Source organism: Raphanus sativus, chromosome 2, assembly GCF_000801105.2.
Source record: "Raphanus sativus cultivar WK10039 chromosome 2, ASM80110v3, whole genome shotgun sequence".
In the NCBI taxonomy this organism is placed as follows: Eukaryota; Viridiplantae; Streptophyta; class Magnoliopsida; order Brassicales; family Brassicaceae; genus Raphanus; species Raphanus sativus.
The window spans coordinates 2,216,804-2,288,892 of NC_079512.1; the positions used below are offsets into that span (position 1 = coordinate 2,216,804).

Below are 72,089 nucleotides of genomic sequence, written 5' to 3' on the forward strand. Positions count from 1 at the left end.
TTAAATACACATTTATACTTTATAGTTAAACTTACATTAAATCATTAATGTTTCTTTCTTTATACTACTATCTATGTTTCCAAACAATATATTTATTTCTTTATACTACTATCAATGTTTCCAAACAATATATTTTTATACTACTATCAATGTTTCCAAACAATACAATAATTAATCTTAGTTATGTTATATCTATCATTTTCTTTTAAAATTTTGTAGAAACGTCATAATTTCATAAATTGTAAAATAATGAACTTTAAAATTTGGAGTATAAGATTACAAATTATAAAATTATTACAATTTAAATCAAATTAGATTACATATCGGTCATCCAACAGTTCAATCGGTTAATCTCGGGTTTTAGTAATTTTTTAATATGAATATTTTAAAAACCTAAATTGAATTGCCAGATCTCCGAATTAACCGGTATAATCACAATCGGGTTGAATTTAAAAACGCTGATTTAAATGCAAAAATATTTTAAATACACACTTTTAAAAATTACCAAAATATTTGTTAAGTTATTAGTGAAATTTTTCATCGTAAAATATTCCGCGCTTCCAAAGCGCGGATCAAGATCTAGTACATCTTAAAAATGCATTTGCAAACAAGTATAAGTTTTTGCTAACTAATACATAAACTACCCAACCGATTCCTTATAATAATCAATCACCCTATACTAATGTCGGTTTTATTATGAATAAAAGTAGGTACATACATAACATGAATTGCATTTTCACCCGTTTAAAAACTATTTGACTATGTGGAAACCACACGATACTGATGTGTTCTATCGTTTGGTAATTTATTCAAGATTTATGTAGTTAGGTATTGGGTTTTTGTTTACCTACACTTTGCCACTTGATCCTTAAAAAAAAAAAAAAAAAAGGTAGAACTAAAAGTTGAAACTGGCAGTCATTAACTTTACACGCGTTGTCATAACAAATCCGTTGTAGTCTAGCTGGTTAGGATACTCGGCTCTCACCGAGAGACCCGGGTTCGAGCCCCGGCAACGGAGATAAATTTTTATTTTTAATACGTGCGGTCACAACTTCACTATTTGCCCACTTGAAATAAAGTCCTAGCTCGGCCCGCGTAAGAAGCTGAGCCCAAAAAACAGAACTCTATGGAAGGATATCTGAAGGAGTTTCTCACCGTGATGCTCCTTATAGAAGGGAGCGTGAGACACATCGTGCATTCATGCTTCAGTTAGTAATTCCGAGCTGTAAATGCAGCAATGCAGGTCACGTAGTGGAATGCACTGCAGAATCGCGGTGCTGGAACTGTAGAAACCCAGGTCACGGTAGCTGGCTGCTGGCGACTGACAAATGAAGGAATCTTCCACTCGTGTGGCAAATGAAGGAATGCACTGCAGATTTCTGAGTTTTTAAAAATCTATTTTTATTAACTGGTTATCAATCTTGAGTAATTGAAAAGGCTTGGTTTGAATTGTATATGCAAGTAAATGTGTCCATTCAGCCAAGCTCCATTTATTAACCGACACGATCTCGAAGTAAACTGCTAAAGAGTGTATTTATTAAACAATTTGAAAGGGATAAAATTGATTATATACAATGAAACTTTTAGTGGGAGATAAATGGTGGACCAGTTTCATCTCCAAGTAGATGAAATGAAATTGGATAACTTAAAAGGTAAGTATAAATAACCGTACCAACTACTCCACAGATACCAACTTGCAAAAAAAAAGTTTGATTGTATATAATGCGTTGGTGCTTAAAGGCATCATTGCCTAAGTTTTCTTTTCGTATTGTTGACAAAAGAATAAAAAGAAGCAAGATGTTCATTGAAGGAGAAGACTTGGACTTGGTTGTGTTGATTGGTGGCTACCACCACTATGGGTGTTGATTGGTGGCTACCACCACTAGTAGTGTTACCTAAGGGATCTTTTCTTTTTGTTAGTGTATATAATCACTTAATAATTAGTTTTATATTGGGTAATTATGAAGAGTTGAGCATAGTTCTTATTTTCTCTCTAGCCGAAACCAACATGTACTAATATGTAAAAACACATTCAGAAATACAACATAAAATATTTCTTCTATATGAGTTCAAACTACAACATACAACATACAACATTGCCAACATCTATGCTTAAATCACTAGCTTACCTCAAATGGTGGTCACTTAATAATTAACTAGTAAGCCAATAACACGTTTACAACTAACAACATAAAGCTAACTATACCTAATGTGCTTCAACAATTAAAAATGGAATAGCTATATATGTAGTCTGTAATTGTTTAGGTACTCATTCCAATGACAATGACAAACTCTAATCTTATAATAAAGGAAATTAAACAAAATTAGAAATGTGAGATATCTCTTTATAAAGAAACCTTTTGTACTGAGCAAACTAATTATGTCAATATATACGTTCGTAAAAACACACATAATAAGAGCATCTCCAAAAGATTCTCTATTTTAGAGTTTACAAAAACTTTATATTTGAAGTTTATAGGAGTTTTTCTCCAAAAGCAAAACTTCAAACTTAACTTCAAAACTATTTGTATTTTATTTTGTGGTCTTTATATTTATCATAATTAATGTAAATCCATAAAACTTTTATAAATAACTAACACATATATAAAATATTTTAGAAATATTAATTAATAAAATCTTACACTAAAAGAAACTTAATAAATTTGTTTAAAAGGGTACATGAAGACATAATTATTATACAATGTGGTATTTTGTTTGTAGTTTACTATTTGATTATATATAATAATTATTTCTTCATGTACCATTTTAAAAAAGTTTTTTATTAAGTTTCTTTTGTATTATTCTTGTTGTCTAATTACAGTTAAAATAATTTACATTTTTTTAAAAAATATTTAATTTATGTGTAAAACTTGAATTTATAAAAACAAATCTGAAACAAATATGAGATATAAAAACTGTAAAGATTAATATGATAGACAAAAATAATAATTAAAAATTATAAATGTGATATTTAATTAATTATAAGGATTAAATTGCAAATAAAAAGATGAAACTTCAAATTTGATGTTTTGAGTAGTGAAACTTTATATTTGAAGTTTCACTACACAAAACTCTAAATTTGAAGTTTTGAAGTGTTTTTTGGAGAACAAAAAACTCTATATTTAGAGTTATAGAGTTTCTTTTGGAGATGCTCTAAGAGCATCATTAAAGGGGGTAGCTTAGGGGTGGCTTAGAATTAAAAAAATAGGAAAAAGAGGAAGAAAGAGAAGGAAGAAGAGGCATCGACGCCTGATTAAGCACCAACAAGCTGTGTTGCTTGTCTTTTTCGTGGGCCCCACTGACACGTGGTGGCCCGCGATTGGTCCTTTTTGTTTTTTAATTTTTTTTTTTGAAAAAACCAAAAAAAAAAAATAATAATAATAAAAAAATTTAAACAACCCTATTTAAGCTACACGTGGGTTGATGGTGCTCTAAGTTGACATAAACATAATTACGAGCGTCTTCGTTTCTTCATCTTCAGGACAAAACACACATTCTTGGTAGGACAAAAACATTATTCTTGGTAGGACCAAACCTAACTGTCAGTAAGAAGTTTTTTTCTTTTAATGAGGGGAAAACAAATGGACTATAAAGAGAGGACCAAAGAGAATAAGCTATCACATCAAATTAGAAAACAAACCTACATACAAACGTTAAGAAAAATGAAGACAAGTTCGTTATGTGTGGTTATCTTTCTCCTCGTGCTAATCTTACAAACTAACAAACTAGAGAGTGGGCATCTCCGTTCCACTGATCAAGACACGGTTAAGAACATCAACACTGATGAAAGAAATACAACCACCAAAATAGTTCTCAAGGACAAGAAAAGAAGTTATGGTGGAGGAAGCAACAGCTATAGATGGGGAGGTGGAGGAGGCGGTGGGGAGGAGGTGGTGGTGGAGGTGGTGGGGGAGGAGGTGGTGGTGGTGGAGGAGGAGGTGGAGGCGGATGGGGATGGGAGGAGGAGGAGGTGGTAGTGGTGGAGGAGGCTGGTATAAATGGGGTTGCGGCCAGGGAGGTGGAAGAGAAGGAAGAGGAGAGTTTGTGAAAAGAGAATACGCAGAGTGCAAGGGAAAAGGGAAATGTAGGGGAAGGAGATTGGAATGTCCTCAACATTGTGGAGGTTTTTGTTTTTACGATTGTCTCTTTCTCTGCAAACCGCATTGCCGTCGCTAGAGACTAGAAAGTGGGTTCTTTGTTGCTTGTTTCCTACTATCTTCTTTTGGGTTCTTTGTTTTTCTCTGTTTGTAGTAGTACCTTTATTTCTTAGAGTTTCTTCTTTACAAATCCTTTTTTCCTTGCAAGTCTTTTCAAGCTCCTTGAGACTTTGAGAGCTGACAATGAAAAAAATAGCCGCCACTACATTAGGATCTTGATTCATCTACAGCTTTTTTTGCCTTTTATAATGAACTAAAAGTTCATTAATTCCCGTAGGAGACTTTTCTTGTGCAACGCTATATTAAAGTTTTTATACAAGTTACAACTGTAAGTAGAGATCAAAAAGAAATATCTCAAACAGGAAATCAACGTCAATAGAGCATGAAAATGACCAGTCCAATATCCTATCATATCTTGGTTTTGTTAACGTATATCCAGTACCAGTCATTAGTTTACTAAGACCAGAAGCTAAAATAAATAAAAAAAGCTGAAAATAGAAAGACGTGCGATTGAACTAGCATTAAACTAACCTAGTTTTACCACTAGACTAAGGAAAGCTCTCATAGTTAAGGGCCGGAAATTCTTGATAATGTTGAAGGCGGAAGCCCATGCTTCTTTACCTTCCTCCTAGTATCGGCCTGCGTCTATCTCACTCTCTCATTAAAATAATCTCGATATATTGTAGATATTGAACATAATGGTTACTGAGGAATATATTCAAATATATCAAAATATCCAAAACTTTTCAGGAGCATTTTACTTTTTTTTTTGCTAAAAGAATAATAGACGTATGAAATAATGTGCGAGGTATTTCCAGGATCGAATAACATAGAAAAAGCCAGATCAATATTGCGTCAATACAAGGAGCATTTAACTTCAACCTTTCATCTTTTTAAGCATGATTTTTGGCTGAATTTCGTAGAATGAAAAAAGACAAGGTTACTGACATCACCTATGAAACATGCATCTAAAGAACGATGATTGGTATAAAAGAACACTCAATGCAACTATGTAACAAGGGGAAAGGTTTCGTAAAAGAAAACCAGCCTTTCGGGTTTTCCATATCATAAGCGAATGAATGATATATTCTGAACCAATATGGCCTAAATTAGTTATTTAGTTGGATCAGTTTAGCACAACGAAGATGATGCCGCTTTTCTTTTTCACAGAAAGTAAACAACCAAGACTACAACACGTCTAACACATGAATGAAACAAATAAAAACAAGAAAACTAGCTATTACACGACGTCAACCATTCTTTTTTGTTTAACCTGGGGGTATCCCGGGCCAAGGTCCAGACTAATCCCCAAGGAAATGTGCATCCCACAGATGGACCTTCTCTCAGGATTTTCAAATGAGCCGAAAGCATGGCTCATATCCGCGTGGCCACAAATCAGGGTAATCTGAATGACAACGGATTCGAACTCAGGTCTTTTAGGGATCTTGGAACGCCATGTACCATCCGACCACTGACTCGTGGTTATGTCAACCATTCTTTCACTCTCAAAAACCTCTCGTAGCCAGAACTAGATATTATTAGGGCGAACCCAAAAAATAATTTATCATGGGACATAATATATATTTGTAAAGTTTTATGATATATATAATTATTATTAATTAAATTATTCATTAAAAACTTATATTATGTTATATTATATATTTAAAAAAAACACTTTACTATTTTACATTAAAATGAGTCAAATAAAAATATATGTTTGATAGTGTTAAATATTTTTAATTAATATCAAAAAATTATATTATATATAATTTTATTATGAAAAAGTGATCCATTTTAGTTAATTTTTAAATTTAAATATTAGAAAATGCAAACTTGATAAAAATAATACATAAAGTAAAACTTAAATAAAGTAACTTTTATTTTGAAAAATAAAAATTTTATTAAAGAAAAGGAAGAAAAGAATGTTTTTTCTATTAGGTAGTAGAGAACAAAAGAAAATTGAAAACTTTGTTTTAGAAAAAGTGATTAAAAATAAAATGGGTAAAAGAATCTGAAAACAAAATCCAGCAGCTAGTGGAACACTAATGAAATCTTTAAACCAACAGAGCTGATAATATATGGGAAAGGGTACGATCTTGGATTTGGTTGATATTTATTAAGAAATAAAGATATGAAGCATATAATGGAGATAGAATCATCATAAGATGCCCATCACCTCGGCATATATTTGTTTCTTAGTGAATATGCTTCCAAATCTCTGATAACGAAAGACACGTCGTTATGGCAGCCAAAACTATTCATATTAACTACCAAAACTTGCTTAACTTGTTTCATTACCAAACTAAGTGGAAAAAGGTAGTAAGAAAGCATCATGGATGATGCAGATAAATATTTGAAATATTTCTATATATCTTATTATTTATTTTATAAATTATTTGATAATTATCTTAATGTTTTAGGGCTTTATGGTTTTCTTATATATAGTCTTTTAGACTCTAGGGTTGTATTCAGTTTTTGATGATTTAATAAAAAGAGTTTTCCTAAAGAGGTTTTGATAAACTATTGAGAAGAGTATTCTCAAATCCTAAAGAGGTTTTGATAAACCACTGTGAAGAGTATTCACAAACCCTAGATTTGTGTATTCTTGAAATAAACGGATCTACTTTTATCCCAGAAGCTTCCGCTACACCAATGGACGTAGAAGTTGAGTTGCCTTCTACTACTACTAACAAGGGAGCTTTCGAAATAGCTCAAAATGTGGTTTGCGAAGGCAGTCGTATGTAAGTAAGATGTACATGGATTTGACATTTTCCACAAAAGTCTTTGATAAATTAGGATCGGTCCATTTAATAAATGGCAAATTGATAAAGAAAAATAAGTAGGAACATAAAAAGAAAGCACTCTAAAAATAACGATTTAAAACTTATAACTGTTTTATCAAAATAAAAATCATAAAATATTTAGTTTTCTACACAGCTGAAAAAATCTAATTCACTTCTAAAAACATTATTGTAATGATTTAATTTCTTGTAAACTAATTATTATAAGTTTGATCCCTTTGTATCATTGTAGATTTTTCACAAAGATGAAAAATTCTAATCCTCTTTTTAAAAAATTATTCTAATAATTTAATTTTCTTGTAAACAAATTATGATTAGTTTGATCCCTTTTGTATATTGCAGATTTTCACAAGATTTAGTCATAACTATTTTTTTATTTTTATGTATCTGTCGAATTCCAATTTTAATACGCAAGTTTTTTTTTAAACCCATCATTACATTTACTAATATGTAGGTACACTGAATTTAGATGCAGCACACATGAAAAATGAAGATGAAAAGGACTCTTCCTTTCCAAAAAGACTCTTTCTTTTGGAAATGGGGAGGCAGAAGATGAAAAGGACTCTTCCTCACATGCAAAAATACACCTTTCCCATATACTTGGATAAAATATCTTTTAATTTTTAGTGTTATTTACAATGATATACCACTGAGTATTTAATTAATTTTCCTATATTAATATTTATCTTTTTCAGTTATTTAACGTGTGTTTCCTAATTTTTTTTGTCTTTTTCTGTTTAATTAATGCATTTCTAAAATCGAATTCTATTCAGTGTGTATTATCTTTTATGATTTTTTTGTCTTTTTTGTTTAATTAATATATTTCCAAAATCGAATTTGAAATAAAAAAATTGGCAACAATAATTAATAAACCTAACTTATATTATTCATTTTTTCCTATTTTCTTATATATGCGTGTGTGATTGGAAATAATTAATAAACATAGCTTTAAATATTTAATGAACAATATTATTTTAAATATGTAATTATATTTTTATTATTTATTAGTAATAACTAAATATAAAAAACACATTAAAATAATCATTTATATAATATATAAATATATTATGTTACATATAATTTTCATATAAATAATACCACAATGTAAGTTCAGTATGATAAATGTTGAAAATATTAAATATATAGCAATTTTTTAAATAATATATACAATAATTTTATTATACATTACCATAAATTTTGATCCATAAAAAAATTAAAATACATTTGTACGGACATATCGGGTCATATTCAGAAATTTTATTTTCTAGATATTTTATACATAAAATCTAATTATACAAATGTTAGATTTGTTTATATGATCTAATTATACAAATTTTTGATTTGTTTATATGATGTCCAATAAATATCGATCATATAATTACTGTAGAACGAAAAAAAATTATTCGATGTAATTAGGCACATTGTTATTTTTAAATATGTTATATTAGTACACATATTGCAACACATATATAATATCTAGAATAAACAAAATAAAATGGAAATTGACACCCGCTCGATTGAGCGGGTCAAAATCTAGTTTTGACTTATTTCACTTGAAAAATGAAAATAATGTATATATTATATATATATATAACTGAAACAACTAATTTCTTTATATGAATTCTTGATACACAAAAGAAAAAGTCTTGCTCCATGATTCACAAAATAAGTCATCGCGATTTTTACATGAAAATTTATAAGGATAAGAAAAAAACATTTGCATAAACCACAAGGGAATACATAGGTTTATTACAATGATTAAAATAGCAACCTCAATCTCACTCAAAATTACAGAAGACAACAAAAACCCCCTAAAATCAAGAAGATCAAAAAGGAAATAAACAAACAAAAACCTCATGTGAACTACCAGGAAGATCTGGATCTTTTGTTAGAAGGAAGAGGAGGAGGATGACTAGAAATAGTGATAATCTGAGGGACAGTGAAGGCTCCATCATCATACCATCTCTCGTTCTGTCCTTGTTGTTTCATGTTTTGTACTGTAGCATACATATGCACTTCTACTGATGTTTCTTTATCGTTGTACATCCCAAACTGAAAATTGTAATTGTTGTCTTGAGAAAAGTACTGATTTTTGTATGAAGAAGAAAGAATTTGGGGAATCTGAGGGACCCAAATCCCCATTTTATTAGATTGAAGTGACACTCCATTATCACCACCACTCTGCAATCACAAAAGAAAACACACCAGAAAAGAAAAAAAAAATTTCTCCAAATTTTATACAAAGGAATTTGCACCCAATAGCTAAGAAAAAAACAAAATTAATTATCTAACTAAAATTTCACCTCTCTCCTTTTTTCTCTTCCTATCTCTCTCTTCTCTCTCCCTCTAAATCTAATTTCTCTTTTTTTCTTGGTTATTCTCTAAATAAACCCTTTATACAATTATCCCCCCGTTATGGTTCTCTTTTTCCTTTTTCTTGTGCATGTTGGTTTGAGAGGGAAAGGTTTCCTTTTATCCTTTCCGATCTGGTTCTTTTGATAGGTTTTATGAATCCGGGATGAGGAGGCTTCTGTAGCTCCGTCGTTGTCGACTAAGCTTCCGGGAGGTGGAGGCTTCTCTAGTTCTGTGTCGCCGAGTAAGATTCCGAGGAAGAAGGTTCTCTAAGCTCTTTACCGCCGGCTTGGTAAGGTTTCGGTTCGTTTACAATGGGGGGCTCGTGGTAGCTGATGAGATTTCACCGAGGTTTCATGTGATGAGGAGGTAAGTGAAGGTTTATGACTCTGTGCTTAATGAGATCTCGAGATACCTCGATGGATGCTCTATGGTGAAAAGATTTCAGACAAAAAGGTGTGTTAGGTGTGTCCGAGTTCTGGTGATGGTTCTGGATAGTGTGTGGCTCCGGATTGGGATGAGATCTCGAGGATACGCGATGGAAGCTCTCCTTTAGAAGGAGCTAAGAGGACGACGGTGGTTTCTCCGGTGGTAGTTCTTGGTAGTGAAGATGTGGAGGCCGTACGGCACTTCCTTTTCTTTCGCTAGGGTTTCTAGTGTGTTGGGCTTTTGGGCCTTTTGTTTTTTAACTTTCTTTTGGTCTATTGGTTTAGGCTTTTTTGTTTGTTTCGATTGGGTTTGGTTCTTCTTGGACTTGGACTCTTTAATAAATTTTAGATGACAAAAAAATACAATCCCCCCCCCTCCCTTCCAAAGTAGACAAGATCTATCTACATCTATAAAATTTGGTATTTTAAAATATCTTAATAAGATCTATGATATGATATTACCTAAACCAAGGAAATGAAAGCGATGAAATTTTCAGTCACTAAGTTATGAATAAACATTAAATCTTGACCAACCAATCTTGATCTTTCTTGATTAGAGACAAGAACAAGAAACAAACCTTAGAGAAACCAAAAGGAGGAAGCGAGTAGTCAGGAAAATCCTCAATGTGCCAACCAGGCAACGTATCGATCAAGTACTCTTCGTGCTTGTACATAAATAAAATGAAATAAATTGAAATCAAATAAATTTTATGATAAATATTTTATTAGAATATATCATACAATTAATCAAATAAATTACAGAGATTTTATTAAAAATTCATAGCAAAATACAATTTAATATTTAATAACACAATAATTTAATTGCATATATATATATATATATTCAAATACACTAAAATAAAATGTTTAAATATTCTGATTTCATAAATCATAATTTCTTAACAGATATTCATGCACTTCAAACGTCTATTAAAAACTTTTATTGGATTGAAACGATAAATAATCAGCATGTTTGTGCTGATCCGGCATAAACAAGAAAACACAAAAAATATATGAAAATTTGTTTTTATTCCCCGTAAAAGAAATGTTAGATGATGGAATTTAATTTATAAACATGTAATTAACAAAATCCGTTAGATCAAATCTATATTTATATTGGGAATTTTTCATGTTTACCACATTATTGGTACCATTATTCATTTTTTACTTTCACTAAAGAGACATTTCCACAAATATCTTCTACATTAAGAGGCAAAACATTTTTATACTCTTGTTATATATATATATATATATAATAATTATTTTTTAAAATTATACTTTTCGATATGCTTTCAAAGTCAAACCTTTTTATAAATTCTTTTTGAACATTTTTTGAATTCTTTTTTTCAAATTCTCCTTTTGAAGTTCGAAAATTATTTTTGAAACTATTTTAAATTTTTAATTTTTTTAAAAATATCTATTTATATTTTATTAGAATCTTAATCTCCACATTCCAAAACCATACCCTACCTCCCAACTCTAAACTCTAGGTTTTAAATTAATTAATCCTAGGGTTATAAGTGTTTTCCATCTTTAAAAATATAAAAGTGGTTAAAGTAAACATGAAATGTGGTATTAAAAATGTGGTACTTTAGAAAATTTTCCATTTATTCATATATGTTTTTGTTGGATCAATTTTTTCAGAAAGAAAATCAGAATGATTTCATAAAAACAATTATACAAAAATATAGTAATAGAATATGATCTAGCTAATTGAATAAAAATTACCTACATTTTATTAAATTAAAACTTTTAATTTTATGCTATAATTGAAAAATATATAGAATAAGAGTATTTGTATGAAAGTGTAGTTAATAAGATATATATGAACAAAAATGTACAATAACCACATTATAAGTTAAAAATAATCACATTGTAGAAGAAATAAAATAACAAAAATAATTATGAAAATGTTCAAATATATATTATCTGAAGATAAATGTGGGCCTAATTATTAGCAAGTTAAAATACACAAAATAATTTTAATAATTTTAATTAAACCACATAAAATAAATATATACAACTAAAATCTCCTTAACACAAAACAATATTTAATTAATTATATAAGACCTCTTTATTCAATTTAAAATCATCTCAGCACTGTCTCACGGATCATGATATAATCTACTCTATTAAAATAGAGTCCTAAATTTATCTACTATAAAAGTTGTCATTAACGTTTGGACTCTTTCAAATTTGTTAGAAGGTTGCTTAATTTATGGACTATTTAAAGTTTGTTACTATCTAATCTAATTATTATATAACACGCTGCTATTACAAATTAAACCGGCCAACTTCAACTAATTAAACTAACATCTAATCTATTATAAGTAAACCAATATATTGACACAAATTAATTTAAATCTAGACCGACTGTTATATACAAACTCTTATTGGACCTCTTTATCGTATGAATGATATTTGGCATATTTTATACTTGTTTTTCTAATTTGGTTGATTCTGATCTCTTGCAAACATCATCATCATACGAAGAACATCAATATGTTTTATACTCTTTGAATCTATAATTTAATTATCAATGCAATAAAATTTAAATACAATATATATCTGAAATCATTTCATTGTGTTATGTTTCTTTACTTTCCTATTAATGCATCATTTAACCTTTCATTTTGAACACAATATAATCATAAAAACTCTTTTATAGTTTTCAAAAGAACTCTTATATAGTATAGTATTACGTGAGAGTAATTTGGAGCATTTATTTATCAATATTTTATTGCATGTGATAAAAATAACTGATGCTATAACGAATAGGTTTAACTAAACCATCCATTTTTGGTACATATAAATTGTCAAATAATTATAGCAGTTAAACCAAATCGGCTAATTATTAATTTTCTATATTATAATGAATATATATTATAATATATCATGTATTTGATTTATACATTACCCTCACATGTTATTTCTAACCTAACATATAATCCATATATTGTTACTAAAAATTTTAAATGTTGCAAAATATGTCAATATTTATATTGCGTGATTCTTTTTTTTTCTCCATATTCATGACTTATAAAAATAAAACTAATAACATAGAAATCCTGAAAAAGACAATTTTCCGGTACCATATAAAGTTAGATACATTTTCAAAATATTCAAAATTTCGAGAATGGAATGCTTAAATTATGTTTTTGAGATAGATTTACTGGAACAAACTCATCCTGATATTCATATAAGAAACATATATGATTTACTAAAAAAACAAATAAGTATCTGAACTAAAATACACACATTCTAGATTAAAATCAAGTTTAATAAATTTGGAAAAATACTTATAATACTCTTTTATAAAAAATAGTCCTGCGTTTTAACGCAGATTAAAATCTTGTTTTATTTTAAATCCAAACACTAAAATATCTTATATAAAAATACAAATCAATAATTTGTTAATGCGTAAACTTTATCTTAATTCCGAATAATCTGCCTACTAGCTAATATTCTACAATACACCTAGTCACCACCTACCGATTTTGATTTTTCGAACATTGGTTTCCACTGGTTACCTTTGGTTCTCTGCTGTATGCTGATGTGATTTCATATGCTTCCTCAGTTCCAGGTTTATATCATCGTTATCTGGAGTCTCTTGGGACTCTTTGGTTTACAGTACATATGACAACCGCGGCAGTGTTTTCTGGATGAACTACTTGCTGTTGTGACACTGAAGAATGTATTGGGTTGATGAAACAGAGGATCTTGAAATTAATGATTTCTGGATCAACTACTTGCTGTCTGCTGATGTGACAGTGAAGAATCTATTGGGTTGTCTTTTTTTTTTTTTGTAAAAAAAGCTTTCAAATTAAACATGCAGGAGAATTAAAAAGTTTACAAGCCCTTGGGCTATAGTTATAGAGCAAAGACCCAGTAAAAAAGAGTTAGCCCAAAAAAACAAACCCAGATAAACAAAAGATTGCCATTAAGGCCCAGTGAAAAAAATAAGGATGGCGTTCTAGTATCTGCGATGAGACCGAGGGTGATAGGTACCGAACTGGAGAATGAAATCGGATGCAGCTCGTGAGTATAGTTTCTAAGTTGTCGAAAGCCAAGTTTGCATAAGCGCTGAAGCAGCCGTTGGATTAGTTGGCCTGAGAGATGATATCTTATTAGTTATCTACCTCTCAACTGACGAAGTGATCAGGTTTGCAGAACGAGAAGAGTTGCGGTGCAAGCGCGAGTTCCTTTCTGTCCAGATCGCATAGATTGTAGCCTGCCAAGCAAGAAGTGTTAAACGCTTGACCCTTTTGCAGACTCCAAGTGATTCCAACGCAAGCAGAGTTTGATTCCAGTTTCGTCGGGGAAGGAATCTGCATCGTGAAGCGATAGCCGACCATATCGAGAAACTGAAGTCACACTCAAATAGGAGATGGTTCCTTGATTCAACTCCGGTGGTGCAAAGCAGACAGGCCGGATTTACCTGAAGCCCCCAGCTAGCTATCCTATCTCGGGTTGGGCACCGATCCAAGACAAATAGCCATGTTAAGAAAGCTTGCCTAGGAATGTTTCCAGAGAACCAAACCACAGACGCCCAAGAGACCTGCGGAGAAGGCGTACGCAGAGCGTGATATACTTCTCCAGTTGAGTAAGTTTGACTGACCCTTCCATTGAGCTCCCATTCGTAGAAGTCTTCTTCTTCTTGAAGCTCAATTGTTGTGATGTAGGTGACCACTTGTAGCTGGTGATCTGTTCTCGGCTGTGGGATGCACCAGTTACCATCTCGGGAGAGATCCAGTAAGACAGCTCGCTTTCGGATCCCTAGTCTAGAGTTGCCCTCTGCGGCATAGTAGTCTTCCAAGCACCCAAATGGCGACCAGTTGTCATACCAAAACCTGCAGGTAAGACCATTCCCAATTCTCATTTTTATCCAAGGGAAAATCAGGGGCCTTAGTTTAAGGAGTTTGTTAGCTAGCCATGAATTAGATTGATTAGGCTTTGCTGTCCAAAAGTTGTTAATGCTTCCGTGAAGGACTTCCTCCCTATACCAAGCTACCCATACTGATCCCGCCTTAAAGAATAAGAGCCATATCAGTTTTAGGCATGTAGCTTTGTTCCACGCTTCTAAGTCTACTACCCCCAGTCCTCCTTCCTTCTTTGGCTTTATTACCGTACTCCATGCCACTCTGGCTGATGGCGGTGATTCAATATTCCCTTTCCAGAGGAACACGCCACATAGAGAGTTGATTCGATTCACACACGCTTTAGGAAGCACAAATGATGAGCACCAGAAGTTTGTAATTCCCGCAACCACAGTCTTGATCAAGAGTAACCTTCCAGCGAATGAGAGGGTTTTGACAGACCAGGAGTTAAACTTCGCCTTCACCTGCTGAATGAGTCGTTCACAGTTCTGTAGAGTCAGCTTTCTAGTGCATAGAGGCACTCCTAGGTACCTAACAGGCAAGGTTCCATGAGGCATGCCAGTAGAAGCTTGAATTTCATTGATCTCAGCAACTGATAAGCCTGAACTGTAGAAGCTTGATTTCTGCACACTTACTGCGAGTCCCGACCGTTGCTCAAAGTCATGCAAGACCTGCAACACATTCTGAACAGAAGACAGAGATCCATCAATAAAAATTAAGAGATCATCTGCAAAACTCAGATGTGTTAGTCTAGTAGAAGCTGCTCTAGGATGAAACCCAATACTCCCACTTTTAGATGCTGCCGTTAGAAGCTTTGAGAGGCAGTTCATTGCTATGACGAACAAGTACGGGGAGAGGGGATCCCCCTGCCGCAGTCCATGAGTACCCTTGAAGTAGCCATTCACCGTCCCATTATATCCCACCATGAAGGAAGGTGTGCACACACAAGCTCTCAGCCAACGAATGAAGAGAGGAGGGACTTCAATGCTCTTCAGACAGCCAAAGAGAAAGTCCCAAGATAATGTGTCGAAAGCCTTTGCTATATCGACTTTAATTGTGATCCGCTTGGTTGTGGTGCTTTTATGATATCCGTTAACCAGTTCCCCTGCCAGCACAGTGTTCTCAATTAACAATCTTCCTTTCACAAAGGCAGTTTGGTTGGGGACGATCAGTTCCTGAAGCATTGGCTTAAGGCGTCGGACTAGAAGACGGGAGATGACTTTATAAACAGTGTTGAGGCAAGAGATAGGACGGTAGTCAGTTACAGCAGAAGCTCCTTGTCTCTTCGGAACCAATGAGAGAACAGTTGAATTTGCCGCTGCCGGAAGGAAACAAGAGGTGAAGAACTGACTGATAGCTGCTACTACCTCCTCCCCTATTATCTCCCAGGATCCCCGAAAGAACCCTAACGTTAAACCATCTGGACCTGAGGCTTTGTTAGGATTGAGCTTGAAGAAGAGTTTCTTGATTTCTGCCATTGTAGGCAGAGAGACCATACATTGTTGTTCCTCTAGTGAGACTTTGAAATTGAGCAGTGAATCAAACCAAGGAAGTGTAGAGATTAGCATGACTCTGCAATTAGAGGGACCCAGGATAGACTTGAAATAAGCAACCGCATGGTAACTCATCTGTAGAGGATCCGTGAGAACAATTCCAGAGGCTGTGAGGAATGATCGAATAGCATTATAGCTAGCTCTAGTTTGACAAATTCGAAAAAAGTAGGAGGTGTTAAGATCCCCTTCTTTTAACCAATTTATCCTAGACTTTTGCTTGAAGTAACATTCCTCTATCTCTCGTAACAGCATCCATTTTTGATGCAGGTCTCTCTCCTGTTGGAAGTTTTGAGGCGTTGGGTGCTGAAGAGCTTCTACCTGCACAAGTTGCAACAAACGGTTAGCTTCCAATACTCTCTCTTGAATTTTTGAATAGTTATCTCTGTTCAATGCTCTCAAAGCATTTTTCAAACACTTTAGCTTCCAACACAAGTTTGTCAAAGTTAGACAAGTGCTTCCGGCCTGAAACCATGCCTCAGTTACTACTGATAAGAAGTCCGGATGTTTGGTTATGTAGTTTAGGAAGCGGAATGGTTTAGTGCCGGCTTTAGGCAGGGGTTGGTTTAGGTCTATGATGCAGGGACAGTGGTCAGAGATCAAGGGGGGGAGGAAAGCTGCTGAAAGATGGGGCATCGCTGAGATAGCTAGGTTGTTGACTAGTAGTCGGTCTACTTTTTTAGCGATGGGAGAAACAGGTTGAGAGTTCATCCAAGTGAAAGTTGGACCTTGGTAGCGGAGATCAAATATGCCAAGCTGGAGCAGGCAATCTCTGAACTGAGTCATCGAGGAGTCATTAGTATTAATGGTCCCTAAAGAATGCTCTTGGTGGTCAGTGATTTGATTGAAGTCTCCTCCCAACAACCAAGGTTTCGTGTCCAGAGTAAGAGTCTGCTGTAGGTTCAATAGATCCACCCATAACTCATTTCGTTCCGAAGAATCATTTGAAGCATAGATGACAGTGTAGTAGAACATAGGGCTGAGCGGGATCGACACCTCACACGTTATAAACTGTCTCGTTTGACAGATTATACGCACAACAGCAGGGTTTTTCCATATGAGAACTATACGCCCATCGTCATCAGAAAGGTGATTGGAGTAGTAGTTCCAACCATTACAGAGCTTAGACATCAACGGAGCCAGGTTGACCTCCTTGATGTGTGTTTCCAAAAGAGCACCAACAATGGGATTATTATTATTAAGCCATTGACAAAAAGGATGATGCTTGTCCGGCTCATTAATGCCACGGACATTCCAAAAAAAGAGTTTGATACTCATTAGGAAAGAAAGGGAGGGACCCCTGAAGAGGAGAGCCCTTGAGAATCAAAAGAAGTAAAAGCTGAAAAGGAATTATTTATAGGAATAGAAATTTGCTTAGAGAGTGGAAGGGGGAGAGGACCAAGTACTCCTTTAGGCAGAACGGTAGTACTGGCAGTTTGGTGAGGAGGAGAATCAAAAGAAGGATCCGACCTTGTTCGCTTAAGTTTCTTTTTCTCAGCAAACTCAGAAAGACTAAGGGGCTTTTTAGGAGTTGAAGGAGATGAAGAAATTTGAGATGATTTTCTGGAGGGGGGCTTTTTAGTGGAGGGAAGATTAATATTGGAACCAAAAGAGAAAGAAGTAGAGGCCAAAATAGGATCAAGAACCATAGGAGCAGTAGAATTACCCACAGTATCTTTAGGGTCTGGTGGGACCTTAGGACCCGAGGGATCATCCGTATTGACAGCAGAGCTAGTCGTAGGCCTTGCTGCTTTTTTCCTGCTTTTGCTCTTTCCTTTTAAAGGAGTTTTCTGATGTTGTGTATCTTCTTTTTCAGGTGGAGTCCAGGTGAGGCAGTTCTTAATAACATGACCAAGCTCTTGGCAGTGTGAACAAGTGGGTGGTAACCAAGGGTAAGTAACAAGTACCTCCACGACCTCACCACTTTCACGCTCAAATTCTACTACTGTTGGTGCAGGCTCTGTCAAGTCCAGCTCCACTTTCACATGCGACTCCGTAAGACTCACAAGGTTTTTAGTAAAGTCGTCAGTCTCTTTTGGATGACCAATCAAGCCGGCAACAAGACTAAGACCTTTAGTGTGGCGAAGATCCAAAGGAACACCATGAAGATGAGCCCAGAGTTTGATGGATTTGAGAGGAGGAATCGATGAAGAGTGCTCAGATGTCCACAACGCAGTATGAAACATCGAGTCCCCCGACATACCAAATGTACTTATCCAGAATCTTGTCTCGGAGGTAAGCATTTGGTATCCTCACTAACACACTTCTGGTTAAAGGATTGTTGTGAATTTCTAACTTTCTTCCTTTACCCCATAGATGGTTGAAGACACTCTGGATTTGGCTAAAGTGAGGCGGCTTGCCATTGAAGTAGCACACAATAAAGTCTTTGTGAAGCTATTCACCAATTTTGAAGACGTCATCAGTGATTAGAATTCGAGGACGACCATTTGCTGCCTTAGACACTGGGGCTAGACGAGTCAGTGTCTTGCTTTCCGAGAGTCTTAATCTTTCAACGAGGGAGTGACGGCTTTGGGGTTGAGAGGTTTGAGGCTGAGAGGTTTGAGGCTGAGAGTTTTGTACCGGGAGAGATTGAGTGACCGGAGAAGGGTTTTGGTGAACAGCTACAGGGTTAGGGATAGGGATAGGGATAGAGGGGAGGGTAGGGGTAGGGGGGCTGAGAGGAGTAATAGGTAGTGGAACAGAGGCTCCCATTGAAGCTCTGTTAGTTTGCAGGGGCGAGTTTTTAATCGGAGGAATGTAGAAATAGGGTTTTTCTACAGTAATTCCAGATTCAGTTTCGTTAATAGGGCTGTCTCTTTCTACATACTGGATAGATCCAAAGGAGACAGTAGCAAGAGAAGTAGTTATGGGAGATTGGGCGTTAGTTGAGGCAGTAAATGGTTGGGAAGAAGGGTTCACAGTATCCTTTGAAGAGGACTGTTTACGGTTCTTAGTAAATGGAGGGGAAGTGCCTAAGGGAGGGTAGTTTTGGGGAGAGAATGGTGTGGCCAGGTCTGGAGGGTCAGGAGGGATGAGGGGCGGAGGAGGAGTCTCACCAGCGGTGAGAGGCGACGGTTTCAGGGCGGAAGCACCACCTTGGAGATGCCAAGGGTTTGACATTGGGAACAGAGTCAGAGAGAGTATTTGACTTTTTGGTTCTAAAAGTAGCTAATTGGTTTCTTAATCTATTGGGTTGTTGAAACAGAGGATCTTGAAATGCTCCTTTGGCTAGACTGTAGAGTGTAGAGATTCTACACTCTGATATTCTATTGTAACAAGAAAACTAAACTATATGTCAAACCATTAATGTTTACAAATCATGGATTTAGATAGTTAATATTTCTATGATTCTATCATAGACTATGGTAAACACGTTTGACAAAAAAAAAAGACTATGGTAACCACGTAGGACGTCTAGTAATCGGAAAATAAACCATAAAAAACTTTTGACCCAAAAAAAACCATTACAAACTCATAAGAGTCGATCTAATCAAGTTTTGATAAACCAAGAGTTGCATGACTTGGGACACAAGCTACCATGTCAATTTTCTACAGAGGGCGCCAGAGGTTTAAACGCTGCAGCAATTTAGGGTTTCAGCTCAAGATTCAGTACATCTACTAGTAAAATAGGAACATACGATACACGAAAAAGCATATAGTAGAAGAAGTTAAGATCAAGATACTAATGAAGAAACAAAGAATGGAACTAAGGTTTCCTGACATCCATGGATTTTTTTTTTTTTTGATTAATCTGGAGGTATTCCGAGCCTATGGAAGGGCCCAGACTAATAATATTTATGGATTTTCTGAGACAAAAATCGTCTTCAGGGAGCCATTGAGACGACATCGTACATTCATGGTAACTAAGAGTTTTAGGTGAGTTGTGTATTAAAACTATAATTCTTTTGTTATTTAAGCATAAATTTAAAAAACACATTTAAAATCCACTATTATTAAGGGGAGTCTATTTAACTACGAATTTGAAGTGATTTGTATTAAAATGTTAAATCAACTGTTATTCAAACGTTAATTTAAAAAAATCATTTTAAAAATCAGTGTTATTGAATTTGTCATTCCTTAAAACATTCTGAAATTCACTGTTATTAAACAAAATTTAAGTTGAGAATTTCAGAATGTCTTAAATGCTTTTAGAGTATTTGTAGAGTTTTCAAGTTTTCAAGTAATTTTAAAATGTTTGGGAAAATATTTCTTAGGTAAAAAAAAATCAAATCTCATGGTTTTAGGTGATATTTTAAAGTGTTTTAAAAAAAATCATCTTAAACTCTCTAATTCATAGAAATAATCTAAAATCTCGTTAAAAATCAAATAACCCAAACTTTAGATTAAATAAGCCCCTCAATTTTATAACTCAAAAAAGTTACAATGTATTATGGGCTTTAAAGTTTAGCCCATCAATATGGAAGCATAGGAAAGAACAATCCGGATGTAGTGTCCACTAACAAGCCTATACTTGGGCCGTCTGAGGTTAATCCCACAATGGATTACAGTATTCCATACATGTTTTGAATAAATGTTGACGCTGAATACTACTAGAAAATTATATTGAACAAATAGGCCAACTGACTTACTTATCCTCATTCTTCAAACTAGACTATAGTGCTAAAGAACCGTGAATGTCCTACACTCAAATAAATTAATAACTATCTGAATTCTATAAAGTATATGTTCATACATGCGAGCTATATAATACACGCATATTATAAGACTGGAGAATGGTGGTGATCACGTGCAAATGACAATGAGTCTTTGCAACCTTCGTGGAGGCCACAACGTTTTTCTTCGGCCGTTTCTTCCACTGAAAGGCTCATATATAGGCCTATTATTTTATACGTTTATTTGTACTTAAATATGCGTATTAACGTTAGTATTTTAAAATACACACACTAACATAGCTAGAGCTTAATGTGAAGCATGTGCATGGATGGGAACAGGGGCCCCGCGGGCTTTATGAGGCCCATAAAGCTAATGTGGGGACCACGTGGGCTAGTGCCTACAAGTGGAAGTATCCTAAGAAAGTAAAGTACGTATAAGTTTGGTCTCGTGATCGTACGTACTGTTTCTACTATTGGCATGCAGTGTTCGTCGCCTAGGGTTTCAGAATTAGACTTGCTTATTATACTTAACTTGTCATCTATTCACGAACCACAGTTACAATCACATCACCTTGTTTATTATTTTCTCTCTTCTTTTCCATTGTTTCGTATACATATAAAATATACGTCTGTGGGAAAATTCGTATGAAGTCTAGGTGATTGCACAACAATTTTAATACGATAACATTTTTGTAATTTATGGTAGGGACAACGTTGAACCCGAAATTAGTATTTTTTTGCTCCCTCGTCCAATTTTCAAACTATTTTTCGCGTTAAATATATTGGAATAAAGTGTATTCTATTTAGCAAAAAAATAAAATAAAATAAAGTGTATTCTTAACGCAGTAAATCGATCGAATATATATCTTAGCTTTAGGAAGACGCTTTGAGTCACTTCATTCCTTTATTTTTTCAACAAGACAAAAACCCGTTTCTGGCGGAAAGAGCATAATTATAACTTAGCTTTAAGCAAAAATAATGGCCTTGAAGGCATAGTGGAGAAAAAGTTGTTTTTTCTAATAGTAACTAAAAAGCTTTATCCATTCAGGCTAATTAATCTACTTCATGTTTCCTAAGGTGTCACATAGACATCGAGATATAGCAGAGTAATAGAGAAAGATAACTAAATAAAAACTTCCTACATGTATATTATTATGAATTTGTCGATCCAGAGCTAACGTAATACTAATTTAGTTCATAGTAATTTAGTTTATCGATCGAAGGGTTTATATTGTGGTTGGTTGGTAAAGTGCAGTCCTCTCAAATCTTTTTAGATAGTTTCAATGGTTGGTAATCATCGTTTAGGTCTAGGCACGGATCGGATATCCGGATTTTTAAAGGTATTTGTGATTTTCTTCTAATATTACGTATATCTAATTTTCTGATTTGCTTTGCTTTGGAAAAATACGGATATTCGGAAAACTTATATCCGAAAAATAAATAGATATTTGCGGATATTTCCGAATACTTACGGATATCTTATTTATTTGATTAATACAAATAATCTTAAAAATTCGATACAAACTTGTTTTGTAAAATATAATTCTTTGCATGAAATAAAAGATAAAAATTAAAAGAAGTAGTGAATTTACATATTTTGTAAATTTTTAAACTTAGTTAAAAATTATAATAACACAAAACTTAAGAAAAAAAATTAGCTGTCATAAATGTTTTCTCTTTCTTTTATGTAATATTTTTATATAAGTAATAATGTGAATAGAATCTGTCAAATCATATGTTAGAATAATAATTATTTAACTTTATACTTTTAAAACTTTAAATATAATCAAGATATACATGTATTTATATATTGACAGATCGGATTGGATATTCGCTTTCCAAAATTTTAATATTTGTGATTTGCTTCGATTTTAACGAATATTGAATTTTAATATTTGCTTTACTTCAAAAGCTTACGGATATCTGAAATTTTTGGATCGAATAGTAATGAATAACGAATCGAATCAAATTTAACGGATAAAATACCCAACCCTAATTATCGTAAATAACAAAAAAATACGAAATTTTGTATGTCCAAGTAACTAGTCTAAATCTTGCCTCGTACATTGCTGTATATTTATCGTTCTCGTTTTGTTCTAGGTTTGACGAATTTTTCCTAAAATCGAATTCGAAATCCTATTATTAACTGCTTAGAAGAGTCGACTTAAAAATTACTTTAAACCTACGTATATATAATACTATATAAATAGACGTTATCATTAAGAAGATTGTCGGGAAAATACTGTTAACAAGAACTGAGAACAATGATTGACAAGTATACATGTAAGAGAGAGAGGAGAAAGATGCAGCGAGAAGAAGGTGAGCACAAGGCTCGAGAGTGAAAGACAACATAATAATAATAATTGGAGCTAATCTTTTAGAGATCCAATCTTTTATCCCCGAATTTTTCCTAAGATGACCTTTGCTCCTTCTCCACTCTCTGCCTGACTAGTGGGAGGTGATGAAATCATCCTTTTATTGAAAATATATAGTAACATCTTTTTTTTTAATATGGTAACATCTTATATTACAATATGGCTACAAAAATAACAATCTCATATATATACCACCTCTCATAATCCTTGCAATGCACACAATTTGATGATAAATTAGTTCTCGTCTCAAGGATTTACGGCCAAGTAATTTGTGGCGCTGATTCATGTATGATTCTACGGTGGACTGAAGCTTAAAGTCTCCGAAAAACACATTTAAAAAATCATTATAAATAGAGGCACATTCAGTACATCCTTATAAAATATGATGATTAATTTAGTGTGGTGTTTTAGAGAGAAAAAGAGTGTTGGGTCATTTGGATATGATGTACAACTTCATTGCCTATGCATACTAATATAGCTTTTCTTCATTGTTGGTGGATCCTAAAATATAACTTGATAACATCTATACCAAACGTGAATGAGTTAGCAGCTTGTTTACATATATTTTCACTAACTATAGTGATGCACATTTATCGCTTGTTTTTTTTCTTCTGAACATTAGGTATTTAAGAATTTTAGCAAAAAAAATCATAACTTCACCAATCCCACGAAGTATGTCCGTCTCTTAACATATATCATCAGCCAAAAAATCAGTGCTAGCTACTAATCCCGTCAGATTTATCAAAGCGATAAAATCAAAAAAAAATGTTTAACAAGAAAAAAAAGAAGAACAAAGGAAGAATAAAGTAAAGAAAAAAGACAAAAAGGACATCACATTAGGCAACTAGTTTAATCATGGAGATCCCGAGCCATCAAAGTTAGGAGGTCTTTGGTTTTCTATTAAATTTAAGTATTGCCAAGTTATTACATTGACAAATAAAGACAAAATAGTGATTTAGTCAACAAGAAATTTTAAAATACAGAGACTCGTGTCTCGGGCCCCTAAATACGATCACTTCTTCTTTTATTTTTGCTGGAACTAATATTCCAGCTGTTTCATAAAGTAAGCTAAAAACACAGCAATTAAAAAATTGTTACATTTCAAAAATCTAATTTAATACTTAAATTGATAACAAAAAATATATTTAAATTAGATATAATTTAATCAATAATAAAGATATATAACTTAATTCGTCATATAATATTTAATAAAAATAAAATTTGTTTTGAAATATGAAAACTATTTATATTTCTAAACAAAAATATTTTTCTAAAATGATTTGTATTTATGAAAAACGATCAACCATTATAGGAGTATATATATAACTACATATTAGTGGTCATCAATAAGTTTAAGTATTTGAATAAAAGCTTGTCATATATTTTTCTCAACTAAATAAAATAAATGCTTTAACCATATTCGTTTCTATGTGGTTGTGACTTGTACTGCGATTTTCGGCCGAATATTATTCATTTGGTTGTAAATTCATGTGACTTTTTTTTTTTGAAAAATAATTCATGTGATTTGCGACTTCTCATTATGACCTAGACTAAATACTGTTTATTTTATTGTCATAGGTTCTTAGAATATCTTCAGTGTATTACTTCAGTTTTTATTTTATAACGGTGTAACACTAAAATAGAATTGAGTTTTGTTTTATTATATTACTCAATTTTTACTTCAAAAAAAAAATGATTTCATTCTATTTAATAAATAACTATTACTAATGCTTTCTAATTATAGAAAATTACCAATTAATCTCAATTATCATATGTTTATGAAACATCCATGAAAGTATAGTTTATTTCTTTGTTATAAAATATAATTAATTTATTTACATTATATATTTATTATTAAAATTACAAGAAATCATAAATATATATAAGATAACATATTTTGGTTCAGAAATGAGTATTGGAATATATTTTCTCATAAATGCTCAACTAAATCATTTCATTATGTATAATGAGAATTTTATCAATTAATTTCTTAAATTGTGCAAGCAAATTTTAAAACCGGACATTTTCTTTATTTGGGAAACTTCACTGATCATGGCGGTTCCATAAATGATTTATTGGATTATTATATCATTTATTTTATTTTATTTTATATATATTTTCATGTTTAATTTTTTTTTATTAGTTTATGAATTTTATATAAAATAATTAAATACTCTCTTATGAATATTATATTTATTTTCATGTTATTTTATTATTTTAAAATGTTATTTAAATATAAAAATAAAATATTCGAAATTTAAAAGACCGTTTTATAAATAAATAAAATTGAACTCCAAAATAGAATAATGAGTAAAATTACTTCATAAATGGAACAATTCTACCTATTATTCCGTTTTAAAATTGAAAATAGAGGGAATTTTATATTTTACTCCAAAATGATGTTTAGAATGGAGTTGGTGATGCGATTTACAACCAATCATATTATAAAAAAATGGCCTCGGTCGCTATTTTTAGCGATTTAAAATTGAAATTTACAATTGGTAGCGTGACACTGTAACTTTGTTATCAACAAAATTATATACGCAAATCCTCCTTGATCATCATGAAGGATGTTACTGTAAGTTTATATGTATATTGGTGATGGTAGTGGTAAGACTTTATATTGTGAAATTGGTTGGGTATTAATTGGCCTGTAGATAACGAAGATTTTATCAAATCTAGCTATAAGAATTGAGAAGTCAAAACTCACTCGTGACCTGATAATTAAGGCTGATGTTATGTATGAATAATCTAATATATGCATCAGAACTGTCAACAGTTCTCTAGAGGAGGTGGAACATTGATTTTTAAATTTATTTTATTTGATAAAACTAGTTTTGTATAATTCATAGTTTATACTTTATAGTTATATATAAAATAACTTAAAAGTACATATAGTAAACATTTTTTACTAGAAAATATAGTTTGGACTTTTGATATAGCTATTCACATTATATGTGGGAGGTTGTTATTTTTTTTTAACTTGTTATTCAGTTTTTACTTTTTAGAGATAACCAATCCACTAATGATATATAAATGTTTAATGTATATAAATAGGCAAAATATGTGTGTCACAAACTCACAACAGATATTTTCATTTTAACACATATGAGCACAACGAAAGACTACACAGTTTGTTGAAAATGTTCAGTAAAATTTTGTTTTTGGTACTAATGTTAAATATTTTCAATAAAGTTGCTTTCATTATAAAATAATTAAAGTATTTGTCATCCATGAGACTAAGACCATCTCCAACCCATCTTTATATTTTTTCTTAAAATAGAAAACTCTATTATAGATATAGATTTGCTCTACATATACATATATAATAGAGTTTCTCTAATGTATACCTCTATTTATAGAAGAAAATATAGATTTGATATTTTTATTTATAAATATAGACGCAAAAAAAAGATTTATGTATATTTTCTTCTAAAACAAAAAGAACTCTATTTAACATACATTTAATAAATCCATCTTTATAATAAAGATCTCTGGTTTAGAGAAAAAATAGAAGTGTACATTGGGGATGTTTAAAAATATCTCCACCCAGATATAAACTTGAAAACAATATTTAACATTGAATGCGCCTGATGATCATTATCAAATGCAAATTGCGCCGCTAATACACGCGATTCCACGTGATGAAAGTCACTAGAGTGGGTCTACTTGGGGTTTTTTTCTTTTGAGAAGTGCTTACTTGGGGTTCTAATGTCAATTCAAGTTATGACTGAATACGTAATATGTAGACCAATTGCTACGTAGTTGTATAAAATATTTGAGAAATGATAACTAATAGTAGCCAGTTTCAGATAAAACCACGGACGGTTTCTTTCGCAAAATATTAGATATTGTAAAAAATTTAAGTATATATATTGTCATTATTACACACACATACATATTTATATGAATATTACATTACGTATGAATTTTGTTAATATATGAGTTGTTTTGGTGTTACGTTGCTCCCCATTTGTAAATAAGGAAGAAATAGTTCTGATATCGTTTTAAATAGTTTTCAAAAATTTGTAAGATGAACGTGAAAGCTAAGTCTTCTACTTCAGTTGGAAATGCTAAAAGATCTAAATACAGAAATATATAGTATTCATGTAATGGTTTGGGTAAGAATGGAAGACGATCACATTATTCACGATCACAGTCATTCATCCGCGAATAATAACGACTCGTGAGCTAAACCTTAGACTAGGGATCGCTGTCCAGCAAAATCCTTCAGCGCACATAATTTTATTGTAGTTCATTTTCAATATTATAGTTCAGTTGCTTAAAACAACTTATCTTGTTATTTTTTTTACATATTTATTGCACCGATTATAGGTTTAGTTATGGAAACACGTCTAGCTGGTTTTGCATTATAAAATCTACAATCTATATGCAACTGTTTGATATCTCATGTTTTTATAAGTTTTTAGATTCATATTTTAGATCAGTATAAGTCATTTTAGGTTGCATTTATATATATAGTGCACACATTTGTCCATTTGCATTTAACAGGGTTTGGAGTGCACAATTACAAGTTTTGGGTCAATTCGCGAGGACATATATGCAATTTCTAAAGTTTCGGGGTCAGAAACAAAGTCTTCGAAAGTTCAGGGACCAATGTTGTAAAATTCTGGGAAACCACCATTGGAGCTCACGAGCTTTCTTCTGCGACGAAGCATGACGAAGAAGACGGAGACGAATTGCAGAGGCGGATCATTGAAGCTTGATTTGGAGCTCCCGTCCTTTGATTTCACGGTGGAGGCGGAGAACTCGAGGGATGAGCCACTTCGCGTAGGAGCTCGCGGTGCTTGGTCCGGTGACGTCGCGACTCTGAAGCGGCGGCGATGGGCTGAGTTCACGACCACGACGCCAAGCCTTGATTCTGGGACGAAGCTTGGCTGATGACGATTGGAGCTCGGGATTGGTCCTGATGGTTTCAACCACGAACCATCAATCTCTGCATCTCCAAGTTAATTAACAGCGGCTTGGCAACAAGGGGATGAAGTCGCTGTGGTCAGGACAGAGCGGGTGATGATGAGCGGCTTGATGAACCCACTCGGGAAATGACGAGCTCAACAGCGACCAGACAGAGCGGGGAGAAGCAGCGAGTACAAGAACCCGCTCAGGAGAAGACAAGAAGCAATTTTGAGATGTTGACCGGTTTAACCCGGTTTGACTCCGGTTTAATTCAATTGAACCAGGTGGAATTTCACTCTCTTATATATAGTTTTAAGATCTGAAAACCCTAATGTATCTCATTTTCTCTCAAGACTTTGTTTCATCTTGTAAAAGCTTGAACCTTTTAATCATTTTAAGGAAGTTCTTCATCTTAAATCTTGTTTCTCCTTCTCATAAACATGATTAGCCTTGAATCTCACATAGATTTAAGGTTTCTCATGGAGATTAGAGAGTAGACACACATTGAATTCATGGGCTAGGGTGATTAGGGTGATTAAGTGAAGATCTAGGGTGTTTAGTGTTAGATCTATTGTTTCCTTGCTTGTCTACTATCCTTAATGCTAGATTAAAGTTGGCCTCTTTGATCTAGAGCTCTAGACATTTCCCACCCACAAGGTGTTTGATGAAATGTCTGAACCAAGTAGAGCTTGCTCTAAACTTGCCTTACACAAAGACCATTGTGTTAAGGGAGTTTAGATAGTTAATAGACTCATCCCTAATGATTGCTTAGATCTTTTAGGCTCAAAGACCTTTGGTGTCTAGTTGATTAAAGCAAATGAACATTCTTCTTGACCATAGAGCTTGTTTATTTGAGTGTTCTAGACTTAAGGAAGTGTTTGATTGTTAGCCTGCCACTCTAGCTTGGATCTTAGTCACCCAAAGTCAAGTTCCTAGTCTCATGGATTCTACTTTAGCATTTGATTGAAAGTTTAGTTCTTACACTTATTTCTTGATAGGATTTGAGATCACCTTTGTTTATATTCTAGGATCTTAGCTTGTTACCATCATCCATCTTCATATTTGCTTAGATTAAGATAGTTTGTGTATTCTTGGTGCTATAGATCACTAGTTCTCTGTGGTTCGACAACCTTTATATACTATCATTTGACTTGGAAGCCTTGAAAACTTCCAATATCAAATTGGCGCCGTTGCCGGGGAACTAGTAGATTTGTCATTAGGATTTCAATCTTTCTTGAGACTAAGCTTTATTTTCTTGCTTTGTTTTGCTTTTGTATAGTTACTAACCTTTAGTTCTAGCTTTTGTTCATGCAGTTATGGCTTCAAGCTACCATGGGGAGCCACAAGAAGAGGAAGACACATTTGAATATCACATTCAAGATGACTTTGATGCAAGTATACTCACACCAGCACAACTTGTGATGTTATATGAGCTTCAGAAGGAGTACCCGGGGTCGGCAAAGACATCCCTAGCACGAAGGATCCGGTTGGAGCTTATTAAGGATCGAGCAGAGCTTGAAGGAAGGGAGGTTACAAAGTATGAGTTTAATGTTGCGTATGACCTTAAAGAGGTAATGGATTGGGATCCACCACTTCAGCTGGAAGGTATAGAAATTTCCATTTTAGAACTTCAATTTGAGAAAATATGCTTGCCTTGTGGTGAAAACATTGCCCATGATCATGATTCTCTTGTGCTCATCAATGAATGTCTTGATCTGATATGTGAAACTAGGAAGCTAGATGAGTTGAGAATAGAAAAGCTTGCTAGAGATCATATTGAAGTTTGTTTTGACAAGAGCTATCTTTGTGCTTCATTTGATCTCGAATCTGAGTTTTTGATTCTTAATGAACCTAGGCCTCTTCTTGCACTTGCTGATATAGGGGATGAACTTGATGTGGATAAGCTCTTGCTTGAGATAGAAACCCCCCTTGTCAAAAATAATCATGAGAATGTGAACATCGTGTTTTATTCAGTTGATGGAGATAGAGTTGACTACTTTGTTAAAACCTCGTTTGAACCAGTAGTTGACTTTATCTTTCCACCAAATGCATTTGATTCTCATGACTATTTGAACATCAAAGAGCATCTCATATTTCATGATACATCTATAGTGAAGCTCTTTGATGAAAAATCTGTCTATTTTTTATGGACAGTAGTGTGCTCCTTTGCGCATTTGGTTTCTTGTTCTTGTAGGAGAAGGACTAAAGGTGCATTGGCTCAGCCTTTTGATACCTATGATTAGCATGCACACAAAGTCAAGCTAGAGACTTAAAACAAGCTCACTTGGGAGGAAGTCCCATGTTTATCCATTGTATATATTTCTTTCTTTTAAGTTGTTTAATAAGTATGGTTGAGGTTGTTCAGGTTGGGTCTATACTAGATAAGAGAAGAAAGGTGGCCATGCCTTGCAACTCTAGCCATCTTCATTCCTCCACTTCAGCCCATGTCTACCGGTGCAACAAACCCGAGGCCAAGGGTCCTCTACCACCCAATCCAGCCAATAACTCCTAGTATGTGCCACTCCAACCTTGTACATATTTAGTTATCATGTTTATTTCTTTCTCTTAGATCTCTTCTTTGAGCTTACTCTCACACAAGGGACTGTGTGAAGTAAGTTTGGGGGAGAATCTACTATCTCATATTGTTTTCTGTTTTGTTTTCTTGCCATGAGTCTCATGCATTTGCATTGCATACTTATTTGTATAAAAAATAAAATTTAGAAGCATTTAGATTCATATCATGTTTCATTTTGCATCTTTAAGATTGAGTCTAGAAGCATATAGGTTGCATTCATGTATTGGGAGCCAGCCTTGTAAAGAGCTCACGCATTGCATACTCAATTTGATACCCTTTGTAATCATGACAAGTAGCTTGAGCACTCTTTTGAAAACTTGTAGACTTCGAGCCTTAAAACTCCTCTTGAAACTCATTGATTGTTGAAACTTCTCATCTTTGAAGCTAACTCCAATCTTATATGAACTGAATGAACTTAATGCTTCTTGCTTATGGTCTTTTGTGTACTAAGTCATGGCTATACACACTTGAGTTGTCTCACCTATTTTGCCAATCTTTTTGACAAACTCAAGTGGTAGTCCATTCCCTAAAACCCTTCCCTTCTTTCAAGCCATCATTGATTGTTGAGTGAGGTCTTTTTGGAAAGCTTTACATGTGCATAATGTTGAGAGTATTGGGAACGACAATGCTTGATCTCTATTATTTGCTAGCTTTGAGACTCATGTTGTCTAGCTTCTAGGATGGGATGGGAATGTTGTAAAGTTTGATCTTGGGAGTGTGAAAGGTGATGAAAGAAAGGGTAGACTCTTAGAGCTCAAAAGAGATTAAGTCACTAGGGATAAGTAAAAGAAAGTTCTATCTCAAATTTGTAAAGAAAGTCTTGGCCTCTAAATAAAAAAAAAAGAAGAAAAAAAAAACAAAAAAAAAATAAAATAAAGAAAGGGGGCTAGCAAAAATTAGTATGAGCTAATAAGTGCTTAAAATTGTGAAAATCCCTAGTAGACATCAAAAGAAAGAAAGAGTTCTAAGTGAAAAAAAATGTTCTTAGTGTTTTGAGAAATTTTTGGGTGAATGAAGAGAGTTTGGCATTGGGAGATAAGGATAGAATTTACTTAATGTTTGGGAAAAGGGTAGAACAATGGAGATTGAGCATTGTATGCATGAGTTGATCTCTTTCTTAGATATATTATGTGCAATGTCAAAGCTACTTTGTTTTGAGAGTAAACCACCTTGAAAGATCATTTTAAACCTCTTGTTTCATTTTGCACTAAAGTCTTTCCTTACCTAACCAAATGATTTGGACCATTTGACCATTTGCAAGAATTCACTTATGATTTTGCTTAATGAATGTGAGAGTTGGTTGATTGGTGTGTATGTGGATTCTTGATGATGAGTGTAGAGATCAAAGGAGATAGGATAGGCCTTGAGAAGTTAGAGTTTGACAATGTTTTTGCTTTTGCTATTTGGTATGATTATATAAAGATATCATGTTGATGGCTAAGAAGAGTTTCTTTGGGTGGTGAGCTCCCACTTTCATATCTCTCCTCTTTGATTGTTTTTGAAAGTTTACTTGAGGACAAGTAAAAGACTAGTGTGGGAGAGTTGATATCTCATGTTTTTATAAGTTTTTAGATTCATATTTTAGATCAGTATAAGTCATTTTAGGTTGCATTTATATATATAGTGCACACATTTGTCCATTTGCATTTAACAGGGTTTGGAGTGCACAATTACAAGTTTTGGGTCAATTCGCGAGGACATATATGCAATTTCTAAAGTTTCGGGGTCAGAAACAAAGTCTTCGAAAGTTCAGGGACCAATGTTGTAAAATTCTGGGAAACCACCATTGGAGCTCACGAGCTTTCTTCTGCGACGAAGCATGACGAAGAAGACGGAGACGAATTGCAGAGGCGGATCATTGAAGCTTGATTTGGAGCTCCCGTCCTTTGATTTCACGGTGGAGGCGGAGAACTCGAGGGATGAGCCACTTCGCGTAGGAGCTCGCGGTGCTTGGTCCGGTGACGTCGCGACTCTGAAGCGGCGGCGATGGGCTGAGTTCACGACCACGACGCCAAGCCTTGATTCTGGGACGAAGCTTGGCTGATGACGATTGGAGCTCGGGATTGGTCCCGATGGTTTCAACCACGAACCATCAATCTCTGCATCTCCAAGTTAATTAACAGCGGCTTGGCAACAAGGGGATGAAGTCGCTGTGGTCAGGACAGAGCGGGTGATGATGAGCGGCTTGATGAACCCACTCGGGAAATGACGAGCTCAACAGCGACCAGACAGAGCGGGGAGAAGCAGCGAGTACAAGAACCCGCTCAGGAGAAGACAAGAAGCAATTTTGAGATGTTGACCGGTTTAACCCGGTTTGACTCCGGTTTAATTCAATTGAACCAGGACGAATTTCACTCTCTTATATATAGTTTTAAGATCTGAAAACCCTAATGTATCTCATTTTCTCTCAAGACTTTGTTTCATCTTGTAAAAGCTTGAACCTTTTAATCATTTTAAGGAAGTTCTTCATCTTAAATCTTGTTTCTCCTTCTCATAAACATGATTAGCCTTGAATCTCACATAGATTTAAGATTTCTCATGGAGATTAGAGAGTAGACACACATTGAATTCATGGGCTAGGGTGATTAGGGTGATTAAGTGAAGATCTAGGGTGTTTAGTGTTAGATCTATTGTTTCCTTGCTTGTCTACTATCCTTAATGCTAGATTAAAGTTGGCCTCTTTGATCTAGAGCTCTAGACATTTCCCACCCACAAGGTGTTTGATGAAATGTCTGAACCAAGTAGAGCTTGCTCTAAACTTGCCTTACACAAAGACCATTGTGTTAAGGGAGTTTAGATAGTTAATAGACTCATCCCTAATGATTGCTTAGATCTTTTAGGCTCAAAGACCTTTGGTGTCTAGTTGATTAAAGCAAATGAACATTCTTCTTGACCATAGAGCTTGTTTATTTGAGTGTTCTAGACTTAAGGAAGTGTTTGATTGTTAGCCTGCCACTCTAGCTTGGATCTTAGTCACCCAAAGTCAAATTCCTAGTCTCATGCATTCCACCTTAGCATTTGATTGAAAGTTTAGTTCTTGCACTTATTTCTTGATAGGATTTGAGATCACCTTTGTTTATATTCTAGGATCTTAGCTTGTTACCATCATCCATCTTCATATTTGCTTAGATTAAGATAGTTTGTGTATTCTTGGTGCTATAAATCACTAGTTCTCTGTGGTTCGACAACCTTTATATACTATTATTTGACTTGGAAGCCTTGAAAACTTCCAATATCAGTGTTCACCAAAACCCACAATTTTTTTTTGTTTGAAATTTTAAAGAAAACATAAATTTACAATTTTATAGACTCTAAATTCTAAACTGATCAGGTGACAAGCTCGATCACATATAACTGTAAAAAAAACATAAACAAGAACGAGTAAACAGAAAATTTGCTTGGTTTTCCTTTTTTTTGTTACTGTTAAAAAGCAAGTATTCATACGTGATTGAACGAATCACCTCATAAGCTGCACACTTTATTAATGCCATGGAAAATAATCAAATATACACTTTATTAAAGCCACGTAACCCTGGTTAGACGAAAAAACATAAATTACAGAGAAATTAGCACACAGAAGAAACAATTTTACCAAAAAAAAAAATTAGCACACGTAGGCTTCGTTGAAAGTTATATTTTCGACTGCGTCAAAGGTCTAATCGCCGTATTTAAGCTGTAAACCTCACGATTCGTGACGATAAAATGTCAAAGCAACGTGACGTTAGACTTCCGTAATCCTTTGAGAACAATTATTATTTATTTTTTTGGTATTATTGTTAAAAACAATTATTTTTCCTTTTCTTTTATTGTTTACATACTTAAGGGGAAAAAGATAAACTAACGGTTGGGAGGGTTTTGCGGGGGGAGGGAGGGCTGGAGAAGAACTCCCTGTTCAAACACGTGGCAGTTTATTACCATTGGTTTATTGTATTAAAGATCGCTACTTTTTTAAACAAAAACTACACTTCACAAAACTTTTAAAATTTTTACTAATACGAAGACAGATATTAAATAATTAGGCGAGATTAAATCCTTAGCTTAAATGATATAAGTGTGCAAGTGGAATGCATTTTTATGAAATAAAATCGTCGTAGATATTTAACTACATTATATATTTCAAAATATTCACTACTTAAAATGAAAAAATATTTCATATTATTTCTTTAAGAAATTTTGAAAAACATTCCACGTTAAAAGGAAAAAAAAGAATTAATGAAATATTAATTCTGTTTCGTTCAATTCTTTTATAAAATATTTTCCATTCAACTCTATTAATAATTGTTTCTTCCATTTCATCTTTTTTTTTTAATATTGCCAGTTACACCGAGAGAAATAGCTTCACGCATACTATTTTGGACCCTGAAATATCGATGACTATTTAATCTTTATATATAATGTAGTATAATTTAATTTCATCCTTTACATGCTGACATGCATTTCGACTGACAAAGGATTATGAAAATACTGATAAAAGATGTTGAGAATAAATATGATCGCTATAGTGAATAAATAGTAAAATCTCAATTTATATACAGTTTTGTTTCGAAGCACAAGTTTCTTCGAGTGCTCCAGTTGAAGCCATGAAAATTCTTTATCAAAAAAAACCCATGGAAATAAACATATTGCATGATTAATCTAAGAAAATACATAAAATAATGTGTCAGTTTATCTCTCTTTTTCTTTTCTTTTAAACACATACAGTGAGTGATATTTATGTGATGGGGGATCCACTCAAGCTGGAAGATAACTGTAGTGAAGTCCCCAAAGCAAAAGATCTTCATGAGACTCTCTATGTCTTAAAGACCTCCTCTCTCTCTATTTCCCTCTTTCTCTCCCCACAGAGAAAACCCATCAACTATATACTACTTTCAGAGATAAAAAAAACTTTGTTGTCTCGAAATGATAAAGAGAGGCTCTTAATTTATTCAATCTTCCACAACATCTACTATCAATCTCTCCAAGCAATGAAAACATTCTTACTCTTTCTTGGATCTCTTTGGGGTATGTTGTGCGTGTGATGTGGATTATCACTTTGGGAAAGAAATGTCAGGATTCTTCTATTTAGGAGGGAGAGACAACATCAACAACAAGCAAGATCATCATCAACAAGACAAGAGCAATTACCTTTATCTTTACAAAGACGAGATCTATAACACCAACAAGGGTTTCGAGATTTGGCCTCCCCAATACTTCCAACAACAACAAGAACAGCAGCAGCATCATGTCACAGCTTCTACAAACTTATACTCCTTTGGAATGGTCCCAAGCAGCAGCAGCAACAACAATACCAATAACCGGAGCCGGAGTTTATACTTCAACGTAGTCTCCGATCATGAGCCGGGAGGGTTCACGGTGACGAGACAAGGAGGTATGAATTGTCAAGATTGTGGGAATCAAGCCAAGAAAGATTGTCCTCATATGAGATGTAGAACATGCTGTAAAAGCCGAGGCTTTCACTGTCAGACTCATGTTAAGAGCACTTGGGTTCCTGCTGCTAAACGCCGTGAGCGTTTAGCTCAACTCGCTTCCTTGCAGCACCATTCAGCCACCAGCCGTGAAACGCAGAACGCAAAAGCAAAACGCCTACGAGAAGCAAATGGTGGTGATAATGATGATAAAGACCATAGTGGTGGTGGTGGTTCGGCTCTTGCTACCCGTTTGGTGAATGCTAATTCAAATTCAGGTAAAAATTGATCATGGTGTGTGTTTTTCAAATTGATGATACTGAATAAATCTTAAGAAATTGATAGAAAAAAGTGACAGCTTTAATTATGAAAGTTTGGGGAGAAGTACAACATCATTTGCGTGTGAATATTGCTGCTTTATTTTTGTCTAAGTTACTGTTTCTTAGTAAGCCTGACGACATAAAAGGGTTTATCCATGTAAAACAACTCGAAAACTAATTAAAGATTTTGGTTTTCTTCGCTGGATATAAAATCAAGAACATGTTACCAAAAAGAGGACGAAAAAACTTAGGTTCAATTTTATTATTCTTATAAAAACACTATACTGAAATTTAGGGTTGGATGTGAGTCAAAACTTACCACCGGAAGTTAGCTCACCGGCGGTTTTTCGATGCGTTCGAGTGAGCTCGATAGAGGATGATGAAGATGAACAAGAATATGCTTATCAAACGGCTGTGAACATAGGAGGACATGTCTTCAAAGGCATTCTTTACGACCAAGGACCAGATCAAGATCACCATCACCAACTTGACCTCCTTGCCTCCACTGCCACAACCACCAATGCCGAAGAGATAGCTGCTAAAACGGCGGTTACTGTCGCCGCAAACAATAACAATGGGTTAATGATGGATCCTTCGTCGCTTTATCCGGCTCAACTGAACTCCTTCATCGCTGGTACGCCATTCTTCACACCTCCGAGGTCTTGAGACTAGATTCAGACTCAGTTACTGAACATTACTTCATCTTTACAATGTTATAATAGTAATAAGATGCCTTTCTTTGTTGTTGTACTCAACTTTTTCTTTTTGAAATTTCGTGCAATTTGATCAAACTCCCTTAGCTAGTTGCTACTTAAGGTGATGATTAACATGCACATCGTCCGCGTCCGTATTTCATAAGAACATCAACGAGAGTTGTATTATTGTTCCAGTTCCAAAGTTTGATCTTTTAATTTATGGTTTGGTTATTGCATTTTCTCAGTTTCCTCTTGTGGTTTATTCGTTTTATATATTTTTCATCATGAAACCATTTATACACCTCTTTCTTGGTTCATTGCGTAGGATCGATCTCTTTGTGTCGGTTTGAATGTCTTTTGGTTGGATTTTTATGTGTTATCAATTATCTCTCTTTTCCACTGGTTTGATCAAAATTCCATTTTCAATTAAATAAAATATTTTTGAGTTTGATATTGAATTAGCTTTCTGGTTGGTGTTGAGCTCGAAGCTGCTTTTTCCCCGTTTATACGTTTGCTTGCTGGATCTAAAGATGACTTAACTAGGTTTCTTGTTCCACGTCTGATCAAAGACTTAAAAACATATTTCAATAAAACTTTTAAGTAATTTTTATACTCCCCAGATGAATTTCTCCATATGTGAACTTAATTCTGAAATGAAATATATAACCAAAATCTCGGAAAAGATGGAATAAGTTAGTTTTAAAAATCTAAGCGGATTTGAATCATATTTATGCATTAACTTTATGAATATACCAAACTGTACATCCATTTGGTTTTACATGATAATCTATGATTTTTTTCACAGAGAAAATAATGTTTCGTTCCACTAGATTCAACCCCTCCCTACAATGTTAGGTCGCTAAGGCTAATTATTTCGATAAGGTCAATTAAATTACTAGTCCACACGTAACATGTGATTTGTTAATTGGCGTATATGAATGTAAACGGATAGTAATATAGGGCATTCATACCAAACCACCTTCCTGCAGAACTATGCTAATTTTAGCTATTTGATCACTACTTGTATGGATGTGACTATCATTCATCAGTAGCGAATATTTCCTCATTTCATAATATAGAACTTTCTTTACAATTTGTAGAATTATCTACAGTGTACACATCTACAAACAACTGTATATATATTATATACATATAGATGACCGTCTAAATCTGTTTAGTTTTTATGTACGAAGTAGTTGATTGAATAAATTTTACATTAAAAAAAAAGATTGATTTAGTTTTTTTTCTGTGACACTAGTATTAAATATGACATGTATGTGTGAGCTGATACTACTAATGACAATAATGATTAGCTAGTACTGTTATAGATTTCTTGATTTAGGACAAGTTCAAATGACAGAGGAGAATATGGAAGTTACTCTAAAACTGTACAGTGTCTGACTCATCACATGTGATCTCTTCTTTCAGTCTCTCTCGTTCACACTAATTTTTAGACATATCGATTTCAGCAGTACCTGTAGGTCAGTAGCTGAACCAAAAATCACGATCACCTCCTATGATACTTTGCTTAATATGTCGGACTTCTTGTTTCACAAAAACTCTACATCTTCGTAGGATTAGCTAATTTAGCTTATCGTTTTCCTTTCTATAGCCATAACTTTTAATATATATTCTCTTTATTATTACGTACTTATGACGCAATGTGGTTCCGATGGTACGCATCTTGCAGGTCAAATGTTAGGCATTGTCATTAATTACCATTAAAATACGTTAGGTTTAGTTTGAAAGGATAGTTTGCGAGTAAATTGTTAATTAACAATTTTTGAAAAAGGGAAAATAATGGGTCAAGAAACAAGATGAGTCCAAAGACTCGACACAATATATCATTGTAATTGTAAAGTTTATGGTCAAAGTGAGAGACTAGTATCGAACAAAGATTTTGAAATCCATCGTTCTGATTATACCTAACTCTATTATGATTGATAGGACACATACTTTCTTAATCTCAATCCTCATTTCATAAATCATTATACTGTAAATCTCCCAACACGTCAAATATCAAACAGTGACAAGGTATGCAAAAATTGTATGTGGATAAAAGCAAAATAAGTTTGAACCACATTTGCGCCTTTATACATTATGGATATGAGTGGTAACATAACTTGAATAACTTAGGTCTCCAATGGGGACCAACCGCAGTTATACCATTCTTATTCTGCAGATTACTATTTAGACCTTTAAATTAGAGATGTAGGAGTATAATGAATTGAAATATTTATTAATCTCTTTCGGTCTTGATTGGCTGTATTCAAGTGAACTAGGAGTTGACATTTTTACTCTAATTATGCCATCCGGTCAGACTCAAGAAAGAAGAATCGCAATCTAATTTTTTTTTTTTTTTTTGCATTTTCACTTCTCTCACCCCCCCCCCCCCCCCCTTAAAACCAATCATGAATTTAAGAAAATATCATCTTGGAGTTGTTAGAGCAACATTAACCCTGGCTCTTAAGCTAGGGTTTTCAAAAAAAAATATAAAATATCCCTCTCACCTCTTAGTTATCCTCTCTCATCTCTTAGATAAGAGTCAAACACCCACAACTCTTAAAACTTTTCGCGGGCCCCACGAAACGTGGTGATCCGCAATTGATCAGTTTTTAATTTTTTTTTCTTTTTTTTTTTAAATCTGACAGAAAAAATAATAATAAAAAAAAATTTAAGAACCCAAAATTAAATTTTAGGTTAATGTTGCTCTTACGATATGCAATCTCACTTGTACTACCGTACAATATACATTTTAATTGTTCTCTGTGAATCTCTGTCTATCTATCTTCCTGATTTTATCACAAGGCTATTGTCTCGTAGTAATACAATTAAAATAGCTTCTACATGCCGGTATAAGATACTCTCTTCTTTAGACCATCTCCAACACACCTCTATTTTAATCTCTATATTTTTTTCTAAAATAGAGAAACTCTATTGTAAAGGTGGATTTGATCCAATGTATGACTCTATAATAGAGTTTCTCTATTTATAGAGGAAAATATATAGATATGCTATTTTCATCTCTAAGAGCATTCCAACTCATTGCTATTTTCACTTCTATGATAGCATTTAGAGGTGAAATTGCTACAACCCACCTCTATTTTTTCCTCTATAATAGAGATCTCTATTTTTTCCTCTATTTATAGAGGAAAAAATAGCATTGCTCTATTTTTTATTCTATATTTTAGAAATTGCTATTTTAGGAGAATACATTGGAGTATATTTCACCTCTATTATAGAGTTCCTCTATATTAGAGGTGAAAATGCAAAATACATTGGAGATGGTCTAAATATAGAGACAAAAAGTAGAATTCCTCTATATTTTCTTATAAAATAGAGAAATTCTATTATAAAAGCTTACATTGGAGCAAATCCACCTCTATAATAGAAATCTCCATTTTAGAGAAAAATATAAAGGTGTATATTGGAGATGCTCTTAGTATATACAAAATCTCACTGCAAAAACAATTTAAAATTAATATCAAACCTTATATGAATCAAGGTTTATTAGTAGAGGAAAATTTGATAATCTTAATTTTTAGTGTAAATGTAACAATATAGGTATCCAAATGAGAGGTAATAAACAAAACAAAGAATCCTTTTAAGAAAAAAGAGATTGGGGGAGAAAGATATTGGTACCCATCTGTGCATCAAGCAACTGAAAGTAGTGGTTAGGGTTTCTTATGGATTTAGTTAGGTTCTCCAATAATTACTTCTTTTTTTGTCGTTTGTCCTATAAACGGTTTCTAACCCCGGTGTATTTATCAGCATAATCGTGGTCTAGACGATGCGTTTGTATCCATTTATTACACACAAGATATACATCCATGTCTGTGAATTGTATAATTTAGTTATTGTAAAATTATCCTAGAAATGGACGTATCTTATACTCCCTCTGTATCATTATAAGTGAGTTTTAAGATTTTTTCACAAGGATTAAGAAAACACAAAATTTTATGTGGTTTGTCTTGTTTTTATAAAAATAGCATTAAACAATACTATCTCAACCAATTAAAAAAAATACACTATTTTGTAATTGGCTAGAAATTTCAAATGACAATTAATTGTATCTAGATTAGTATGAACTTCACTTATTCTGAAACAAAATAAAAATCATAAAACCCCACTTATATTGATACAGAGGGAGTATCATTTTTACTCAAAGATACTTCATACACTAACTTACCTTGACTACGTCAATTGTTAATCCATCTCAACCAAGTCTTAGCCTAATGGGAGTACAATTATAACAAAAATGGCAAAACAACAATAGAAAGCAAGCAACTTGGATTTGATTATGTAGCATCTCCATTTGTGGTATATACTAATATAATAAATGTGAAAAATATTCAAAATAATTGATTTACCTGTGTATATAATCAAAAACACACATCTTTTTCTCACTTAATTATTCAAAATAAATATATAGTTAAATGTGTTTGAAGTGAAATAATTTATGTGATCTATTTGGAAATTAATTTTCAATATTAAACGAATGATGATGTTAAACCAAAGAAAAAATTATGTAGTAAACAATTCTCTCAAACATTATTAACATACCAACCTTCAGACAAGGATGGAATTCACCGACCAAGAGAGTATATAAGTTTAAGGCCATTGGCGGTGGTCGTCGAGCGTTAAGATTCATGACTTTATTAGGAGAAAAGAATCGCCACTGTTAGCTCTATTATCTCCTTTGTGTAGACTAGGCGGTGCGACGATAGCTAAGTCTTCATTAGTTGGAAACTTGTAATAATGAAATTAATTCAACAAAGACAAACTCCTGCAAAAAAAAACTCTCGCAACAAAATTAGAGACAAAGACAGCTCCAGGAAAAGGCTTTTGCACATCAAAAATGGGCCACTAATGGGCCTTGGCCCAATTATTCAGGGTATTTAGTAACGGGTCGGGTCTCTTGTCGCCTTCTTTACCTCGGCTTCAGAGTGAAAGAGGACATATAGTCAAAACACGAAGAGAGTAAGAGAGACAAGACAAAGAAAACAAAAGGATCCGAAACAGAGTTTAGATCAGAACTGAAGAGAACTGAACTGTAAGAAGACGAACAAAGATTCGATTTTTTGAGTTGACCATGGAAGACGATAAAAATAACATTCACGAACTCGATTTGGAAAAATCAGATCGACCTGTTTGGTTGATGAAGAGTCCTGTAGTTGTCGCCAAGGCCTGGGGAAAGCAAGCTCCTTCTTCCTCTTCGTTCTCATCCTCCGGATTCAATAGCTTAGGCAAGGTTGTTGAATCCTTTGATCCTCTACAGTCCCAGACCGAGGTATTGGGTTTACTTTACATCTTCGATTATCGATTCTCAGTTCTTGATTTTTTTTATTAGGGACTCAAATTTAGAATCTTTTTCATCTTGGTTTCAAGAACACACTTGTTGTCTGTAATATTGTTAAATCAGTTTTTCATGGAGATGGTTGGTGCTGAGTATGGGAACATGCCAAAGAGCTACGCTTTGAACATGTTTAAAGACTTTGTTCCAATGGGTATCTTCTCCGAATCCAATCTAGGTGAGGTTTGGATTTGTAACTTGTCTCATTCATTGATAACATCTGCTAAAAGCTGGCTATGTTTAATTGTTCATTCATAGGTGATCCCGCAAGTGAAGGAAAGGTAGAACACAAGTTTGATATGAAGCCACACGGCGAAGACATTGAAGAGTACGCAAAGCTTTGTCGAGAGAGAACAAGCAAATCCATGGTTAAAAGTAGACAGATACAGGTTATTGATAACGACCGTGGCGTACATATGAGGCCTATGCCTGGAATGCTTGGTTTAGTTTCCTCCAATTCAAAGGTAATATTATCATACTACATCTTAGTTTCCTTGCAAGGTGTTTTATGTGTTGTGTATGAATGAGCAGGAGAAGAAGAAACCTGCACCAGTCAAGCAAACAGAGGTGAAGAGGACGAGGAGAGATCGTGGGGAGCTCGAGGCTATAATGTTCAAGCTATTCGAAGGCCAACCAAACTGGACTTTGAAGCAGCTGGTACAGGAGACGGATCAACCAGCTCAGTTTTTGAAAGAGATACTGAACGAGCTGTGCGTGTACAACAAGAGAGGTTCGAACCAAGGGACGTATGAGCTTAAACCAGAATACAAGAAAGCTGGCGAAGATGATGATACAGGAGAGCAGTGAAATGTAATCCCATGTGTTGTAGCACACAATTGATTACTATACTACATGTTTCATTTGTCATAATGTTATAACCACGGATTCATTTTGATCAAAGGAACTTTGGCGAGAGAAGAGGGGTTACATTTTAATTTGTATTATTGAAAGGAAAATATGGAAGTTATGAAAGTGTTTGTTTTTCTTTTAAATCTATACTCCCTCCGTTTCGATTTAATTGTCGTTATGGAGCAAAATTTTCGTTTCAGAATAAGTGTCGTTCTATGATTTCAATGCAAAATTTATTAACAAGATTCTCCAATTCATTTTTTCTATTGGTTGAAATATAGTTAGGTGTATAGGTAATTGTGTTTTTATTTTGGGAATATACAAAATCATATGTTTTATTAATACTAGGTGATTTTCCCGTGCTCATGCACGGGTACAAATATTTATAAATTAAATATGTTATAATAGTTGATTGTTATTTAATTTTAATTTTGAATTAATTTATAATTTGTATGCATAATTTATACTAATAATATTATATTATTTTAATCAGACATATGATTTTAAATAAGTTATCATTTGGGTATATTGGATTGCATCAATCAATTTCTCTAAATTCAACTAATATTTTTTATTTTAATATATGAAAATTATGATTATTTGCTTTTACTTTGGTTGTTATCTTAGATATGTAAATATATTTGAGGAAGATTATGTATAACTTAAGATATATTGTGCTTAGAATGAAGTAAAAATAAACTAAATATTTGATTCCAAATTACAAAAATTAAACTATATGTTGATTTTTAAAATAAAATATTAGAAAGTAAAACGATAATCAATTGGAAGTTACTTACATAAGTAACTAATACTTTTTGGAAGCTCATGAACACATATCAATATTTACAATAACTAAATATTTAAATAATTTTATGTCTTATATATATTAAATGGTAAACTGAAATTTATACAAATAATCCTAAAAATGAGAATTCAGATTTGCGTTGGTATTTTGATTATGGTTATATTAACTGTGACAAACATAAAACATAAATTTAATATTAGAAAACATTTTTAATAATGATAATATATAATATATCTACCTTGTTAAATTATATAGTGTTATATTAATTTTTTAAAAATATTTTAATTATTTGATCAAAAGTTAATTTTACTTTATTTTTAATATCTCTTTAAAATAAACCGTTTAATTTTTGTGATTGTATTTTAGAAATCATATTATATAAGTAAAATATAATTTATAGATTACGAAATCACATTATATACAAATATATATTTTCATCTAAGAAAATATAGATATAAATAAATACTTTATTACTTCAAAAGTATATTTTATGTTATTTAAAATAGTCTTAAATGGAATATTTCTATTTTGTGAAATTTCCTTTTTTAATGAAATCATATTATATAAATATATATTTTCGTTTTTAATTTTTTAAAAAAACTTTATAAATGTTTCCTTTTTATTATATATGTTATTTGGAAAAATTTAAAAGGAAACTAAATAAAAATTTCAATAATAGTATCTAAATGTAATTTTTTTAATTCATTAAGGGTATCAGCGTAATCAACCATCGTGAGAATTAACGTGAGTGCGACACATAGAAAACTGACTTCTCAAATAATATTATAGAGATGTGTGTATAAACCTAGAATGACAAATAAAATGAAACGGAGGGAGTACTATTCTGCCCATGATCTTTAAAAAAAAATTGCATTGCCATGCCGATGACATTTAGTTTGAATATAAATATTTTTTTATTTAAAATAACAGAACATTTCTTATATTTATGGTAACTAAAACTATTTTTGTTTTGTAAGTAATATTAATTCTAATTTTTATGCAAATTATACTCTTCGTTTAATTTGAATATCATTTTTTCGTGCATAATATTATTTAACGATCAAATATATACACGAAAATTAAAAATATATATTACTTACTATATCATTTTGTATATAATTTTTTTGTCAGCAACAAAACAGACTCATATAGATTTTGCAAATCAAACTGGTAGCTCCGCATCCATATGAACAACAAACGACAATTAATTTCTTGCACTGCGGTACACAATATTGATATGATAATTCAGAATGGTAAAAATATTTTATAACTTATCACAAAATTAACATTTTAGATCTAAAATAAATAGAAATTCAAAATTATTAATAATAGTGAAAAGATTCTAATATTGTCATATTAATAGATTGTGCATCTTTTCTATTACCATTATTTCATTTTTCAAATGACATAATAATTTTTTCTATCAAAGGATATAAAATTATAAATTATTTCAGTTTTATATAATATTAAAAAGTATGAGTTATGTAATCAAAATTTTCAAATATATTATTATAGATTAATAGCGTGTTTGGGGGGTTTTTAGTTTTTACAAGATTCTGTTAGATTTTTAATAAACAATTCAATCTATTAATTTAGGTTCCTATTTTTATTTACTTAAAAATATTGTTATCTAAATTTGGACATATTCACAACTAATTGGAAATAATTATAGCATTCCTTATTATTAGCTTATACAATATAACTCCTATTTTAGAAAATAATATTCTTAGATTTATTATTTATCGAAATATACTTACAAAATGATTCAAACAAATGTAACCGAAATTTACGGTTCAAGACTATTATCCTTAACCAATTTTATCCAAATGAAACACTAATCACTATAGTGACTTGGTCTGTTCTATTTCTACGTGATCCATTGTTTTGAAGTTTTTCAAGTCTGTTCGATTGTTTGTCAGCTGTGTTCATTTGTTATAATTCCGGTTTTACTCTATTTTTATTCTATAGTCCAAGAAAACCATTTAACTCATTGTATTTTTATATATCAAACTTCTCTTAGACATTGAGTTATATAATTCAGTAGAGTTTAATACATCTGTTCCAACTATTTAACCATTACTAAAATTTTATACAATTTAATAAAAATATTTAGTTTTAACATTTTTAGGTGTTCACACATTTACATGTGTAACTTCTTAAATGTATAAAATAAATATTCTTGGATAATATCTAATCATGTGTTTGTATAAACATATGTGGTTTATATGCAAACGTAGGATATAATAGATTTTAATCTTTCAATTCGATAACAACCAAATCACAATAGCTTATATGAATTAAAAAATATATATATCACATAATTTATTTTACGTGATAAAATTTATTTATGAATATATCTCATGAAAATCTAAACAAATTGTAAGTCAAAAATATGTATTCTAATCATTTACATAACTTAGTAGATTAATAGATGAGTTGCATGATTAGAAAAGGCCTCTGGCTTTGCTTTTATTATAAAAAATGTGTTAAAATTTTTATACATTATTTTTAAATTGTGATTTCTAATTTAAAACTTGTGTTAGAACTTAGAAGATAATATGTGCTATAATAACTTTTGAAATTTGTATTAGCTTACTATTCTTCTGTTCAAGAATTAATATGATTAACATCTTAAAATACCTTTTCAGTTTATGTTCACAAATATACAATAAAAATTAAAATATAATAAAAATAAAATGATATAATTAGTATATCTAATCTATTAATTTAAGGTCTTGATTTTTATTTACTATAATAAAATCATAGTAGGGCCATTAATTAGTAACTTAACAACTTAACCTAAATTTACTCGCATATAATATTTTCTAACAAAAAAAAAATACACCTAAATAATTATATTCTCAATAAAATTCCTTATTGGTATAGATTGTACAGTTATTAATTAACTAGGTGATTTTCCCGTGCTCATGCACGGGTATAAATATTTATAAAGTAAATACATTATAATATTTTATTTACATTATGATAGTTTATTAATATTTTTTAATTTTTTAATTATTATGTAATTTATATTGTAATCAATATGCATGGTTTGTTTTAAATAACTTTGTGTTATTTTAATTAGATTATAATTTTGGATATATAATATCTCGATTGTTTGGTTATTATTTGGATATATTAAATAACATTTAATTTTTACGATTCAACTAAGATATTTTGTTATACCGATTAAAATTTTGATTAATTTTGTTATTTTTATACAGTTTGATTCTTGCTTTAAATTTTTATATATATATATTTAGTAGGATTATGTATAATTTAATATATGTTGTTTTGAAAATCAAATAGTAAAAGTAAATTAAAGTGTTGATCGGTTCAAAATTACATCTTAATTGTAATAGTTGGTTAATATATTTGTAGTATTATTTGAGAATTTCAAATTTTTTTTTTTTTTTTTTGTCGGCCGTTTTACAGACTCATGTGGACTCTGTAAACCAAACTGGGTGCTCTGTATCCATATGGACAGTAAACGACGTTTGTTGCCTCACACTGCGTGCTAAGCTATCCGCCTTGTTGTTTTGCGTCCGTGGTATATGAATAATCTCTGAGCTATTGAAACTTCTCTTCAGACTCTTGATGTCCTCCAAGTAACTCGCAAATGCTGGCCATTCCTCTGGTTCCGAAACCATCTTCACCAATTGAGAACAATCCGTTGCAAATGTAACGTTATATTGCCTTAAATTCCTCATGCACTCCATCGCCCAAATAAGCGCTTCGATTTCTGCATGTAACGGGGATTGACTAGCCCTCGTATTCCTAGCTCCCAATAAACCTTCAAAGCCCTCTAAAGTACTGTACCATCCTTGTCCGGAGAAAATATCCTCTGCTTTCCATGATCCATCCGTGAAACACCATCGTCCCGATCTAGGCGGTAATACTCCATCAGACATGTGTAGAGCCTGATTTTGATGCTGAACTATATCCTGCTGAGCTTCCATCCAAAGTAAAGATTCAGTCATAGCTCGCCGAAGAGTCTCCTTCGGTTCCGTATCCAAATTACTAAAAAAATTGCTATTCCGTCCTTTCCATATATACCAGAGTATCCATGCAAAATGATGCTCCTCCATTGTGGGTGTAACCCTCCAAAATAAATAATCCATATTCACAAATAAAGATTGTCCTGGGAAGTGGTCTGGATGCGTTGGGATCATTGATAGCGCCCAGACCTGGACTGCCGGTGGACATTCAAAGAAGACATGATTTATGGATTCCTCTGATGCTCCACATCTATCACACCGTATATCACCTTTAATACCCCTTGCCTTAAGATTTTTCCTAACTGCTATACATCCTGACAAAAGTTGCCATAGAAAATGCTTCATCTTGGATGGACAGCGCACTTTCCAACAATTCGCTTTAAGAGCAGTTACCGTGGGTCCAAATTCTACTGTCCCTCTCTCTATATCAGGATATGTTCTTTCCACTTGGTATCCTGATTTTACCGTATATTTTCCATTTTTTGTAAAATGCCAGCCATCCCGATCAATAGTTGGTATCCTACTTAAAGGTATACTCTCTACGATTTTTACATCGTCAGGATCCAATATCTCCTGAAGAGTGTGTGATTTCCAAGTTCGTGTTGTTTCATCAATGAGGGAGTCAACCGTAAGATCCGGTAAGAGAACATTTTGTTTTTTATTTGCTGGTCTCGGGCGAGTGGTTGGGAGCCACGGATCATTCCATACTGATATGGATGTCCCTGATCTCACCCTTTTGATTAGTCCTTTGCTAACCAGAGATCTAGCAGAGATTATACTACGCCACCCATAGGAGGACGCGTACGATCTGATCGGTTCCAGGGGTGAAGCGTTCCTGAAGTATCGACCTTTAAAGACACGAGAAAATAGAGTGTTGGGTTTCTCGATTAATCTACATAGCTGTTTACCTAGCATAGCGGTGTTAAAATCCGTAAAATCCCTAAAACCTAGCCCTCCATCATCCTTATGTACGCAAACCATTACTAGTGTGGTCTTGGGGTCGTTGATTCTCCCGTCGCTCGGTTTTGTGTCGCATCGTTTCGCCTTCTCCCCTGTGATTCCCTTTATAACCGGATCCTCTCTTGCCTCCTTTGTCTGCAACTCTTACCCACTGTGAACCAGCTTCCTCCACCATTTTGCCTTTGCCTTTGCCATAATAATCCCTTGACTCCCTCTCCCGGTTTTGATAGCCTCCATTCCCATTAAGGACAACACCCTTGTAGCTTCGTGCTCTCTCATCGTGTGTCCCCGCATCGTGCCATCCTCCATTGCCTACACGGTTCTCTGCCTGCTTCACTTGGCTCTGTTGAGCCCCCTTTCCTGTTGGACAGGTCGCCTCATTGTGACACAAGCTGCCACAATTCTCACAATATCCAAACAGACGCTCATATCGTAAGAGAATGGGCACCTCTTCCCCGTCATAAAACTCACCTCCTTTGAAATCCACTGACGTCTCAAAACACAGTTCTTTAAAGGCATCCACCACTACCAAAACCCTCATTTGATCCAAGTCGACCTCAATCACTTCTCCAATGGCACCTCCGATGCTGTCAAATGTCGGAACTGTTCTGTACTCCTTGGACACACCCAAGACTCGAACCCAAAAAGGGATTTCCGATGGATAGTGAAGTGACTTCTTAGGTTGCCATTTCCCCAAAGCAATCATCCAATAATCAAAATGATATGATTGATGCTTGAGGACCCCTTCAATATCTTCTTCCTTCTCGAACTCAAACTGGAACTTCCCCAATCCCAAGTCCGTTCCGACCACCTTATCCTCCAGATTCCATATCTTGGGAAGCTTAGTAAGTAAAGCCTTCATCTCTTGTTGTCCTGGATTCATGCATCTGCCCATCAGCATCCTAGAACATGACTTGATCAAAGCCGAATTGTCAAAATGAGGTACTGAAATCTTCAGCCTCTTGCGTGTTCCTTCGCCATTCCTTGGTTCATCCGTGGATCCCAACAATTGACCCTGTGTCATTGTTAACCAGCAAACCTTTAAGCCTTTGTTACAAAGAAAATGATGAGAATATAACTCGTGAAAATGATGGGAATTTCAAATTTATTTAGTAAAATGTTGAGAATAAATGATAATATATTATTTTTATTTAATGTTTGACTTTGTATAAAATAATTTGGATTGGTCTAGTTACTCATTTGTGGGTATATTGTGTTACATATTTCCGTTAAATGTAAGTATAACTATTTCTAATCTTATTCAACCAAATCATATTCTTTGCATTAGTTTGGTTTTCATCTTAGATGTGTATATATATTTATGAATTGGCTATTTGTAAATAGCCTATGACTATGTTAATTTTATAGTACTTGGTAATTTGGAATATGATAATTATCACAAATAAAATTATAAAAATAAAATGATGATAGGTACGAAATTGCATAAAAATATAATTGATACATTCGAAAAAGGAATATTAATTCTTTATTTAATATCAAGATTATTTTTCTAAAATTTCCTATTTATGAAATCAAATTATATATAAAAAGTATTTTCGGTTTAAGTTTATAAATATTTTCTTTATCATACATGTTATTTGAAAAATATAAAAGGGGACATAAAAAGATTAAATTAAATTTTATTCATTAAAGATATCTTAGTTTATGCTATTTAAATTATTTTGTAATAATATGAGAAATATATTTATTTAAATAAAATGCTTAATACTTTAAAAAAATATATTATATTGTTAAGATTATTTTTAAAAAGGGAAGATTTTTTTTTACTTTAAAATCAAGATTATTTTGCGAAATTTCCTTATTATGAATTACACTATATATAAAATATATTTTCGTTTTTAAATTTTCTTTATATATAGGTTATTTGAAAAAAAAGGAAACATAAATAGAAAAGGAAAAATAAAATAAAATAAATGTTTAATAATGATAATTAGATATATTTGATTCATTAAGGGTATCATCGTAATCAACCACCGTGAGAGTTAACGTAAGCGCGACACGTAGGAAACTGACTTTTCAAATAATATTATAGAGATATTTATAAATGAATATTCATCGTTAGATGCATATGTCAGATTTCTATCTAATAGTTGTCTCTCCAATAAAGAATAGTATAATATCATCTTTATATTTATAATGTAGCTACGTTAAATCATAACATATGTGTGTAGATAGTTACATACTTACATTAGATATACAAACTTTGATTTATGCTAGGTTCACCTTCAAAGATGAAATAAACATTACACTTTTAGTTGTAGCTTCAATCGTTATTAGTTTAGTGCCTGACTGGTTCAAACGCAGCGGTTGAGGTTGCGGAAGTTTGCGGTTTCAAGCGTTATGAAGCGTTTTGTATGACTGGCATAACGTTTAAAAATTGTAGCGTTTGCGGAATATTTGTGACTGGTTGATTATAAGATATTACAGCGATTTAATAATAAATTACCAATATAAATATATTATAACAATATAAAAATATAAAAATATACTGTTGTGATGAAATATAATAATTATTAATATAATATGATTAATAATAATATTATGTTTAGTTTTTGATTTTTTAATTAGTTGAAAGTTATAATTTTAATAATTTTTTTGAATATTTTTATTTAAACTTTTAAAAGAATATTTTGTTTCGTTTTATATATGTGTATATCTTTGTATATGTATGTATATTACTTTTTAAAAATTCTAACCAATAGCTAGTTTAATGTTTTTATAAAACAAATTATGATATTGTTTGTGAATTTAAATTAATATAAAATATATTTTTTATTTATAATATTTCTATCTTAAATTTTAAACTTTTAAAAAAGTATTTAGAAAAATATATTTTTTATCCACCCGCAACCGCAAACGCTAGCTGGAACCAGCTTTTGATTTTAAGAGGTTCGGAACGGTTTGAAGCGATTTGTAGTGATTTATATGATTGTTTTGAAACGCTGTCAACCGCTACCAATCGCAAAAGCTGCGTTTACGGGTGGTAGCGGGGAAACCAGTCAAACCCTAAGTCGGATAACTATTATTAGGCTTGTGGGTTCGGTTTATTCGGTTAGTTTGGGTTGGTTAGTTCATGTCAGTCAAAATCTTATCAAAGTAAACCAGAAAATCAATTTTGTTTGGTTGTCGGTTAGTACGGTTTCCAAAAAAGAAATAAGGAGATTTTGGTTTTGATGTTAGTTTGGTTAAATTTTCGATTAAAATTGAATAAATTGAACTGTTTCGATTAATTTTGGTTATTTCAGTTTGGTTTTTGGTTAATTCGGTTAGTTCAGATTGGATTACGGTTAAGAATTATACTATTTGGTAAATGATAGTTTTTACAAAACATAAATAACCGATTACCAAACTAAACCAAACCAAACTAAAAACTGATTTTTTTTAAGTTTTCAAACTAATCCGAACGTTCAAATCAAACTAATCAACAGCCGGATCTTTTGGTTCGGATAATAACTGTATGCCTAACTATTATATAAGCAAATTTCATAAAAGAAATTTCAGCAAAAAAAACAATTTCAGCAAATTTAAATTTTAAATAATGTTATATAAAATCAATATAAAAATATATTTTATAATTTATTTTAAATTCTTAATATTACTTTAAATTATATGTATCTATGCGCGGATGTGCGGGTTCAAACTCTAGTTTTTTATTAAATCCAAACATGATTATAAACAGGTCCGTAGATCTATCAGTTCAATCACAATCTAAGTTGGAATGAAAACATTACTTGAAAATTAAACACTGTAATTGGAACAAATTTCTTTTGAAACATTAATTCATCACTATATATTACCAAATCAATCAAGACGGAAGAGGAGCAGAGTTTTGTTTTGATATTCTAACACAATTATTATTCTTTGACGAAAATATTAACGAATAAGTATACATAACAACATTAATAAAAATATTTGCGTTTATATAATTTTTAAAAATTATGAACTAAGAGTACACTTCCAAATCTTACATTCTCTAAATATTTACGAAATAGATAAACATTATCTATAATATCTTAAACTCGCCAATATTTCCATATATTAGCTAATCTGTTCCGAGAAGTTAATATATCTTACACCAAAAAATTCTAATATTTTGTTAAAATAATATCCCACTAAAATAGCAACTGTGAATTAATGAAATCTATATACATAGTTTTTTAATTAAGTAAGAAGCAATAATTATAGTAATATCAATAACAATTATTTAGATATGCTCGAGAGATATAATAGCTTTTGGTTATTAAAATATTTTCTAAATAACTTAGGTTTTGTGCATGCTAATATTGTAATCTCAGCCCTATAAATATTCATGCATTTCTAACATTCTAATCTTCACCTTTAAGAAAAAGACTTGAGTTTCTACTATGATTAGTCTCACATGTATTAGTATACGTATAGTTTTCTTTTCAGCTTTTCCAACTAAAATCTGTTGTATTAATATATTCAAGGGTAATAAAATATATGTCTCATGTAAAAATATTTTTTTATAAATGTAGTGGCCATATTTTATTGAATTTTTTTGCATCAAAAATACGGGTTTGAGTCGGTTTTTGAAACAATCTCAAATATAGTGGTTGTGTTTGCATAATTATAAATATTGTATATTTGGCAATAAAACAAATTCCATATTGAAAAAAATATATAAAGTATATACAAATTTTGATTTTGTTATATATATCTTTTGATTAAAAAATCAATTCCACACTTTTAAATCGCATGTCAAAATCTATTTATGCTTACATTATAACCTAATCAAGACTACTTTCATATGGAACTTGATATATGGTGTTTTATACATCATTGTATATATGTTTTCTAATTGGTTTTCAAGTCTTTATCGAGTCTTTCTAGTCCTTTTCGAGTCATTACAGGTCTGGAGATGCACTGGATGAGAGATGGACCAGCTAGAACAAAAGAGGCAGAAAACAGTGCAGTTTGGTGATTTTTACGCAGAACAGTCTGATGACTGTTCCCGATCGAGCGGAGCAACCTTGCAGACTGTTCTCGAACGAGCGGAGCAACCCGAGTGATTGTTCCAGCGGCAGAGATTTTTATGGAAACCACTATTATTTCGGGATTTGCCCTAATTATCCTCTTTTTCTCCTTTGGCCGCCGGCAACTTTGATATATCTTATTTTTCTGTTTCTCTTGACTATTCTACGCTTCTTTTCATAGAAGAAACCATTGGAGACTTGCTTGGTGATTTCATGCCTTGTAAAGGGAGAAGAATCTCTCTCTCTCTCTCGTTTTAGAGAAGATCATCCTGAACCCTCTCTTTGTTTCTGTTATATTTATGCAGTATTATTCATCTATGAACTCTGTGTTTTCTCTGCTCATGGCTGAGTAGTCGGCTAGCTTGTCTAGGGTTCTAGGGTGTTGATTTCGTGAGCTAAACATAGATAAGTGAATCACTCGATTGTCTTCATTCATAACCATTCTTACTGCTTGCATTAAACTGGCCCCTTAATGTTAGATCATAGGTTTAATCTGATCATCAAAAGTGCTTAGGTTGCTAGATCTGTTTTGAATGAGCATTGCATCCCTAATCAGCGAAAGTAGATATTAGGGTGTTCTGTGAACCTATCGGACTTGATCTCTATTGCTTGTTGTCGCTTCTCACCTCAACGACAGTTAGACGGTGAGATCGATCAGCATAGAGAGCAGTACCACGACAGTGGACTGTTCTACTTGAGTGATCCGAGTTCTAGACTGTTCTTATTAGCACTTGAATAATTGTTTAGCTCACAAGTATTAACACCCGATGAAATAACCCTAAGCTGGCTTCTCTTTAAATTGAATTCTCATTTATATTATTTTACTTGCTTTGCACGTTACCCTCAAAACAAAACTCCATATGTCTTAGCTTAATTTTGATCCCATAGAAATAAAGTGTAAGCTGATCCTCTGGAATAGAATCTCAAATACTACATTTACACTGTTAGCTTGCAGTAGTAAACACTCAATTTTAGTGTATCAGAACTTTACCAGAATTCAGCCAAAAAAAATCATATCGATCAATTGGTCTACTATAAAACATGCAGCTTCCTTGGGATCTTTAATCGCCATAAATCAATTCCATTTGATTTGCATACTTGTATACACTCCCACTCCATAGTTGTCATACTCTCCATAGTATAAAGAAGATAGACGTCCTTTGCAGCTGACCCATGGAGACTACACCACTGGTTGATATGATCGTCAATAAACAAATGTATAACAACCACACTTGTATTCACACCATATAACCCAAAAGCATCTTCGCTTTTGTCTTGATCGTAGTAAGATTTGTTCTTGATGATATATTGTACTGGTGGATTGAAAATGGTGTCGCGGTTTTGAGCCATTATCATATTGATAATTTAGTGTATTCATATTAGATTTAGATTTTTTAAAGTTGAGATTTAGTGTAATCGTTTAGTTTTATTTCATTATAATTTGTAATACAAATATATTAACTTATATCAAAATTTTATTTATATATATTTACCAAATCAATCAAGACAAAAGAGGAGCAGACTTTTTTGTTTTGATATTATAGCACAATTTCTTTGACAAAAATTGTATTAAAAATATTATTAAATTTAGAAATCAAAATACTTAGAGAATATAACTCCTCCATATATCAACCAATATCTATCAAAGTATCCATAAAAACATTAATAACAATGTTTTCGTCTATATATAAACCTTTTTAAAAAATTATGAACTTAGAGACACTTCCATAATATTACATTCTTAAAATATTTTAGATATATATAAACAATATCTTAACCTCACCAACGTTTCTATATATTAACAAATCTGTTCCTAGAAGTTAATATATCTTTTTTAAAAAAATCTAATATTTTGTTAAAATAATATCCCATCAAAATAGCAACTATGAATTTATGAAATCTATATATTTTTATTTAAGTAAAAAGCAACAATTATAGTAGTATTAGTAACAATTATTTATATTTGCACTAGAGATATAATAGCTTTCGGTTAGTAAATTTTTTCTTAATAGCCAAGTTTTCGTGTATGCTAATCTATTTTATGGATTCTATTATATCTAACCTAAATTTTATATACTAATATTCAGAATTAACATTCAACACAATAGACCTACTTGTAATCGCAGCCCTATAAATAGTCATGCATTAGTATGATTAGTCTCACATGTATTAGTATACATTTAGGTTTTCAGCTTTTCCAACTATAATCTGTCGTATTTAATATATATTCAAGGGTAATAAAATATATGTCTCATGTAAAGAAAATAGTTTTTATAAATGTAATAACCATATTTTATTGAAAAGTTTTGCATCAAAAATACGGGTCTGATCGGGTCTTAAAATTTATCAATCTCAAAATTCAATTAAATATAAACAAAATATTTATATCAAAATTTTAAATTGAGATAATAAAACTACTAATATATATAATATTTTAATTTATATTATAAAACTTAGAAATAAAAAAAATGCTATAAGTTTTTAGACATTAATATATATATATACATATATAAAACCAAAATATTTTCTTAAAAATTAATATTACAATTTTAGAAATCTGATTTTATATTAATATAATAATATAATTTTAATATTTATAGAATATAAAAGTGTTAATATTATAAATTTATTATTAAATTGATGTTTCATTTGGTAGTCAACCATAATTATCCTGTAAATTTACTAATTTATAACTGATGTACCAGTCATACGAATCGATTAATAATGATTTAAATCGCAACTACTCATGCAAACTTACACAACAGTAACTGCGTTTACGCAAATGACCCTAAACTAGCTTCAACGAGTGTGTCATGTTTGTTTATAACGAAAAATAACAAATTCATGTGGCGGTTTGGTTGGATATAAACATGTAACGAACACGAAGACTTGTCTAAAGAGACGAGACGTCAATGTGTCTTCCACTGCTTGAATATGAGCGTGACTGATCGTTCTGAAAACGATGTTTCTTGATTTTCTTGTGTATATAAACTGCGTGTGGATGATCCCTCTGTATTATTGAAGATTCCAAGTTGTGACATTTGAGCCGTAGAAGGGGATGATGAACATTAATGATAAAGACAACAATATAGATGGTCATGTACTTTCGCCTTTTTTGTTTGTGGCAGACACACTAATCGTGTTTACATTGTTATTTTATCATAACATTACATTTATGGGACGAAAACAGTGAAAAACGCATGCAAATCTAACGAATTATATCACTGGCAATACCTTTAACTGTTAGCAAAATCTTTTTCTCTCCTTTGTCGTAGTTGGAGCCTGCAATTGCAATTGTTGAAAAGACGTAAGTTCTCTTATTGCTTTTTTTGACCAAGTCACAGACGTGAGTGAGGAAAACAAGCTGATGAAGATAGCAATGAAGCCATGTAAATGGATTCCCACAGTGAACTAAAATAGCACTCTAGACTACGCTCTCATTCAGCTTTTGGCAAGTTGTAATATATGAAATTTGGAAGGAGAGAAACTCTCGCCTCCATGCCGGACTTACTCTTTCTCACATGGTTGTCCTGCAGAAGGTGTTCAATGTGATCAAGCTTTCTGGAACAGCAATTCAAAGATTTGTGAAAGGCTAATGCTCTTTTGGTCTTCTCGTTTATGGCATGTCTCTTATTTTCTGATTCCTATTTTTATATCTTTGCATCTGTACCCTTTCTTTTATGTTGGACAATTTAATTCTATAAAAGCCTTTTAACAAAAAATAAATGAAGACATGTAAAAAGGAGTTGTAAATTTTTTTTTGGAGGGGGGGGGGGGGGGGGGGGGGGGTTATAGCTAGTAAATCTTTTTATAGTGAATAATACAAACTTATGAGAAGTGAGTTAGTGCTCACTGGACTCACTGGAAATACAGTTATTGAGAAAGATAAAAGCTTTTTTGGACCGGAAGATATAGCTTATGTAGCACAAAAGCTTGAAAGATAAAACAAGAAAATTATCATGTTAAAGGTAGAAATTGTAATCCATTGATGAAAATTGGTGTTATAGAGAAGACTATAGAAATTAAATCATGACAATGATTTCATTAGCTTAACTTAATACTTTTCATATAGATAAGAAAATAATTAAAATATATTTATGTTTTTAATAAATACATTTAACCAATATTTTTCAAATAAATAAAATTATTTACAAAATCAAATTAACTTGTAATTAAAATTAATCTCAAAAATATAAATGTATTGAAATTTTAAAGTGACACTTTTTGTAACAATAAATATCAAAATAACATTTTTATGAAATAAAGAGAGTATATCATTAATTTAGTGATAAGAAATCCCACTAAACTTTTTTTTTTTTTTGTAAATGGAATCCCACTAAATTTCATGTCAAATAAAGTGAATTTTCCCATAATTAACCTACGCATGCATGCCAAACAAATGCAACTGAGATGAATTAAAACAAAAAAAATAGTAAGTCAGTGTATGTTTTGGACATGAGAAAGACCTCGCATGCAAAAAGCCAACCCACAAAATGGTTGCAGAACACATAATTGCCTAATAGGAAGAAAACACATAACTTCTTCATTTTTCAAGATAATTGAATTGAGTTTTTATTTATTTAACTAACAAAACAGAGTTTTGAGTAATCATAAGTAACAAACATAAAGAAAAGTTTGAGTAGAAATAGTATGGCCTCATATAACTGATAATGTATAGGCTTTATTATTGTAAAATCATGTGAATCTATCAGCCCTAAGTAATATGCAAATTTTGGTTGAGAATATATATATTTGAACCCATTTCTAGCTAAAAGCTCTATAGGCAGCTAAAATATATATATATATATATAGACAATTAGCTTAACAGACTCTTTTGTAAACTTAATATGTCAACATATAAAACATGTTTTCATCCGTGTTAAAACATAAAACATGTTTTCATAAAGAAAATAAAATGTAATTTTAGACAGGATTTCAAAAGAGATATCATTTCACTCAACTTATCTATTGCAGGCAAAAAAACATACGGCGTCGTGATTAGTTGACAAATTCATTAGTTTTGCTTTCTCTGATTTTTTTCTAAGCAACTTCTCTTTGTGTCACTTAAAAATCTGAGTTTGAAAACAATTCTGCTTTATTTTCGATTTGCAATTGCTTTATTTTCGTAAGAAAAAAAGAGAGAGAGAGAGAGTTATTTTTGTTGATAAACGTATTGAAAATTACGTTGGTGGTTAAAGTGGTATTAATACATGTTGAAGCTTTGAAGGGTCACACTTGTCCCAACCTTATAGTGTTGTCCCACGTCAGGATGTCTCATTAGTGACATCCACTTACCTTCACAATTCACAAACAAATCAAACGACCCTTTATCACATATCAATCAAAACCATCGGATGAATACTTTTTTTCTTTTGGTTAAAACATCGGATGAATATCAAACACAGATACATCTAACATAAAATTATAGGTTGATTCAGTAAATATAAATCTGCTAGGTGTCTCATTTTAATCATGTTTTTATAACATGGATGTGGAATCTATACCGGAATACTATTTTGATTTATAGGAAGCCGTTTTAATCAACGTCAAACGTGTATAATAACCAAGTAAGAGCTCAGCTTTGTGATTGAGGAGATTCGATCCTTAAATTACAATAACCAAACATCATTGAATTGCATGTACACCAGAACAGTTATGAGGTATCAGGTATGCACATATATTAATTGTGATCCATTCTTGTAGAACTATATATGCCCATCTTCTTCAGACAATATGCTCCTGGTTCGGTACCTTTCTTTTATAAATTTATAATAGTCAAACGTGTTCTATTATGTGACTTATCTCAAGTATTGTCGTAAATTGGCAGCTTTCAGTGTATTGGGTAACTAGCGAGAAAATATACGAGATTATAACTTGGTCATATTAAAACCTCCAGACTATACAGATCATCTCAAATATCTCTAAAAGTAGTGTCTTAAAATTTAGGTTAAAAAGTTTACAAAAAAAAAAAATAGGTTAAAAGCTAATCATCGTGTATCAAAATTCAGACTATACAGATCATCTCAAATATCTCTAAAAGTAGTGTCTTAAAATTTAGGTTAAAAAGTTTACAAAAAAAAAAATTAGGTTAAAAGCTAATAATCATCGTGTATCAAAATTCAAAGAGGGGTGAGAAAAGGAGAGAAACACAGATCGGAGACAAGAAGATTCGCTCGTGGGCGAGCAAAGATGATAAATAAATGAAATAAAGTGAGGAAAAAAAGAGACAAAGCGATTAAATATCCCAACTAAGATTGGTCTCCCTCTTCTCCTTCGTCTGTTCGCCATCATTACCATCTTGATGGGTCCTGACTCCTGACCCGACTCGGTACTGTCTTGCTAGGTCTTTACCCGACCCGTTTTTACCATTACCCGTTGATCAGAGAGAGAGAGACTTGGACAAAAGTATAAACTTTATATAAAAGGGTTAATTGTCTTTTTGCAACCTAAAAAGGGATTTGTTTTCTTCTTTTAAATTAAAAAAAGGGATTATCTTCTGTCACAAAGATGAAAAATGCTAGTTTATTCAAGTAGTTGTATCCTAAATACTTTGTAAAGCACTAGTTCCTGAAATCAGGCAAATTAATAGTGAACCTTTAGTCTTTACCTTCAATAATACCCCCTTTTGTAATAAAATGGTTTTTAGTGAACTTCCATAACAAATCATTATTTTCACGAATTAACTTTCATACAATTTTTATTTTGCGAAAATGATCTGTCATATTCAAGAAAGAAACTAAACTATATGATCCTGCCCACCACATACTCTTTGCGCAATTTAAAAGTCTTCTTGCTATTTGATTAATTAAAAATTTAGGTCAATCAAATGCTACTGTCGCTTTGATAACTACGAAACATCATTTGAAAATGATATAAAACATTATAAAATATAGGAACCATGAATCTAATTATGTTCTAGATCTTATCATAAGCCATCCCCTTCTTATTAATCAAGGAGCATTTTTTAGAGTAACCTTTGTTTTGTAAGTTATTTACATGTGTGTCATGCTAACGTGGCGGCACCATATTCATTCTCAGCCCATTTTTAGATTTACCCTCAATTTACTAAAATAATTACATATGAATGCCATTGTGATACATGTGAATAATCGATTTATATAATATAGTCTCATAACCGAATTATTCGCATTCAATTAATGATGCATCCGTTTATAGCAACCTTAATTTACTGCATTTAATTTCGTGTATTAATTTAATGCCACTAATTTATTGTCTTTAATTTCGTGTGTACATTTATAGCAACTTTTGTAGAGCGATTTTAATTTGGTTTCGATTTTGGAAACTACTATGATTGGCAATTATGATCCGTCCATAATGATTAAACAATCATTCCTTATATCATTCATTCATTTTCAAAATAGACAATTATGATGTCATTCAAGGAATGGCAATTATGAGTCAAAAATATCGGGTATTAATTGCATAATACTAACGGAAATTTAAACTTGGTGCACAAGATCTAAAAATATATATAATGATAGTGGATGTCATTCCGAACAAAATAAGTCGTGTACATGTAGGTGTGATTATATAAGGTTTTTATTACTTTTATTGCCTTATAATTCGTGTACATGTTGCTCCTTTTTTTTGTCTGATAGCAATCCGTCTAATGGTTTCCAGGGTTTTAACCAGAGCATTTTCAAGCGAGAGACTAAGAATCGAAGTGGAGTTTTATCTTTCCAATTCACAAATTTTTGTAATTCACATTTTTTTAATGTTTACTTTTAAGTATATTACTTTTATCTTTACCTTTCTAATTTACAGGTTTTTCTGCGAGAGACTAAAGAATCGAATTTGAGCTTTACCTTTCTAATTCACAGCTTTACATTTCTAAGTCGGTAAAAAAATACTGACTTTTTTTTTTTTGATCAACCATTCTCATATTAAGCTAAAAGAGTTTAGGCCCAGTAAGAGGCCCTATTACAAAAAGAAGATTTGGCTAATAGATCAGCAGACCCATTAAGCTCTCTAGAGATGAAAGTAAAAACGCAGAAATTAAAAGACGACGATAAAGCTTCGATATCCGCAAGAACTCCGTGGATGATCTTCGGTTTGTTGATCGAAGTGATGGCCCTGATGAGCACAAGAGAGTCTGACCTGAGCCAGATTTGAGAGTAGCCAAGATGAATGGCGTGTTGGAGAGCCGATCGCACCGCTAGGGCTTCCGCTAAGAGGACCGATTGCACATGAGTTTGAAATTGACAACCTTGAAGAGTTTGGGCTTCTGGAGCTAGGAAGATCCAACCAAGTCCCGTCGATTCTGAGGTCTTGTCCCAAGAGGCATCAGTATTGCATAAGATTGTCCCTCGGGGATTGTCGGTGTGCGATTCAAAGTGAGCTCCTTTCCGATGATTCTGTCTGTACCACAAGTCAATTGAGCTTCGGTCCATTCTCGTGCTGCCGATAAAGCTTTTGAGACCACCTCCGAAGATGATTGTTGTCTTCTTTCGAAAAGGAGTTGGTTCCGCGCTATCCATAGAGTCCACATGATCCAGGGGAGGATGTTTGTCGGTATCCCCGTAGGAGGTAGACAGACCCATGCTCTCGACATTTCAATTACTTCGATGATCGTTTGCTCCGGAGTTAAAACCACCGGCGTCTGTAGTGGAACAAGCTGCCATACCTCCGCAGCAAAGGTACAGTTGAGGAAGAGATGGTCCACTGATTCAGTTTCGCCACAATGGATACATGAGATGTTGTTTTGAACTCTTCGTCTTTGTAGGTTGTGTCCAGTGGGGAGAGCTTCATGGAGTAGTTTCCAGAGAAAAAGTTTGAGCTTCGGGGGGCATTTCTCATCCCACACTGTCTTGTGCCAGTTGAGAGTAGCTAGGCTTGCAGGAATTGCTGCCTCCTGTAGGGTACTTTGTGAAGCTGAGGCGTATCCTGATCGTGATGTGTAAGCTCCAGTAGCAACCGGGTACCAAATGTACGAGTCCTGTGCTCCAGTGATGCTCGGTTTATTGGATAGGATCTCCTCCTTCAGATTTGGTAAGATCTCGTTGACTCGTTGGATATTCCATTCTCCTTTTCCTCTTAGTAGAAGGTCAGAAACATAGAGGTCCCTTTCATCTTCTTTTACAGGGCCGAGAGGGAGTAGAGCAGAAGCGGGTGATATCCAAGGTTTCCCCCACACTTTTGTTGTGGTTCCATCCCCGATAACTTTCCCCAGTTGTTCAACAAGTATGTCTCTTCCTGCTAGCACTCCTCTCCATCCATGAGAATCAGATTTTGCTACATTTACTCGTAGGAGATTTTCGTTTTGGCAATACTTCCCTAGTAGAACCCTCGATAGCAGACAATTAGGATTGTTTAACATTCTCCACGGTAGCTTGGCCAGTAGGGCAGTGTTGAAACGTTGTATATCCTTGAAACCCAAGCCTCCCATACTCTTTGGCATAGTTAATTTATCCCAGGAGACCCAGCACATTTTCCTTGTCCCATCACTTGAGTCCCACCAGAAGCGTGTAAGAACAGATTGTATCTTTTTACACAAGCTAACCGGTAATAGGAAACACGACATGGAAAAAGTAGGAATCGCAGATAGTACTGCTTGGAGAAGGGTCATCTTGCCTGCAGTGGATAAGTATCTAGAAGACCAGGAGATCGCTCTCTGTTGCATCCTATCAACAATAGAAGCGAATAGATCTCTTTTACGTCTTCCAAAATGCTCTGGCAAGCCAAGGTATTTGCCAACTCCTCTCTCCTTTGAGATATTGAGTATCTGCTTTGCTTTATTCTTTGCTGTTAAGCTTGTCTTTCTTGCAAAAGTAATTGATGATTTTTCCTGATTGATTTTTTGCCCTGAAGCTTCCTCATATTGTTTTAGGATCCTCATAAGTGTGGAGCAGCTTCTCTCGTCTGATTTGATGAAGAACATGGTATCATCAGCGAAGAGCAAGTGATTAATGCGTGGGCAGTGTGTTGCCACTTTCACTCCTACGAGACACCCATCTCTTTGAGCTTTTGCGCATAGCCCTGACAAGACTTCGCTATAGAGAATGAAGATATACGGGGATAAAGGGTCTCCCTGCCTGATTCCGCGTTGCGGTGTGACATTTCCAAGAACAGCATCGTTTATCAAGAAGGAGTAAGATACCGAGGAGATGCACTCCATGATCCAGGTGATCCACTTTTCATGAAAACCTAGTCGTTGCATCACTGTCTTGATGAAGCACCACTCTAACCGATCATATGCTTTGCTCATGTCGGTCTTGACCGCCATTGAGCATTGCTTTTCTGCCTTTGATGTCTTAAGGTAATGGAGTGTCTCGTGGGTAATCAAGACATTGTCAGCGATTGCTCTTCCAGGTATAAAGGCCGACTGATTCTCTGATATCACTGTCTGTAGTATAGGCTTTAAACGCAGTGAGAGTATTTTTGATATAACTTTATAGTAAACGTTACACAGAGCTATTGGTCGGTAGTCTGAGACCATCTTTGCGTCTTTTATCTTGGGAATAAGTCTGATGAACGTAGCATTCACAGTAGATGGCAAATGACCATTACTAAAGAAGTGTTGTATCTCCCTTGTTATTGCAGGTCCCACCGTATCCCAATTTGATTGGAAGAAGCTGGCTGAAAAGCCATCTGGCCCAGGGGCTTTATCTGGTGTATGGAGAACATACCTGTTTTGATCTCAGTAGCAGAGGGGAGTTTGATTAGCTGTTCGTTCATCTCGTGAGTGACTTTTGGTGTCAGAGCCCGATAGACGGTTTGTGTGCAATCTGCATTTGAGGAGGTAAATATTTCTGTGAAGTACTTTGCTATGTGTTCCACTATTTGCTCCTCCTCGTAGTAGACTTCGCCCTCACTGCTTTCAATAACTGATAAACGGTTTCTTGCTCTTCGTCCTTTTGTTGCAGCATGGAAGTATGCTGTGTTTTTATCCCCCAAAGTTAGCCACAACTGTCTACTCCTCTGCTTCCAGAATTCCTCTTCAGCTCTATAGGCTTGGAGAAGGGAGAGATTGAGAGTTGAGATGTGGGAGTCATCTGCAATTGTAGCTGATAGTGCTTTATCCAGACCCGCTTGGAGTTTTTCTATTTGTTTCCTACTGTTGAGGTGTTGATTTTTGCTCCAGTCTGCTATTGCTTTTCGGCATTGTGAGATTCTAGAGGTAACCTGAGATCCAGGGTGTTCATTCCATGCTCTCTCCACTATCTCTGTCACTTGTTGGTTTGATCGGAGTCTCCTATCATACCGAAACATCTTCTTGGGTTTTTTCTTTGTAGGGTCGAAGATCGTAAGGAGAGGCCTGTGGTCAGAGACTTCGTAGCGTAGATAGTGGCTCCTACTATGAGGGAAGAGGTCTGACCATTCACTGTTTGCAACCGTTCTGTCCAGCCTGCAGTGTACCACATGTGTTCCACGTTTTCCTCTCCAGGATAGGAAATTACCTGAGTGTTGTACATCAAACAGGTCACATTGGGAGAGAAAGCTTCGGAAAGGTACGAAACTATTCTCTGATCTGTCATTGCCTCCTGATTTTTCTGAGTTGTCTGTAATCTCATTAAAATCTCCGGTTAGGAACCAAGGACCCGGGCGTGAAGCTGGTGTAGTAGCTAGGATATTCCAGATTTCTTGTCGGTTTCTCACATCCGGAGCTCCATATGTGAAGGTACTATTAAAGGTCTGCCCCTTAACTCTTGTAACTGTGTCGATATAGTTGTGACAGGAAGAGGTAACTTGGATGTCAATGTTTTTGTTCCATAACATGGCTAATCCTCCTCCTCCATGTCCGTGGGGAGACACCAGAAAGTGGGACTCATAACAGAGGTCTTTTAGCTCATCAAATACAAAGCTATCGGGGTTTTTTGTCTCCATCAAGAAGAGAATGTCAGGCGTGTGCAGCTTGTGGAGATCTTTTAGGCGCTGGACTGTCTTAGGGTTTCCCAAACCCCGACAGTTCCAGCTTAGTACAGCTAAGGAAGAGGAGGCTCTTGGGTGTGAAAATCCTTCTGAGGTTTCACACTTGCAGGTATAAGCACTGTTTTTGGTCTCCCATCATTTGTTTGAGGGGTGTTTCTGGCGTTGGAGGATGAAGCTTGTCCTTGCTTAGGTGTTGAGTTTGCGTGTCTAGCAGGAGAGTTACGTGCAGCTGTAATATGGCGCTTACGTGAACCCACACCACTGAGGGCCTTCGTTTTGGGAGTTTGTCTTTTTTCCTTCGGAGGTCTGCCTCTACGCTTTGGTATCTCCATTCCAGGCCCCGGGAGCAAGATAGGTACACTGGTCTCCGGCATCACAACTTGTGTTTCGTTGAGAGCTGCTCTCGATGCTGCTGCAATGATGGAGTCAGCCGTCCTCTCCATTATGCCATCTGCATTACTCTGTAGCACTCTGTGTCGTCTTGCTTCTCTTTCTACCGGGTCTGGGCAGTTTGTATACTGGATGGTTACATCGACTAGCTCTTGGATCACCTCCTCCCTCGATGGGATTCCAGCAGCATGTGGGAAGTCGCTTAAGGCTAAGTTTCTCTCCAAGGAGCGCGTGTACTCTGTTGGCTGGTGATTAAGTTCAGGAGCTGGAGTACTAGGATCATCGATATTGTTATCAGCCAAAGGTGATTGTTGAGTTTTCTTCTTTTCTCGCCAGATCATTTGGTTTTCGTAAGGGTTTGTGATATCTCTGTAGTCAACCAAACTTCTTGTGTTCTGTCCCGTAGGTTCCAAGTTGTGGTTCTTCTCAGCACGTGCGGCTCTGTCAGTTGTAACACTCTGCAGTCGTGGTAGAGGTGCTGGAGTGATCTTGTTTCGTATCGGTCTTGCCGACTCTCTGGAATGAGAGATGCGCTCTCCAAAAGGTCGTCCATGACGATCTAGGCGGCGTTGGTACTCTCCCTCCTTCGCGGTGGGGTCCTGACGACTGTTCGGAGGATATGGTTGATAACGTGTTTCTCTACGAGGGGGATTTCTACGGTTATCCATTTCAAAGGAGGGGCGCGCTGTGAGATCTCTACTGGAGGGAGTTTCTCTTCTCGGGTTTACCGGGCAATCTTTTGCGTAGTGAGTGAGGCAGTTGCAGAAAGAGCAAAAGTTCTGCAATCCCTCGTACTCAAGGGTAACAGGTGCCTCCTCTCCAGTATCGAAATCTACGATAGTGTCTGTGATGATAGGTTGCAGTCCATTGAGGGAGATCCTCATTCTCATCGCTGTTTGGGTTATAGCGTAGTCGTCTAGGGTCCCCAGCTCTAGCCCTATGTTGTAGATTACTTTCTCGTGCCAGAAATGGAGTGGGAGGCCCTTGATGTCGATCCAGAACGGGATCTGAGATGGGAAGTCTGGAGAGATGATTGGCTCCCATCGTTGTAAGATTATCATCCAACCGTTCAGGTGGTATGGCCTGTTGCTAAGCACACTGAGGATGTCATCCTCTCTATCGAACCTGAACTGGAAGCGGTCATGACCTAGGTCAGAACCCGAAGCAACTCCTTTTAAGGTCCAACTGCGTGGGAGCTCTTCTAGGATTTGTGGTATCGATTGATATCTTGGGTTCGTCAGACGTCCAATGAGAGTTTGCTGATTTCGTTGGATGAGAGCAGAGTTGTCGAAACTAGGGGCTCTGATTCTTCTATGGCCTGCATCAGCATTATTATGAGCAACACCCTTCCCCTTTTCAGCAGTTGTGTAGCGTCTTTGAGACATCTTGCACCTTTGAGAGTCAGGTAAGTCCGTTGAGAGATTTGGCACAGAGTATCACAGTTGATAGGAGTATACAGATCTACGCTTTGCTTGCAGGAAGGTAGTGGAGATGAGATTTTGCGGAGTTTTCAACCAGATCTTTCAAGAGAGTTTGCTTGAAGACTTGTGGAGGGTGCTACTTGCGGTAACAAACTAGGGTTCTCTTGTGGTTGAGGAGTGAGAATTTGAAAAAACTAGCCAAACTTGGTAAACAAGTGAGTTGTCGCTTTCGTGCTATTACCCACAGGTTACAGCCCGTTACGCTAGCTCGAAAATCGTGCCTGAGAGAGTTTTCGTCGATCCCTTATAATTTTAGACTACTGCTTTCCAGGATAAAAAAAATACTGACTTGCTTTACCTTTCTAAGTCGATAGGTTTTTTTTTTCAAATTAGGCCATAAGTATCTTTCCTTATTTCTTTTATGTTTACTTTTAAGAATATTATATGCAGCTGTTTGTTACTCTTTGTTATTTTAATATTTTTGATTAGCAGTTATATAATTTCGGTAAATGAATAGACTTGATTTTTTTGAATTGTTGTTTACTGATTATTAGCTAATAATCAAGAATTTGATAATAGTCTCATTCATGGAAGACCAACTCAGAGAAAACAGCCACACAAGATATGTTTTATTATATGATTTATATTTGGTGTTCATATTTTCATATACAAATATGAGGACTGGCCACATATTTATTTAATTTATTATAATTGTCACACATATAAATAATATGGAGAATATATATATAGAGAATATGAAATTTAATATAAGTAGGGAAATATATATCTAGCATATTGTAAAGTCGGAAATATAGAAACTTATATCAAAATATTTTTTCTCTATATGGAATTTCGGTTACCGTACAATTAAGCTTAACTTACTTGGTAAAACAATATATTTAAAGCTTCTTCACACAAGTTTGTCAACATTAATTGGATTTTTAATTTATGGAAATATATGAATATATGGTGGAGCATTGATAGTAGTACATTTACTACTCAAAATATTCTCACGAGTTTATATCTTTCTTTTTTTTAGTATAAAACGAATAAATTCAATATTGGACGAACAATCTAACATATAATTACTTTTCCTTTATTGATTAATAGGTGAATACATTTATGAACAAATTCAAATTAATAAATATGTATCATCCCTTTCTTATTAATAGGGAAGCAAAGTAAAAAATAACCTTTTAGTTAATACTTATTTACCCCAATACCATACTGACATGTCAGTTCCACAATTCTCTTCAGACCATATTTAGAAATACCCTTAACTTACTAAATATATTACAGGTTTTGTCATTGGTCTCACTTCTCTCAAATATTGGTTTAGACTATAGTTACGTATATAAATCCTTTTTTCCTATTTATGACAGTGTTTCGAACACCATAAATAAGAAATATGAATCCTTGCGTAGCCCGTAATAAGAAAATTGGAAATAAGCAGTGATTAATTACTCTATATATTTGACTATATTAATAAAGAGAATAATTTAGTTTCTTATTCTGTACAAAGTAAGTTACTCATAGTTAGCAACATTTATGCGAGATTTTCCTAATCAAAATATGAAAATTTATTTTTGCATTTAAAGTAAAAATACGCGTACTAAGTATGATTATTTAATTTGACCAAAAAGTATGATTATCCTCTATATATTAATAAAAAATATTTTAAAAGTTGTAACCTTAAGTTTGTATTAACTAAAAGAATCTTGCTTAAATGTCACTTAATTATGATGTTAATTTTATTTACGTGGCACCATAAAAATCAATTAAAAATTAGTAAGTTCAAAATCCAATTTCTAAGAAATATTATATTTATCCAAACATAAATGTATATGATATGATAAACTTAATACTCGGCGATCTCATTAAATTAATACTCGGCAATCTCATTAAATTAATACTCGACGATCTCATTAAATGATACTTTCTTTAAATGGCTCAAGGTTGATTTATATTGTGATTCAACATAATATTTTTTTTAAATGTGTAAGATATACTCTTAGTCCATATTACTAAAACAGAAATTTAAATCAAAATTTACTATATATTATGGTCTAAGTATTGCATGATTTTGGTATAAAACAGAAACTAATGATTTTCTAAGTGTTGTTTTTTTTAATTAATAACAAAGAGACGCTTTGATAAAATAATAGCAAAAGAGACGCAGCTATTCAAAATTGTTTTGTGAATAAAAGAAAAAAATATTTTATAGCAAAGAGACACAATTTTCGTTTAGTTTTCAAATTTGTAATTGTCTTTTTTAATATTTTAATTTTCCATCTTATATTTTCAAAACGAAAGTAAAAATCTGATATTTTGAAAATTAGTATAACTTCAAAATCGAAAAATATTTAAATTTTATTTACTGACAAGTTAGTAAAAGAAAATATCCATATGTATCAGCCCAACATATAGATGATTATATAAACAAACAAAAATTGTAAAAAAAATCGATCATATATAAATCTTAAATTTGTCAATAAAATATGTTTAATTAGAAAATAACTATTTGTTTCGGATTATCTATAATCAATGTCGTTTAAATGTTCTTTTTAGTTTTAATTGAGTCGAAATAGGATCAATTGTAAACTGTCGGTATTATGATCATTAGAAGACAGTAAAAATCCTAAGATTTGAACCAAATTTTCCTGATACACAATTTATGTATCAAACTCTTTTGGTAAGTTTAAATTAATTGTTTTTATACCATAATGTTTGAATAGTTGAGAAATTTTTTGATCAAGTTAATGATTCCACCAAATTTTTAAGCTTGGTACAAAATTTTGAAGAAGTTCTATATGGTAAGTTTAATTTAAGATAATAATATACTTTGTCACCAAGACTAAAATTTCGACAACTTAAAACAACTTTTCTAAATATGTTTGTGGTAGTTATTAAAAATTTACGTAAATATTGGTTCAATATATCACATTAAAATATGGTTTTTAGATAATTAGTGCTAATTATTTTAACTTTTCAAACAATCCGAAAACCTATCTATGCTTACTATATATATACGGTTGAGTTTTTCCTTATAAATACCATCAAATGTTTTCATAACCCTTAATCTATGATTATAAGAATATCAATGATATCTCATTTTAATTGTTTGATTTGAGCTTTTATATTTTTTTATGTGTACCAAATATTTATACTTAATTAATTATTCTACATTGAAAAAAACATAAATATCAAATATATTTTAAACACAAAAACACATGTATTCAGAAATCATGAAATTTTACAATATGAAAACATAAATTTTAAAATAAATATTTCACCATGCGCAAGGCGCAGGTCTTATCCTAGTATATAACTAATTAACAAACTAAATTTTTGGTGAGGTTGGTATGCTTTTTGATAAGAGTAACTGGTATGCTTCCATGCCGTTCATACTGAATACTATTATCTCTTTTGATTTCCTGATAAATAGCAAATATGTTTGTAAAATACTTCCTCCAGTTTGGTTATTCAAACGTATGTATTTTGTAGTTTTAAGAACACAAATAGGGTTTATTAGGTTAATTAGACTTGGAAGTTGCAGTATATATAGCTAATGAAGGGATCTTCTGGACAATTGGCATTAGAATACGATTGAGCATACGTGTTCCATTTGTACGACCAGTTTTTATCACAAAAATACTCCTTTCTATTAGTCAAAACAATAATCAATCATCCTCTCTTTTCCCTAATTATACTCTTTCCATTTAATATTAAGTATCGTTGAATAAAAAATTTATCGTTGCAAAATACGTGTCATTTTAGCATTTCAATACATAATTTATTAATTTTATTTTTCTGTTTATTTTTTAATGGTTGAAATATAAGTAAATATATGAGTAATGATATTTTTATATTAAAAATATGAAAAATCAAATGATTTCTTAATCTGTGTGTAGAAGTCTAAAACGATATTTAATATGAAACAGATAGAGTAATATATTTCTGACACAAAAATTAGGATTTTATTTTAAGTGCAAAAATGTTTTAACACGGATGGAATACTATAAATATTTCTAGCTTGAAGCTTCTGTACTACGTACATATAGTTATACCTGTTTAAGAATAATACTTAGAGAATAGTTTTGCGACAAGAAATCCCATGAGCTTTTCTTTTGTCGTGATTATATTCATACATACGTGGAAGAAAATTATATGTATGGTTTACTTTCACGTGGATATGCACATGTTTCGACCATTTTACCAAATAAATCTATCATGTGTATATACTGTCGATCTTTCCAAAAAAGCAATACAAAAAAAGATGAAAGCATACAAGCAACCACAAAAGTTTCGATGGTTCTATTCTATAATGACTATACAAATATATTT

The 72,089-nt window shown here is 33.1% G+C and overlaps 5 protein-coding genes, 1 long non-coding RNA gene and 1 pseudogene across 6 annotated transcripts; 3 read left to right on the forward strand and 4 right to left on the reverse strand.

Annotated features, from left to right (window-relative positions):
• Positions 1-3,609: 3,609 nt before the first annotated feature.
• LOC108840376 (uncharacterized) lies at positions 3,610-4,299 on the forward strand (annotated as a pseudogene).
• Positions 4,300-17,442: 13,143 nt separating this feature from the next.
• On the reverse strand, positions 17,443-18,366 carry LOC108831089 (uncharacterized). Its single transcript, XM_018604656.2, has one exon. It carries the CDS (start codon positions 18,364-18,366, stop codon positions 17,443-17,445), a length of 924 nt encoding a protein of 307 aa, XP_018460158.2.
• A 193-nt stretch (positions 18,367-18,559) lies between these two features.
• Positions 18,560-19,285, reverse strand: LOC108831096 (leucine-rich repeat extensin-like protein 5). Its single transcript, XM_018604667.1, has one exon. The coding sequence runs from the start codon at positions 19,283-19,285 to the stop codon at positions 18,560-18,562; it is 726 nt and encodes a 241-aa protein (XP_018460169.1).
• A 16,095-nt stretch (positions 19,286-35,380) lies between these two features.
• On the forward strand, positions 35,381-37,161 carry LOC108840352 (protein SHI RELATED SEQUENCE 5-like). Its single transcript, XM_018613183.2, has 2 exons — positions 35,381-36,328; positions 36,666-37,161. The coding sequence occupies exons 1-2, from the start codon at positions 35,689-35,691 to the stop codon at positions 37,034-37,036; spliced, it is 1,011 nt and encodes a 336-aa protein (XP_018468685.2). The 5' UTR covers positions 35,381-35,688; the 3' UTR covers positions 37,037-37,161.
• A 4,852-nt stretch (positions 37,162-42,013) lies between these two features.
• On the forward strand, positions 42,014-43,410 carry LOC108825661 (transcription initiation factor IIF subunit beta). The gene is made up of 4 exons (XM_018598994.2): positions 42,014-42,355; positions 42,488-42,596; positions 42,677-42,882; positions 42,950-43,410. The coding sequence occupies exons 1-4, from the start codon at positions 42,158-42,160 to the stop codon at positions 43,223-43,225; spliced, it is 789 nt and encodes a 262-aa protein (XP_018454496.2). The 5' UTR covers positions 42,014-42,157; the 3' UTR covers positions 43,226-43,410.
• A 13,726-nt stretch (positions 43,411-57,136) lies between these two features.
• LOC108841403 (uncharacterized) lies at positions 57,137-57,792 on the reverse strand. Its single transcript, XR_001948114.2, has 2 exons — positions 57,557-57,792; positions 57,137-57,327 (listed from the first exon to the last, which is right to left on the reverse strand). It is a non-coding gene; the product is annotated as an uncharacterized LOC108841403 (long non-coding RNA).
• An 8,195-nt stretch (positions 57,793-65,987) lies between these two features.
• Positions 65,988-67,709, reverse strand: LOC108831116 (uncharacterized). The gene has a single exon (XM_018604684.1). The coding sequence runs from the start codon at positions 67,707-67,709 to the stop codon at positions 65,988-65,990; it is 1,722 nt and encodes a 573-aa protein (XP_018460186.1).
• Positions 67,710-72,089: the final 4,380 nt, after the last annotated feature.

What these genes read in the sequence shown, in the direction of transcription:
- LOC108825661 (XM_018598994.2), top strand. Translation starts at nt 42,158, where the DNA reads ATGGAAGACGATAAAAATAACATTCACGAACTCGATTTGGAAAAATCA. An exon ending in CTCTACAGTCCCAGACCGAG is followed by an intron (nt 42,356 to 42,487) that starts GTATTGGGTTTA and finishes TTGTTAAATCAG; the next exon opens with TTTTTCATGGAGATGGTTGG. An exon ending in TAGTTTCCTCCAATTCAAAG is followed by an intron (nt 42,883 to 42,949) that starts GTAATATTATCA and finishes ATGAATGAGCAG; the next exon opens with GAGAAGAAGAAACCTGCACC.
- LOC108831116 (XM_018604684.1), bottom strand. Translation starts at nt 67,709, where the DNA reads ATGTCTCAAAGACGCTACACAACTGCTGAAAAGGGGAAGGGTGTTGCT.
- LOC108831089 (XM_018604656.2), bottom strand. Translation starts at nt 18,366, where the DNA reads ATGTCGGGGGACTCGATGTTTCATACTGCGTTGTGGACATCTGAGCAC.
- LOC108831096 (XM_018604667.1), bottom strand. Translation starts at nt 19,285, where the DNA reads ATGTCAAACCCTTGGCATCTCCAAGGTGGTGCTTCCGCCCTGAAACCG.
- LOC108840352 (XM_018613183.2), top strand. Translation starts at nt 35,689, where the DNA reads ATGTCAGGATTCTTCTATTTAGGAGGGAGAGACAACATCAACAACAAG. An exon ending in GAATGCTAATTCAAATTCAG is followed by an intron (nt 36,329 to 36,665) that starts GTAAAAATTGAT and finishes ACTGAAATTTAG; the next exon opens with GGTTGGATGTGAGTCAAAAC.